Source organism: Vanellus vanellus (genome assembly GCF_965231255.1).
Source record: "Vanellus vanellus genome assembly, chromosome: 1".
Classification (NCBI taxonomy): Eukaryota; Metazoa; Chordata; class Aves; order Charadriiformes; family Charadriidae; genus Vanellus; species Vanellus vanellus.
In genome coordinates this window covers 141,624,751-141,696,839 of record NC_138905.1, presented here as the reverse complement: position 1 = coordinate 141,696,839, position 72,089 = coordinate 141,624,751, and the positions used below count along the sequence as shown (strand labels likewise).

General features: G+C 38.7%; 1 protein-coding gene across 3 annotated transcripts; it reads right to left on the bottom strand.

Moving 5' to 3' along the window:
• Positions 1–29,601: 29,601 nt before the first annotated feature.
• Positions 29,602–52,363, bottom strand: PNPLA4 (patatin like domain 4, phospholipase and triacylglycerol lipase). Of its 3 annotated transcripts, none has more exons than XM_082498524.1 (9): positions 52,342–52,363; positions 50,876–51,178; positions 50,002–50,128; positions 44,992–45,176; positions 41,000–41,094; positions 40,688–40,823; positions 37,913–37,978; positions 32,412–32,564; positions 29,602–30,428 (listed from the first exon to the last, which is right to left on the bottom strand). In XM_082498524.1, exons 2-9 carry the CDS (start codon positions 51,032–51,034, stop codon positions 30,297–30,299), a joined length of 1,053 nt encoding a protein of 350 aa, XP_082354650.1. In that variant the 5' UTR covers positions 51,035–51,178; positions 52,342–52,363; the 3' UTR covers positions 29,602–30,296. The 3 variants fall into 3 exon arrangements, with proteins under 3 accessions (XP_082354650.1, XP_082354651.1, XP_082354652.1); XM_082498525.1 differs by having other exon boundaries at positions 44,992–45,143; XM_082498526.1 differs by lacking the exons at positions 44,992–45,176; positions 50,876–51,178; positions 52,342–52,363 and having other exon boundaries at positions 50,002–50,032.
• Positions 52,364–72,089: the final 19,726 nt, after the last annotated feature.

Sequence of the window (72,089 nt, the reverse complement as noted above, 5' to 3'; positions counted from 1 at the left end):
ATTTTCTCTGAAGTTTTCAGGAACAGTCACTGGAAATAAAGCAGCTTTGGTGGTCAGGGAGGTTCTCTCAGTTTGTGCTATTGTGACAACCCTCTCACACCTCGTACGTCTGATTAAAAAACACAGAGAAACCCTGCAGCCATAAGCACTAGTTGGCAACAAATCACATCCTCCACCAGTGGCCAGTGCCAGATCCACTACATCCATGTCATTCTTTACACATCCTTGTCTCCTCTTTCTCACAGGTCTCCAGACTTCCCAGAGAAGATATTCCAGATGTTTGCTGTTCTTTACCGTTAGGAAGATTTTATACAGTTTGCCTGCTTTGTTTGACTCTAAATTTATGATGAATAGACCTAAACAATAAACTAAATGCAAGTTATGCTACTTGTTTAAGATATGCTAAGGAGATGCCTACTTTAAGCTGTTCTATGTTGTAAAGTAGCTGTTTTGGGGTAGCTGTCAAACTATAAGAAAATTTTATTTCACACAGCCACATTCACCTCCACTTTTACAGACATCATAAAATGTTTGATTGCTTCTCATGTACAAATACCTCCAAATAAGGACTTGTGAAGAAATATTGCTGTCTGAGATATTGTTAGGTTCTTCCCTCATGTCTTGTTGTCCTTCTTAATTGCTTCAGTTGGAAATTGGCACAAAATCTATTTTCTCACTTCTTGGTGACACTGTTCTACCTTTTCAAAACAGATTGTGTATTTGATTTTCACTTAGATGTCACTTAACTATGTCACTCCTCCAGGCTGCAACCACAGAGCAGTGAGGCAGCCATTTGGTTATACTCTTAATTCTCACAACTCACATAAGTCTTACCACAGTGGAAAATAATGCTGCTAATGGAGGAACTACAGCCTATTCATTAAACCATACATATTTTTTCTCCAGTCCTGTGCAAGGACAATAATCAGCTGGAATCAAGGTCTTTTTAATAGGTATTGTCATTGGTATGGTCCTATATCTAATCCTTATTTCTGCAGAAAATTAAAAAGATACTTTTCAGGTAATAAGACTCAAATTTCTAAATTCCCTGAAATTATAGTTGAAGCTGGTAATGAGAAACCACACAAGACTGACAGAAAACCTAAATATCTTTGTACTTATATATTGGTATCTAATATTTTTATAGAGTTGATTCTTATTTTCAACACCATGAGATGGTCTTGAAATAGATCTACACATCGATCCCCTAATCCTTAGGTATCTCAAATTTTGCACCTCAAATTTTGCACTTTTTTTCGAGAGTTAGAAGGTCATTGTCCAGTTCTTAACTTAAGTTTCAAACCTTAAAATCCTTCTCTGTCAGCCATTTCACGCACAGAAAGAATATAAAATATTTAAAGATTAATATCTCCCCAGTACCAGAGAGTAAAAGTACTTTTTAGTCAATGGCTATTTAATAGTTCCTATTCTATGCCATAAAAGAGTATTTTTAGATTTCATCATATGTAAACTTTTCATTATTTCAAATCTTTCATCGTGTTTTCTTGGTCACAAGTTTCACTCACATAGCAAAACACAAAAGTAATCTGATTTCTCTTTATGAAAGCATTTATGCCTCATGCACATCTGTCCCGATCCACTGTCGGGGAGGTTTCGTTATCATCCCAAGGACAAGATTAAGACACTGAAGTCAGTCAAATGTCGTACAACCTTTTACTTAGTTTTCTTAACGAAAACCAAGAAAGAATGATAAAAAGGGAAGGGAAGGCAAAGGGGAAAGGAAAGGGGGGTAAAGAAGGAAACAAAGAAAGAGGGAGAGAGTTCGCTACTGCCACCCTGAGTCCAACGGTTTTCAGCTGAGTCTGGGGTCCAGAGATGCGCACAGCAGGGAGGCGAGGAGAACAAAGAGCGCCGAGAAGCCCGCCAAAAGCCTTATATATGGCTTGCTATCAACCGGAAGTGCTGGTCCCATACAAGCCTCTTCCTGCTCTTTTCACGCCTTTAGTCTTTGTGCAGGTGCACAGAGTCGTCCAGTTCCAAGATTGTGACAAAGATGATCCTTCCAGAAGATTGCAGCATGGTGGCAATGTTGAGACAAAATCGCATCTAGTACTGGTTCTCTACAACATCACATCATTAGGAGCTAGAGATGTCTGCACGCCTCCAAGGCTACGATCTCATTGGCATCATAGAAACTTGGCGGGATGACTCCTATGACTGGAATGTTGCCATGGAAGGCTACAGGCTCTTCAGGAGAGACAGGCAACGGAAACGAGGAGGTGGTGTTGCCTTCTATGTGAAGGAGCAGCTGGAATGCATGGAGCTCAGCCTAGGGATGGATAAAGAGCCAACTGAGAGCCTATGGGTCAGGATTAAAGGGAAATCAGGAAAAGGGGACATTACAGTGGGAGTCTGCTACAGGCCACCTGACCAAGAAAACCAAGTGGATGAAGTCCTCTATAGACAGATAGGGGCAGCATCACGTTCACAGACCCTGGTCCTCATGGGTGACTTCAACCACCCTGACATCTGTTGGAAGGGTAACACAGCCAGGCATAGGCAATCCAGGAGGTTCTTGGATTGCATTGACGACAACTTCCTTCTCCAAGTGGTTGAGGAGCCAACGAGGAGAGGAGCTATGCTGGATCTTGTTCTTACCAACAAGGAGGGACTGGTAGACAGTGTCAAACTCAAGGGTAGCCTGGGCTGTAGTGACCGTGAAATGGTCGAGTTCGAGATCCTCGAGGCAGCGAGGAAGGTGTGCAGCAAGCTGACCACCCTGGACTTTGGGAGAGCTGACTTTGGCCTCTTGAAAAATCTGCTTGGTGTGGTGCCATGGGACGAAGCGCTGGAGGGAAGAAGGGCCCAAGAAAGTTGGTTAATATTCAAGGACCACCTCCTCCAAGCTCAGGAGCAATGCATCCCTACAAAGAGGAAGGCAGGCAGAAAAGCCAGGAGGCCTGCATGGATGAACAAGGAGCTCCTGGACATGACCAAAAGGAAAAAGGAGGCCTATAAGGAGTGGAAACAGGGGTGGGTATCTTGGTAGGAATACAGAGGAATCGTTCAAGCAGCCAGGGATCAGGTTAGACAAGCTAAAGCCCAGAGAGAACTAAATCTGGCCAGGGACATTAAAACAAACAAAAAATCCTTCTTTAAGTATGTCAGCAAGAAAAGAAAGTCTAGGGAAATTGTGGGCCCTCTCCGGAAGGAAACACAAGAACTGGTTACCCAGGACAGAGACAGAGCTGAGGTACTTAATGACTTTTTTTGCCTCAGTCTTCACTGGCAAGGACTGCTGCTGCACTGTCTGTGACACAGAACGCAAAGACGAGGATTGGGAAAATGGAGAACCACCCACTGTAGGTGAAGATCAAGTACGAGACCACCTGAGGAATCTGAAGGTGAACAAGTCCATGGGACCTGATGAGATACATCTGCAGGTCCTGAGGGAACTGGCAGATGAGGTCGCTAAGCCACTAGCTATCATATTTGAGAAGTCGTGACGGTCTGGCAAGGTTCCTGCCGACTGGAAAGGGGGAAACATAACCCCTATTTTCAAAAATGGAAACAAGGAAGACCCAGGGAAGTACAACCCAGTCAGTCTCACCTCCATGCCTGGCAAGATCCTGGAGCAGATCCTCCTGGAAACTCTGCTGAGGCACACAGAAAACAAGGAGATGATTGGTGACAGCCAGCATGGCTTCACCAAGGGCAAGTCATGCCTGACAAATTTGGTGGCCTTCTATGAAGGGGTTACAGTGGCAGTGGACAAGGGAAGACCAACTGATGTCATCTACTCGGATTTGTGCAAAGCGTTTGACACTGTCCCACACGATATCCTGGTCTCTAAATTGAAGACACAGGGATTCAACAAATGAACCACTCGGTGGATAAAGAACTGGCTGCATGGTTGAACTCAGAGAGCTGCGATCAACAGCTCAATGTCGGTACTGGGACCTGTACTGTTCAACATCTTTGTCAGCGACATGGACAGTGGGGTCGAGTGCACCCTCAGCAAGTTTGCCAATGATACCAAGCTGTTTGGCGAGGTAGACACGCTGGAGGGGAGGGATGCCATCCAGAGGGACCTGGACAGGCTGGAGAGGTGGGCCCAAGCCAACCTCATGCAGTTCAACAAGGCCAATTGCAAAGTCCTGTACATGGGTAGGGCAATCCCAAGCACAAATACAGGCTCAGTGGGGAGTGGCTGGAGAACAGCCCTGAAGAGAAGGACCTGGGGGTGCTGATTGACAAGAAGCTCAACATGAGACAGCAGTGTGCAATCGCAGCCCAGAAGGCCAACCGTATCCTGCGCTGCATCAAAAGAAGTGTGGCCAGCAGGTCAAGGGAGGTGATTCTGCCCCTCTACTCCACTCTTGTGAGACCCCACCTGGAGTACTGCATCCAGCTCTGGAGTCCCCAACATAAGAAGGACATGGACCTACTGGACCGTGTCCAGAGGAGAGCCACGAGGATGATCTGAGGGCTGGAGCACCTCTCCTATGAGGAGAGGCTGGAAGAGTTGGGGCTGTTCAGCCTGGAGAAGAGAAGGCTCCGGGGAGATCTTATTGCAGCCTTCCAGTACCTAAAGGGGGCCTACAGGAGAGCTGGGGAAGGACTTTTTACTAGGGCATGTAGCGATAGGACAAGGGGGAATGCCTTTAAACTGGAAGAGGGCACATTCAGATTAAACATTAGGAAGAAGTTTTTCACTTTGAGGGTGGTAAGGCACTGGAACAGGTTGCCCAGAGAGGTTGTTGAGGCCCCATCTCTGGAGGTGTTCAAGGCCAGGCTGGACGTGGTCTTGGGCAACCTGGTCTAGTGAGAGGTGTCCCTGCCTATGGCAGAGGGGTTGGAACTAGATGATCTTCAAGGTCCTTTCCAACCTAAACCATTCTATGATCACTCCTATGGGACAGTTTTTTCTCAAACACCTTTAATGAATAGAAAAAGACTTAAGAACATGCTGATCATTAAGTATGAACATAAATCATTTGGCCAGCTGAAACTCAAAGCCCTGGCAGGATTTCAGCTCATTAGCAATTTTCTCTAGTATCTGTAGTAAGATAGTATATAGTTTTTGCCTTGTTTAACATTAACACATAAACTTCAAGGCAATTAAACCAGCAGTTTTTAATGGCTTTGTTAGTTACAGTGGTAGGCAAGTCTTTCCATTTGCTGAATACTCAGCCAATAAACTAGCGCTTATTTACAGTCTGAAATTCTGCTTAGTGTAGTTCAGCACTATTGTAATTACATTTTATTTAAACCTGGTTAAACTTTAGCTAAGCCAAATTCATTGGATCAGGAAACCAAGATAAACACTGAGTTAGAGTACAGAATAATTCTATTGCTATGTGATTAATTAAATTAATTTTAGGCTAAAAAAAAAGAAAAACAACAAAAACCAAACCCACCCTGTTTGTTCTGATACTGAATAGCTGCTTAAATGCACATGTGAATCCCAGACCAGCTGCATTAAATTACTTATGCTTGTCTGATCAGTTTTCTCTGAATCAGTTATTTCTTATTCAAGGCAGTACCTTAAAGGACTTTTATCACTGTTGTTCAAAATGTTACAGATAAAAACAGAGTGTTATCTGAGGAGTTACTATCTAGAAACAGGAAATTTGAAGTGTTTTGCACTTTCTTTGTTTCTCTCTTCGACCTGATTAATATCAGATGTGATCAATAAGAATTGTATCCAATTAGACATTTTTATATTCAGACTGTGTTAAAAATAGTTAAATACTTCTGCTTCTCTGCTGGCAACAAAACAAGGTAACAATTTTTTTTTTTTTTTCTGAGATGTACCTTTGAATGAATGTGACTTAAGAGAATGGAATTCTTTAAGACATAAGTGCAAATAACTAAAGTTATTAGAGTATAAGATCAGTGATTTAAGATCAGTTTACCAAAATCTCTGCAAGTTATCACTGAGGAGACATCATTAAATAGCATGTACTGGAAAGTTGGAGGGTTTGGTTGTAGCCTTGATGTTTTTTAAGGAATACGCAATATACCTGTACCCCTTTAGAAAGCAGTGATTCTGAAATGATACATAACTTTTCAAGTAGAAAATCAGCTGACAGTGCCTCCCTGTAGGAGTCTGTGGAGGAATATCCTTGGATCTGTAAACAAGAGAGGGGCGCAGAAGAGTAGGAATTTGATTTTAATCCTGAATAAAGGTGTTTTAAGGAGTCCAGCTTTAAAGCATACCAATCACAAGAAACAGAATCAGATACCTTATTCCAGGATGGAGATGTCTTACAGCAGGAACACTGCATGCATTTTATCATGGAATCACGGAGTTTTCAGAGTTGGAAGGGACCTCTAGAGATCTTCTAGTCCAACTCCCCTGCTAAAGCAGGATTGCCCAGAGCACATTACTCAGGACTGCATCCAGGCGGGTCTTGAAAATCTCCAGAGAAGGGGACTCCACAACCTCCCTGGGCAGCCTGTGCCAGTGCTCTGTCACCTGAACCGTAAAGAAGTTTTTCCATGTATTTGAACAGAACTTCCTGTGTTCTAACTTGTGCCCATTGCCCCTCGTCCTGTTACTTGGAACCATTGAAAAGAGCCTGGCTCCATCCTCCTTCAACCCACCCTTTAGATACTTGTACGCCATAATAAGGTCTCCCCTCAGCCTTCTCTTCTCCAGGCTAAAGAGTCCCAGCTCTCTCAGCCTTTCCTCATAAGGCAGATGCTCCAAGCCCTTAATCATCTTAGTTGTCCTTCGCTGGACTCGCTCCAGCAGTTCCCTGTCCCTCTTGAACTGGGGAGCCCAGAACTGGACACAGTATTCCAGTTGTGGCCTCACCAGTGCAGAGTAGAGGGGGAGAATGACCTCCTTCGACCTACTGGCCACACTCTTCCCTATGCAGCCCAGGATTCCATTGGCCTTTTTGGCGACAAGGGCACATTTCTGGGCCATGGATAATTTACTGTCTACAATGACCCCCAGATCCTTCTCCTCTGAGCTACTTCCCAGCAGGTCAGCCCCTAACCTATACTGGTGCTTTACATTCCTCCTCCCCAGGTGCAGGACCTTGCACTTGCTTTTGTTGTTAGGTTCTTCTCTGCTCAGCTGTCCAGCCTGTCCAGGTCACGCTGGATGGCAGCACGGCCCTCTGGGGTGTCAGCCACCCCACCCAGTTTGGTATCATCAGCAAACTTGCTGAGGATACACTCTGTCCCCTCATCCAGGTCATTAATGAATATATTAAACAAGATTGGACCGACTATTGACCCCTGGGGGACACCACTGGTTACAGGCCTCCATTTAGACTCTGTGCCACTGATCACAACCCTCTGAGTTCTGTCCCGCAGCCAGCTCTCAATCCACCTCACTGTCACTTCACTCATCTAGCCCATACTTCCTCAGCTTCCTAATGAGGATGTCATGGGAGACAGTGTCAAAAGTCTTGCTTAAGTCAAGGTAGATGACATCTACGACTCTCCCCTCATCCAGCCAACCAGTTATAACATCATAGAAAGCTATCAGATTGGTCAAGCATGATTTACCCTTGGTAAATCTGTGTTGACCACTTCCAATAGCTTCCTGTTCCTCAACGTGTTTGGAGATGACATCCAGAATGAGTCGCTCCATTACCTTCCCAGGGACAGAGGTGAGACTAACTGGTCTGTAGTTCCCTGGGTCCTCCTTCTTGCCTTTTTTGAAGATCAGAGTGATGTCAGCCTTACATTTTGTTTGTTTTTTTTTTAAAAAGAATATCAGGAGATTATGCTATAAATATAATTTTTAGTACCTCTTTTTTTTTTTTTTTTTTTAAGGGCTCTAGAAGAAGTGTCAAAGCTATTTCAGTGATGTGAAGACAGAGATCAGAATAGAAATGAAGACACCGCCTTTCACTGTGACAGTGATTAGTCATCGCAGCAGATATAACCATTCAGTACCAACTGATTCTCTATGTCTCAAAGCCCTCAGATCAAAACTGGATATTTCCAGGGAAGTTATCTCCCAGTCAAACACGGACATTCAGATCTGTAGGCGGTGTAGCTCAATGACAAGTTTTAGTTTAGCCTAGGGGTAACTTTGCTGAATGAAATGTAATAGTCTATACAAGGGGCTACAAAGATGCTAGTTCATCTAATGGGCTCCTGTAAATTCAGAAGGTATGTATTAGGAGGGTAACTACATTGCCCTCCTTGTCACGATATAGTTTTTGGCAGCTAATGTCCATGTATCCTGGACTGCAGGATGATAATTAGACATTCCATATCATTTCAGCAAAGAGAAATAATGTTGCTTCTGAACCACTCCTGCGGTATATTTGATTTGTCTAATTGGAACAATAATAGATAAAGCATAGATAAAGTCATCTTCATCCATGTGGTGTTTTAGGCACAAATGGGACTTTGAGCAAGAGCATCACAGTTGGGTGTCCATTGCAAACTTTGCTGTATTGGTCCCAATCTTGGGAGGTTTTAGGGTTGGGTTTTTTTTATTTTTTTTTTTCAGATGGGCAGCTTTGAATAAATTAACCATACAAAAACGATCTTCCTCCTAGTCATCTGAAGAAAATGCTCAGAATGGAAAAACAGTCCCAGTGGAGTTTAGTTTGAAGTTATGATATTAGAAGCTAATATGTTGCAATGTCCAGGATGTGTGATGGCAGAAAGGGAAATAGTTACAGTGAACAAAGCCACAAGAACCTCCCCTTAGAGACGAGGTTAAAAACATGTTTTTAGGAGAGCTTTAATTTACTTTTCAACTACTTGCTAAAAGCTGTGGTATCACTAGTCTCGGCTGAGATTTTAAAACCTCTGCATTAGCAATCCCAAGAAAATGACGTGGCTTGGTATATTAGTTATAATATCTTATTTTGCTCACTCTGCAGGTAAGTAGTTTTTTGGGGGTTACTTTTTGTTGTTGTTTTGAGGGGGGTTCTTTTATTTTATTTTTTTTTTTTTTTTTAGTTTTACCTCAGAATTCTTCAAACCCTAACTGATAGAGGAAGGCAGTGCTAATTTTTAACCAAGGATGAAAGTGTCAGTTGCTCAGTTTTACTTTGTAGAGTCTTCAAGTTGCTGTTTTATGGAGGAAAGCAAAAATGAGGAAAAAGTATAAAAGTACTTAAAAGAGTAGGTAGAAATTAAAATTTTACCTGACACAAAATTAAAATTACATCTGACTAAGGAGAAAAGTATGCATTCATTCTTGCATGTTAGAAATCTATACTGATATTTCTATATAGAGGTCAACTGGACAACATATTATTTCAGGATTTTTATAAAACTGGGTCTTGGAGCACTTTCAAAAGTGTATGCATTCACTTACACCAACAAACTGAAAAGAAAAAACTGTTATCGAGGACTAATATATTTTTAATTGCATAGCCTGATGAAAATGCAAAAAATATTTCAGATATGAGCCATCTGGTTCTCTTCACGAAGTTAGCTACCTCTCCCTCATTGACTGAGGTGAGACTGGTTTTCTGTGGGTAGTGAAATATTGCTATCGATGTGATATACTGTTTTTTTTAAGACATTTATTTTTTACCCAAACGAAAGGTATGTCCCGGAAATTCCTCTGGATTATTTCCTTTTTAAAACGTGTTGCACGTTGGCTTTCAGGAGTCTCTTTCAAGTACAGCCCAGTCATTTCTGACCATACATTTCTTAGTATATAAGGCCAAATGACAAAAAGTCTGAAAAGAATGACTATATAAAACAGGAGTAACCAGCTGTTTTAAAACATCTTACTGATTTGTCTTTATATTTTTAAAAGCATGTTTTGTTCGCTCTTAGTAATGACTTACCGATGTTTTATACTATGTATAAAAATGCAAATGTAAAACTTAAAAGACAAACTGTTTCATTTGAAAGTACTTCCATAAACACTAGAACATTTGTGATGGAAGTTTAGTTTTATGTCCTTAGATGGAAATAAAAATATTAACTTCACAGAGTTTTTTAATGTCTTTCTCTGAATTCATTACTTTATGTGAGAAATAGGTGCTTTCACAGTTTAAACAAAAAAAAACCCAAACCAAACCAAACCAAAACAAAAAAACAACAAACCAGAACACCATCATTTTATCCATTTAAACCTTTATTGTGGGATTAAATAATCTTGCCTTTAAGTTACTATTTTTGTTTATTGACTACAAGGGGAGAGTACAGTTAAATGTAGGCATTTAAATGTGGATATTTAAAATATAAATAACTGAGTATAATGTAGAATAATCTGATGCGATTTATTAGGTCAAAATTTTGTATCTCAAATGCAGATAAAATTTAGTCATGTAAGGAGTTAAAAGGAGTGAGATGTGACTTGAAATGAGTGTCAAGTCTGGGATAGTTCTGTTATTCAGGAGAAATTGTAAGAGTTCATCACTATGCTGGAAAGGGCTGGAAAAGCCCCTTCAAACTATTCTCCAGTTGAGGTTTGCCCAAGTAAAATGGGCTTCAGTGACCTCCAGGATTTACCTTGTGCCGTCGTGAGGGAGGAAATGCAGACACTGCAGCCGGGCAACATTTAGACTGGTTGGTGATTGTCTGTGGAAGAGGGAATGTCTAAATGCATTATCAATTTAGCCTTCTGGATCCTTTGCAATTAATATCAGATTGGTTTCTTGACGTGTATTATCTTATTCATGATGCTTTTTTTGCCCCCCCCCCCCTTTTTTTTTTTTTCCTTTTAGCTGTTTAAATCACAGTAATATATTTACTTCTGGCATGCTCTCAGTCATTTTGCTCATTGTTGCCTGTATATGTGCAAGAATTTTCTCTCAAAATATCCATCATCTATCCATATATGGTTTTACTTGAAAAATTAATGAAATGCCCAAAGACTATGGAATGTGATGTCAGGAACTACCAAAGCTGAAAAGTTATGGAAATTGAAGATTGTTTTGAGATTGCATAAAAAATATTCCAAACAGTGAGTCTGAGTAAATTTGAATAATGCTTCTATTTAGCTGAATACAAGCATAGAATTTCTTTTTTCCTAAAGTATTAATGACTGTTGTGTTTATTTAATTTTTAATTTTCACTCTATTTATCTGTAAGTGTGCTTCCTTGTTTTCCAGTATTTCTGCCCATAATAAAGGGCATGCAAATATTTAAATAATGATGTACTGAAAAAAACAGGATAAAATTAACAGAGCATTAACATCGCTTTTAATGAAGGTATTAATGATCTTTAATTTCCTTTGGTATAATCCCATTTTAATATAATCCTGTCTTTTTTTTTTGTGTGATATTGACCTCCAGAACAATTTTAAAATTTAGAATTTAGAACAATGCAACTGTTATTTTTCCCCAGCTCTCCTTCAAATTCACAGCATGGAAATAGAATTTTCACATCTTTTCATTAGTTTAATAATGACATAACTATCTCCTACTCTAAATTGTATCTGTGCTATCGGCAATATGTATTCCCTGGTAAAACTCCTTCGTTAAAAACACTATATGCACATATATAGCAATTGTGCAAAGAGCATTTGTTTTGCATGTTGACCAGAATAAAGGCATTTTCAGAGCTTTTTCAGTAAATTGTTGCCAGAATGAGTTTTACTGTCAACCTTCATTTTTATACAAATTTTAATATGCCCAATGACTATCAAGTCACTATTAACTGTGTAAATACTGTATCTGACAATTTTTACAGAGACAATAAAATTTGAGCCAGAAACTATGCTATACATGGGAAATATAATATTTAGGTCACGTGCAGACACTTCCAGAACAACATTTTAAGTTTGTAAAAGTAAGTGTATATTTTCTAGAACTTTTTGCAAGTTCAAAATATTGTCTGACGTTTCCTGGGTCAAAGCTTTGTTATGAAGCCATCCCAAAAGTTTAAGAATAATAAGAACTGTATACAAATTTAATCTAGTCCTGTGTTCTGTTTGCAGCTCCTACACTGACATCTCCTAGGCTTGCAGTTCTTATACGCTATGCGTAATTTATTTGATACACGATCTTTAGGCAAAGTTAATGAGTGTCTAACTCTGTTTTGAACGCTGACTGCAGTGCTGGTTCCTCGGAAGGCAACAGCAAAACTTGTTTGCCTCATTTGAGCACTATACGTGCGTACAGCTGTGGCTTTCTGTACATCCGGGTATTGGCAACACCCATGTATTCAGGTGGCCAAGACAACCCTTCCTAAGAGAGCATACCTCTGCTAACCTGAATGTCCTTTATTTACACCTTACAGCCAGCAGTGAGTCAGACCTTTCCGTCATGCAGTACCCCGAAGACACCAGCGCGTTCCTTAACTCCACGGTGTGGATGCTGTGTGTATTTGATTACCCCCCCGAGGAGAATGAGGAGCCAGTCGTGTACTGGAGGAAAGGCCCCGACCACCGCAACCAGCAGAGCCTGCAGTCGAGCCCTGACATGGGCAGGTCACAGGTACACATTACGAAGAACATCCTCAGGGGATTCTCCATCTTAAAACTGAGCAACGTTGACCATAACGCCAGTAACTCCTATTTCTGTGACGTGACACTAACGCAGAAAATCCAGGGCAAACGTGGAAACGGCACCAAGCTGACTGTGCATGGTAAGGAGCGTTTGGGAGTGACAGATACGGACTTGATGTGTGCAATGTGAATTAAATTTTCTGTCAGCCTTACTGCCTTCTCTCCCACCACTCGCCTCTGCTGTAAGAAGGGTGGGAAAAGGCAGTCTACAGTCATATGAGCAGAGGAGGGAAGGCACGCCTTCTGTTGGAACTATTATACAGCTGGACAGACAGACTCTTGGTGACAGAGACCTTTCTTTGGATCTAAACCAGTTCACTGTGTAGTAGAACATTGATTCCATACATTTTTATATATACAGCATTAATTAATCTTTTATATATATTTAAAAATACTTTTTCTTAATATTCTCTATGAGTATTTGCTACATCTTTACGCCATACCAAGACAAACAAAAAAAAATCAAATCCCCAACAATCTTTCATTATCTTTTTGTAATTTCTTCCCTCTTTACAAGCCAATGGTCTCTTTTGAAATATGTACTTTGTGTTTCCTCCTCCAGTTACTGAAAAATGAACAGTAAATTCACAGAGCAGCGTGAGGTTTATAGAAAGAGTGTACATGAAAGTAGGGGCATGTGGGAGTGAAACTTTCTTTCCATTTGATTGTAAAATCATCTTCAACACCTTATAACTCTTCACCTATCCTCAAATTATGAATCCAGTTTCCATAATCCTGCGGGGGATGTGACCTCAGTGACAGAGGTACGCTATTTCTGATGAGTCAAGTTTTCTTCATGTAGACTTTCCAGACCAGCAGATGCTAAATGCCACAAAACATCCCTCTCATTCTAGATTTCACATTATGTTTAACAATTGTCAGATGCAACTCTTGTGAGTACCTAAAAATACACAGCAGCCAATGAAAGACTTCTGACTATCGCAACATAAACATATGTTTGGTTTAGTTTCTTTTTTTTTTAAAAGAAGAAATAGTTGTCTGAGACTTAGTAAGATAACTGTCATTTAGATTGGCTTTTACATCATTACCTAAGCATGTGCTAAATACTCAAGATGGTTTTTGGATATGACACTTTTAGTAAACCGAGAATTTTGTTTACTATCCATTTTGTAAGTAGCTTACAACAGGTTCAAAAATCTCATGTCTGAAGTAAAAAGAAGACAACAGTTCTCTCACGAGAAGCTTAACCTTTTAGCCTGAAAAAACAGCGAAAGAAAATGTGATAAAAAGACAACTGTCTGCGTGATCAATTCTCACTAATCCTTCAAATGAAATCTTATCAGAATAGCAACCTTTTTTCTTTTTCAAATACTTAGGTTTTTTTCTCTTTGTTTCAGATTTCAAACGCGAAGATTGTGTAAGATCAGATAAGACCTGGTGGGGCTGGTTCCTTCTTCTTGGATACACTATCTTTGTCACCACAGTTATCACAGCTTTCGGTGTAAGTAATATTTCCAGAAATAAATACTACAAACCTAAAGACGGATGGCATCTTCTGATGATAACGATAAGCAGATTAGCCTCAATATGCACCTGTGGCAAAGTAAAAAGTCACTCTGGTTTCTGTTAACTAAAGATTTAGAGGTATAATCCCCTGACTGAATGTTTTGAGGGCATGGCCATGTGACATATAGCAAAATTATATCTGTTTTTTTGTTTTTTTTTTTTTTTTTCTGAGCTTGCTGACAACTGGGGAGCTATTTTCTATGTTGCTGGCTAAACTTTTTTCTTTTACCTGGAAACAAAAGAGAATGAGGAAAAAATTGCTTAATTGACTAGCAGTTTGAAGCACATCTTTCTCCCTCCATGGGTCTGGGCTCCAGCTCCTAACTTCATGAGCTCCCCTGGACGTACATCAGTATCTGCTCATCTTTTGTTTTAGTCATGTTCTGGCCAAACCCAACAGCCGTGCCAGGGTTTTATGCCCACTCCCACTCCCTAGTTGGTACGGACCACTGCCTGACATTTATGTGGCCAGCACTGCAGCACCCTGGCAACTTGAAAACTTGAAAATACTTTGGAAGAGAAGGAGAAAACATTTTTTTGGATACCAAATTGTTCAACCCCAGGGTGATTTCTTATGCTTCCCATGCTATTTTAAAAATCCTCCCCTCTTTACTAGTTTTGGCTGTGTTCCCCGCTTCAGGAAAAACTTCATAATCATTTTAATCAATCGCTTTGTATGGAACCAAAACCTAAAAAGCCAGCTATTAATGAATAGCCTTACTTTGATCCTACTTGGGAATAACCTCTATGGAAATGAAACCATTTGGAAGGAAATAAACATGAGCTGAAGAAATCTGAGCGATGCCATAACTTGATGCAAATGAGCATCACAGCCTTTGAAGGCACGAATGGCGTTACACTCATGCCTAACCCTCAACAGTACAATGTGCTCTGATTATATTTACAAGGTCCTAACTTGCAAGTGTAATTCAAAGATTATTATATATAGGAGACCTAAAAAATTCCTTGTGCTTCACCAACAACGTCTCTCCTCAAAACCACTGTTGTAGAGTCCCTTGAAAGTTAACAAACACAGGCTAAATCAGACCAAAAGGGAATAGCTACCAAACTTAACAGGCTTAGAGGAAGAAAACTTAGCTCTTGAGGAATCCACATGGTTCTAAACCAGTAGCTATTTTAAGTCCAGAAAGATGGATCTTTCAGGTAGCCAAGTCCTGACTGAAAGGCAGGATTTGCTTCACCTTGTCTTGTCTTTCTCAGCTTGTGCAGTTTAAAGGGGCTACTTCAGTGTCACTGCACCTGGCATGGTGGCAACAGCTCCCTTTCTGCTGATACCACCACACAGCCAAGAACTTCATTATTATATAAGACTCGGCACCAGTGACATAAGTTACAAGACTTACAAAGACATTTACTATATCCGATTGCCTTTCTAGGTCAAGTAAGGTTTGGGTTTTGTTTTCTTTAACAACCACTTGTTACCTCATAGCCACATCAAAACCAGAAATGTTGATGCAGTTCAGGCAGCAGGAGATAAGGCAGGTGTATTTAGGGAGACAGTAAACTCGAGCCAGAGAGACACATAAACAGTCAAACCTTGCTAAAATTCAATAGCAGCAGAAGCCCGCCAGAAGCCCTTTCACATCTGAATATACAAAGTGAGCCAACTTAGTCTCTCCTAAAATGAGTCACTGGGTGCACAATTAGCAAGCAGTAGCAAACTGTACTTGGGTCTGGCTGGGATGAAGTTTGTCTTTCTTCACAGCAGCCCATATGGTGCTGTGTTTTGGATTTGTAGTCAAAACAGTGTTGATAACACACCAATGCTTTGGCTGAACAGTGCTTGAATGGCATTCAAGGCTTTCTCTTTTTCTCACTCTGCTGCCCTAGCAAGTCGGCTGGGGTAGGGCAAGAGGCTGGGAGGGGACACAGCCAGGACAGCTGACCCCAACTGACCAAAGGGATATCCCATACCACATAATGTCATGCTTAGGAACAACATCTGGAGCTTTTTTTTGCTTCTGAGGTGACCATTGCTCAGAAACCGGCTGGACATTGGTCTGCTGGATGGAGGTGGTGAATGATTTCTTCTGCATCACTTTGCTTTTTGTTATTTTGTTAGTTGTTTTTTTTTTTTTTCCTCTCTCCTTCACCTGTTAAATTGTCTTTATTTTGACCCATGAGGTTTTTCACTTTTGTTCTTCATATTGTCTCCCCAGTCCCACTGAGGATGTGGGAGTGAGCAAGCAAGCCGCTCTGCGGATGCTCAGCTGCTGGCCGGCATCACCACACAGACCAACACTGAAATGTATAAAGTTAGGAAGTTTGTAACTTTTAAAGGTGATTTCTTTACTAAATGACAAATGTCTCCTGCCACGAAAATGTACATTGTGTCACAATCAGAGTGTAAACTAATGAAAGTGGGATTAGATGACTCAAAGGCCCTTTGGCCCTTGCAGGCCACTACTTAATTCTGGCATGTCATGGCTGGTTAAATCCTTCAGGGAGCTTCTGTACAGAGCTGTTAACCTTGAGAAGATATCTGACCTACCTTTTCTGAGTCTAAAGTCCTCTCCTTGCTTTTTACTGCTCCCAAAATTTTCCTTTGCTTCCAAGTCCAGATGAGGGCACAGCAATGTGCTATCCCAATGACACCTGCGTGACAGTTGTGTCTATTTTATGGAGAAGCCATTACAGCGGTCACTCGGGGATTCTCCCCAAAAGAAGACACCCATCTCATCTACTCTCCAAAAAATTTGGTTATGCTACATATGAATAAAGAATGACTGAAAATATCTCTCCCCTCACTCTATTTTTTTTCTAAAGTAACAGCACACATACATCTTCAAAGATAGCATTGGGAATTGGAGAAGTGTTAAATGAAAACACGAGTATACAGTCAGACACACTTTCTGCCTATTTCTTGAGTAGAATATGAAACAACCTGTAAAGTCTCAGAATTCAGCATATAAGAAGCTAATACACTGAAATAAATTAACACTATTTGATACTAGTTCTTACTCTTACTTTAAACCAAAATGTACCATAATCGTTCTGCTCTATCATAATGGCCCACATCCGACCATATTCCACTGAACCAGATAAGCTATAAAACAATAACTACATAGGTATTAGTATCTTAGCTTATGTATCATCCATAACAATTAATAATAATAATAATAATAATAAATAGTCTGTCAATTCACGAAGGTGTAGTTAAAATCAGTATTTCCATGTTTTACTTTGACTGTGATATGCATAACAACTTTAAAAGAAAATCAGAATAAATGCTGGATTACCATCCCAGTAAAGTTAGGAATATGTTCTTTAAAAAGATGGGGTATCTAACGGAAACATATTTACTGCTTAACAATATATTTTGTGGAATATTGCAACAGATTCACCAGTGCTGTAAAAAGTGCAAGAATGTGTCAAGAAATACAGATAGCAGTGCTACCCTGCCAAGTGAACGGATTTATGACCAGCCATCCAGACCAGTTAATAATGGGTTTAATCAAGAATATGAAGATATGTCACTAATAAGAACTTTCAGTGACATTGGAAGGAAAATGACATGAAAAACAAGGTGCATGCAGTTGTAACTAAGATATGAGCATGTCATGTCTGCTACTTCTATCAAGGCAGAAAACAAACACAGACACAAATAATTTTGTTAACTTGGATTTTTTTTTGTTGAATCTTTTTTAACATCTTCTTGTATTTATTTCAAACTAAAGAAGTTACCACTCCATGCAACTACAGATGAAATGAGCTTTAGCATATATAACTACTACGAAAATACTGTAAAAGCCAAAGGTATTCCAACCTATTTTCAATGCCAACAAATCCGACCGTACATACTGGGTTTTTTTCTACTTCAAACACAAGGATGTGGTTGGAATTATTTTATTTTTTTTTTTTTACCCACGTTAAGACGGCTTACAAATGCAATTCTGTAATACAGTATCTGTCCAATGTAATGACAGATTTAAATAGGAGTTTGGCAGAGAGGAATTCCTCACATGCTCCCAGTGCACTGCCTGACCTTATTTCTACCTCCTTACGCATCCCCGACAATTACAAATCCCTGTAACTTCTTCTACTCTTAGCTATTTAGCCAGTTATGCCACTCATGTAATGCATATGGGGTCCATGCATCTCCCAGTAGAATGAAAATACTTGATGTGGTTTTAAAAGTTGTAACTTATATGTTTTCTGAAGAAACATTAATTACTGACATCATCTTGACATTAGACTACATAGATACATGTTTACTGCTGTAGGGCTTATCCTTACTGCTTATGCACCATATCCAAGATGGTAATATAAAATATTTGTATTAAAAAAGTGACTTTTAAACTTGTTTTAAACTGCTTAGAATACTTGTGGAGTTTATGTAAATAACAATAGAACTAAGATATATAGGAAGAGCTTATCATAATTTGCATAGTAATGAAGTACTTGAGGAAGCCCTGCCTTGTTACAGTTATGAACGGGTGACTTGAAAGAAATTGATACTTTGACAAAGTATTTAAATTGCTGAAAATGATTTTCTTTTCTTTTCTTTTTTTTTCTCAGTCAAATATTGCAAGCTGAATATTGTGTTTCAAATTTGTTTACCACTGCAAATATACTATGTGAAAGGAAATGGTTCACAGAATAAAATGACAGAGATTACAGCATTATACATTAATTGTGCAGTAGGTCTAAAAAGTGATTAAACTCATATAGCTGACACTCAGGGCTGGACAGAGTGGATACACACTGCTGTCTGGATTCAGCTTCAACTTCAGCACTGGTCTCTTTTCCTAAAATATTTACTTATTCTACCAGTAAAGATGCCAAATAAAATCATTTTCACTTAAGAAATTGATCTGAGCATTTTATTCCTTTTGGTGAAAGTCCTGGGTAATACACTTAGAAAAAGTGAAATGTGACTTTCAGAGGAACAGACTACGCTCAAGCATTTGGAGAGGGGGAGGACAATCATGAAGAACCTTTTTTTTTTGTTATTTATATTTTTTTATTTGGACAGTGGGAATTAAACAACAGTTCCCTCCTTCTCTGCCTAAACTGGGAACTGACTGCATACCACAGTCATACATATTTATGTTTCCAGAGTCAGTAAATCAAACTCTAATTGTGGATGTAAATATGTAACTCATTGCTTTTCCAGCAAAACTGTCTCTTCAGAAGCACTTCAAATGTCCTATTTTAAGAATCTTTTAAAAATAAAATCCTCATTGCATATAATATGTCTAACTCCTCATTTTAAAGTTAAAATTATAAATTGGGTTAAATATTAAGGGGTTAAATACAAGGAAGGTTTATACATCTTACAGGAGCTTCAGAGGAGAGAGAAACAGCCGTCCCAGCCTTTAAAATGCGAGGTGTGAGGTCCATCTGAGCCAAAGATGCAGTTCTGTGAAGAGAAGAACTGCAGGCAGCAGTCACTGAACCAAAGTCACCTTCAAGTACAAGAAGCACAAAGAGGTCAATGCATTCAATGAAACCTTCCAGCTCTGGCATTTTGGCAAAAATGACAAGAATTCCTACCTAATCTAGCAGACGTAACTAGAAGGCACATTTAAAAAGCAGCTCATTCAGATAACTCCTGTTTTCTTTCCACTTTATAACACTGCCTCCACTTCAGACCAATGGCCCTTCAAATGAAGGTCAACGTGATTTCTGCACTTTTTCGCATGCTTCTCAGAAACAGCTGAGCTATTTTCTACACGGCGTTTCCAAAGAAGTTGGACATAAACTTCCAGTCTGAAAGGTTAAATATTCAGAAAGTTCTGGGGGACTGAAAACAAGTAATAGGTAGATGATGTTCCATCACCTAACACCAACAGCACAAGGACAGTAAAAAGACATTATTTGTTATGTTGCAGTCAGCAAGGTCATGGATGTTTACAGCAGCTTAGCACAGAATGAAACATCAGGACCAACTTCAGAGTGAGTTTAGTATACAAACAATTCTTAATATTAGACATCTGAAATATCACTTTTTTCTGTTTATACTTCTTTTTTAAAAAGTGCACATTGTCGTGTTGAGAAGGTTAACACTTATATGAAATGCTGATCCTACAGTAAGCCAAATTATCACCAAACCATTGGTTAGAGGGCACCTCTGGAAATCATGTATTCTAGCACCCCTAACTCCATCGGGTAAGACAGAGCTGGTTGCACAGGACCACATCCAGATGACTTTTGAATACTTACAAAGAGGACGACTCCACAACCTCTCTGGGCAACCTGACCCAGGTGCTCAGTCACTCTCACAGTAAAGTGTTTCCTGATGTTCAGCTGGACCATCATGTGTTTCCTGTTGTGCCCTCTTGTCCTGTCACTGGCCACCACTGAAAAGAACCTAGCTCTGTCTTCTTCATTCCTTCCCATCAGGTATTTATACAAATTGATAAGATCCCCCTGAGCCTTCCCCAGGGTATACTGTCTCAGCTCTCTCAGATTTTCATACATCAGATGCTCCAGTCCTTAATAACCTTTGTGGGTCTGCAGTGAACTTACTCCACTAAGTCCATAACTTTCTCGTGCTGGGGAACCCAGAACTGAACCCAGCACTCCAGATGTGGTCTAGCCACTGCTGAGTAGCGAGGAAGAATCACCACCTTTGAACTGCTGACAATGCCTAATGCAGGGCAGGATGCTCTTGGCTGCCTTTGCCATGAAGGCACATTGCTGCCTCATGGTCTGTTTGTTGTCCCCAGTACCCGCAGGTCCTTCTGTGGAAAGCAGAGGCAGGACTTTGCATGTCCCTTTTTTCAAAGGTCCCTCTGGACCACCTATTTATCTTCAATTCCATGTGACTCAAATCAAGAGTCTCATGTTCACGATCTAATGCATGAAGGATGGAGACAGAACTCCTAATTTTAGTAGGACTGATGTTTACCTTCAAATCTCCTGAATTCCTGTCTCTCTGACAGGAAAAAACATAGACAAACAAAATGAAACTAGTAACTGAAACATTAAGTTCCAATTACTTCTGGTATTAAGGATTATTAAATATATGCTCAGCTAGGAGTTTAACACAATAACAGATTTCAAGATGTATTGTGTAAAAATACATTTAGAGTGTGGAAAACTGGTCTGAGAACCCTTCATGGAATTTTTGGGCCCCAGAAAAATGTACATAATAATAGCATGCACACCATATAGGTCCTGGTTCTAGAGAAGGGAAGAGAGTTGTGAAAAGAATTGAAATTGATGTTCATAAGAATGAGACAGGAGAGAGGATGAGTATTGATGTTCATATGAAGAACTGATCTTGAAGGAATAAAGTACCAGTCTAGGCATCAGACATTCATAGAGTGCCTACATCTGGATGCCGAGAATTACTGCTTAGCCGAGTAGTCCCAGCCAATCACTATTTGTACTAGCCAATAAAATAATGGTCGCATACTTACAGTGGTCTTCATTTCCAGTCTTCACACACAAACAGAGGTTTGAAGGTCAGAGCAGAGTGCAGAGTCCTTTCAGGAAAACAAGAGCTGTTAGAAAAGGCAGAATTACTTCTGAATATGCTAGACAGGGCACTGACATGTTCAGACAGAAATTCACTGCACTTCTGAAAAATGGAAAATTATGAAATCCAAGAATGCAAGCATTAATTGAATGCAGCATCCCAACCACTATACAATTTCCAGGCAGGAATGAGTTCAAAGATTCTTTCATCTCAAGAACTGAAGTGATTCTCCTCAACAGGTCTAAAAAGAGGTGAAGCGGTCCCGTTTGCCACAGCATGCAAAGAGACTGAAGTTTTAACTGAAGACTTGGTGCAAACTGCCTTTATAGAGGGCGTGCCTATACCAAAAGCCTCTAGCTGCAGCATCTCCTTTTCAAACACCTGCAGCATGCTACACGCACGTGTTCAAGGCCTCAAGAAGATAATAATTACATTACAACATCACAAATTATAAAGCTACATTAGACTAGCGCGAACAGCGTAAAAAACCCCAAACCAAACACTACAGACAAAAAAAAAAAAAAAAACCAAACAGAAAAAGCCCCAGTTGGAGTGTTACCTGGTCCAAGTATCACAGGGTAGGAAGCTAAAACTGTAGCTCAAGTTTCGATGCATTCAGTGCTCCCTGTTGGGAGGCTCCCGCACTGCGATGCAACTGTACTTCAGAAAGAAATTACCAAGACCACCAATTCATGAACAATGCCACAGTACTCTTGTAGCAACAGAGCTCACTGAGACCACCTCTCTGCTGCGTTCCCTTCATCCCACGAGCTTCCCAGTAAATACCAGGGTGGTTCCCAAGGTCTCGGTCCCAACTTCACAGCACTCGAGCTCCTGGAGGCCAGCACCTCTTGCCCCGTGTGGAATGAGCTCTCATGTTCGCTGCTTTCTTCGGGTAAAAGCTGAGCTGTCGTCATTAGGCGAAGTTAAGGAAACGCTCAGGACTGAGCTTCCTGCTGTCTGACAGAACATGTCCATGTAGCTGCCTATAAACTGCACTTGGAGAGAGAAAACGAGGAGCAGGTCATCCATAACTTTATTAATCACGGAGAACACTAGTAGTTAAAGACAGACTTCCATGGCTCTTTGGGGTACTTCCATGTTTTTCTTTTATAGTTTAGTTTTTCCATAATTTATTTGTAGCTTAATGAGGAAAGACGGCAACGTACTGCATTTTTCTGTTCTCACATTGAAACTCCAATTTCCTAATCTCAGTAAGTGTCATGTTGTATATCCTTATCAAGAATATAACCAAAATGGAAGGCATGAAGTCTTACACAGCTGTCCAATTCAAAAATATGGAAAAACATTTTCTTAATGTTTCTGTCTTTCCTTGGTATATTTAGAATTACACAATTTCTCTCCTTTGCAATTACCTAAGAAAAAACATATTTCAAATTTGCCATCGCTTTGGGGCATATGAAAAAAGAATATGGTGGTAACTGATCTGACTAGACGAGGAACAGTATCTACATACAGCTTACAGTCTCAAACACAAGTCTATTCTTTGGGGAAATATGAAACGATTTGAGAAAAAAATTACTCCTTGACCAATCAATATCTAAATCACAAAACAAAAAAAATATGTAGAGCACATTCCTGGAATAAAACAGCATCTCAGACTAGTTTGCTAAAATCTGTAAAAATATTTCAGCATAGAAGGATCTGTGCTGCCTAAAGGACTCTAATATCTATAGACCATGAGGGAAAGATACAGATGCAGTACAGGAACAAAGTATTTTTAATAATCTCCTAGGATTTGTATGTCTTGCCTGTTTAAACGTACATCTGTGTGGAATACTTATATAAGAAAAAAAAAAACACCTTTGTATGTCTTTAGCATAATCTGAAGTAACAATATGGGAACAGATATATTAACATTATACTTTACCATAGAAATAAGTTCATTCTCAGGACAAAATATTGTTTTATCCGGTCTCATCTTCTAGATTTGACTGGTGTCTGTACTAATGATTTTCAAAAGAATTTGTGACATATGAGTTTAAAAAACCCCAACAAAATAATGGTTTCCCAGACAACACAGCTAGCAGAGCTAGTAATGGTTCAGCAGAAATGGCATGTTTTTTTTAAAAAAAAAATTACGTATTGTTTGCAATTATCTTCATTGCAACCACTTAAATGGTACAAAAATAGGCATGGTACAAAATAGGCAGACATTTTAGCAAGTTTCATTTCCTTCAGCCTTTTAATAGATTAATGTATTTTTTAAACACAGTTATACAGCCTAGTTGTGAAGCAAGTCCTTCAGAAGATTATTCTGACAAGTGCAAGTTCTGCTTTCAGCCACACAAAGGCTACACCTGAAACACCCCTAAAAGAACAGAAGACCAGAATCTATTTAAGAATCATTCTTAAAATTATAAATGAATATATTTCATTGTGGTTTGTTCTGACAAAAGCGATCACTACTTGATTTTCAACTCCGTTTGTTTAGGACTGTTTGAAAGAGGGACCCCCCGCCACCTTAGGCTTTTGTGAGAAACTTACGCCAGGTGGCTACGATCCTTTTTCAGCAGAACTGATTTATGACATTCTAACAGAAAATTCCAGCCATTAGTCAGCATAATTAGCCGGGAAAGATCCATACCAAACTGAAGAACTTGAAAAGTGGTAAAAAAAACCCTGAACTTACTTCCATTCAGAAAGGTTAATACTCACTCCTTGAAGAATACAACTACTGTTAATAGAAAAGAGTCTAAGAGGCTCTGATCTTGTTAGATTTCTCAGTTTCTCTTTCAAATAGAAAATATTTAACTGATAATAATGTACAAGTGTAATTGCTCAGTAAGACTGTACATAGAAGAGATTTAAAACAGAAAAAGGATTAGGTTAGGAACACAAGCAGTCATATAATCCAACTAGGAAAGCTTGGATGGGGTATGGATAGGATCAGTACTAATACAGATGAAGACAGGTAAGAGACTATCTAAAAAGGATCGGATTTTTTCCCATGAAACAAACTGACCTAAGTAAAGGTACTTATTAGCCTTCCTACCTTGGAAGCATCCTTTGCAAACATTCCTGAATTGCAAACATTCCTCATTTGTGTAGTGAATGCAAACAGCACACACATGCCACAAAACCAGAAACAACATTCCCCATATCTATATGGTCTCCTCTGTTCTAGATCATTTTTGGCAACACAAACATTGCTATTTTATCAGATATGGGAACTGCACTTAAAACTAGAGATTTTAAAAAGAAAGTTCTGTCCAGACTCAAACTTTCAAGTCAGTAAATACAGACCTAAACACAAAACTAAATTAGGAGGCTTTGAAGTTTACAAAGATAAATACGAAGAAATCATGACCAATTCACACAATTACGGAGACTAAACCAGAAAGCAAGTAGGCTCACCTTTAATAAGGTTATGTCTCCATTGTAAGAGCACTACTTTGCTTAGAAAAACTAGGTTTTCTTTAAACTTTACATCTGATATTTTCAAAGCGATACAGTGGAGGGATTGGGGGAAGGAGGAAGTAGAATGGGCAGTAGTCACACCACCTGAATACTTAGAAGCAGCCTTGGCTTCTTACATGAAACAGACTGTGACTATCCTCCTGATTTACCTTTTCCAAATATTTCCCAAATAGGCTAATTGATCAAGAAATAACCCTTTTTACAAACGAGGTATCATTTTTCACACCAATAAAATGAATTTAAACATAGCTGGCTGAAAATAATGCATTTCTGAAGGTGCTTTACTATGCTTCATTAGGACCAGCTGAACAACTTGGACAGAATAGGGTTGTATCCTTCTACTTTGGGTGGGTCATAAACAATCAAAAAACATTTATAAAATGGTGGTAACTGAAAAAATCTCTGAGTCTTGCTATGCAAGCAGCACTATCCATTCAGAACACTAGCGTTATGACTGAACAGATTTCTGTTCTTCAACCTTTATGCTCCAACACAAAAAAAAATTAACCCACTTTATCACGGTGAATGCTTCTGCATCTCATCTCTGTATTAATATGATTTTCTTCTTCCTGAAAAATCTTGCATCATCTTATCACAAACCTATGAAGGTAAATGTCTAAAGCACTCAACATTACCCGTGGCTCTTAGGGCTCCATAAACATGATACTGTATGTGCTCCTGGAGATGTCATTAAAACGTGCTGAAAGAAGTCAGATTTTTGTGGATTAAAGAGCATAGCAAACTGTGACAGTGTTGATGCTCCTTTAAAACTCTTAAAGAACTGCATGCAGATAAACAACATAAACTATTTCTTAATAGCATTACCTACTATTTCTATTCATTCTCTTCCCTGGGAAGACCCAGGGAACTGCATGCCAGTCAGTCTCACCTCTGTGCCTGGCAAAATCATGGAGCAGATCCTCCTGGAAACTCTGCTGAGGCACACAGAAAACAAGGAGGTGATTGGTGACAGCCTGCATGACTTCACCAAGGGCAAGTCAGGCCTGACAAATTTGGTGGCCTTCTATGAAGGGGTTACAGTGGCAGTGGACAAGGGAAGACCAACTGATGTCATCTACTCGGATTTGCGCAAAGCGTTTGACACTGTCCCACACGATATCCTGGTCTCTAAATTGAAGACACAGGGATTCAACAAATGAACCACTCGGTGGATAAAGAACTGGCTGCACGGTCATGCTCAAAGAGTTGCGATCAATGGCTCAAAGTCCAAATGGAGAGCAGTGACGAATGGCGTTCCTCAGGGGTCAGTACTGGGACCTGTACTGTTCAACATCTTTGTCGGTGACATGGACAGTGGAGTTGAGTGCACCCTCAGCAAGTTTCCCAATGATACCAAGCTGTTTGGCGAGGTAGACACGCTGGAGAGAAGGCATGCCATCCAGAGGGACCTGGACAGGCTGGAGAGACGGGCTCAAGCCAACCTCATGCAGTTCAACAAGGCCAATTGCAAGGTCTTACATCTGGGTCGGGGCAATCCCAAGCACAAATACAGGCTGGGCGGGGAATGGCTGGAGAACAGCCCTGAGGAGAAGGACCTGGGTGTGCTGATTGACAAGAAGCTCAACATGAGCCAGCAGTGTGCAATCGCAGCCCAGAAGGCCAACTGTATCCTGCGCTGCATCAAAAGAAGTGTGGCCAGCAGGTCAAGGGAGGTGATTCTGCCTCTCTACTCCAGACTCGTGAAAACCCACCTGGAATACTGCATCCAGCTCTGGAGTCCCCAACATAAGAAGGACATGGACCTGCTGGAGCGGGTCCAGAGGAGAGCCACGAGGATGATCTGAGGGCTGGAGCACCTCTCCTATGAGGAGAGGCTGGAAGAGTTGGGGCTGTTCAGCCTGGAGAAGGCTCCGGGGAGATCTTATTGCAGCCTTCCAGTACCTAAAGGGGGCCTACAGGAGAGCTGGGGAAGGACTTTTTACTAGGGCATGTAGCAATAGGACGAGGGGGAATAGCTTTAAACTGGAAGAGGGCAGGTTCAGATTAAACATTAGGAAGAAGTTTTTCACTTTGAGGGTGGTAAGGCACTGGAACAGGTTGCCCAGAGAGGTTGTTGAGGCCCCATCCCTGGAAGTGTTCAAGGCCAGGCTGGACGTGGCCTTGGGCAACCTGGTCCAGTGGGAGGTGTCCCTGCCTACGGCAGGGGGGTTGGACCTCGATGATCTTCAAGGTCCTTTCCAACCTAAACCATCCTATGATTCTATGCTGAAAGTTTTCCTCTGTACAAATGAGTATGCAAGTGAGGCAGGCACAGGTCTCTTGGTAGCACAAAGGTAACTTATTTCAGTTTTACCTGCAAAAATGCTCTCCTACAGAGCTGGAAATCTTACAAGCTATCCTGCCTTCACTGTATACAGACCCTCATGAATCTAGAAGGAGTTGGTGTTCTAAAATAAGACAATAAGAAAAGGTTCTTTGAATATATCAATAGAAAAAGGAAGACTAGGGAAAATGTAGGCCCGCTGGTGAACGAGACAGGTGCCCTAGTGGTGGAGGACGCAGAGAAGGCAGAGTTACTGAATGCCTTCTTTTCTTCGGTCTTCACTGCTAAAGCTGTCCCTCATGAATCCCACCCTCTGAAGGCAAAAGGGGAGGTCTGGAGAGTGGAAGATTTTCCCTCAGTTGAGGAGGACCGGGTCAGAGACCACTTGGCCAAGCTGGACATTCATAAGTCCATGGGCCCTGATGGCATGCATCCGCGAGTGCTGAGAGAGCTGGCGGATGTTATTGCTAGACCACTCTCCATCGTCTTTGAACGGTCATGGGGAACAGGAGAGGTGCCTGAGGACTGGAGGAAGGCCGACATCACTCCAATCTTCAAAAAAGGCAAGAAGGAGGACCCAGGGAACTACAGACCGGTTAGTCTCACCTCTGTCCCTGGGAAGGTATTGGAGCGACTCATTCTGGATGTCATCTCCAATCACGTTGAGGAACAGGAAGTTATTGGAAGTGGTCAACATGGATTTACCAAGGGTAAATCGTGCTTGACCAATCTGATAGCTTTCTATGATGTTATAACTGGTTGGCTGGATGAGGGGAAAGTCGTGGATGTCATCTACCTTGACTTTAGCAAGGCTTTTGACACTGTCTCCCATGACATCCTTATTAGGAAGCTGAGGAAGTATGGGCTAGATGAGGTGACAGTGAGGTGGATTGAGAGTTGGCTGCGGGACAGGACTCAGAGGGTTGTGATCAGCGGCACAGAGTCTAGTTGGAGGCCTGTAACCAGTGGTGTCCCCCAGGGGTCAATACTCGGTCCTATTTTGTTTAATATATTCATTAATGACCTGGATGAGGGGACAGAGTGTATCCTCAGCAAGTTTGCTGATGATACCAAACTGGGTGGGGTGGCTGACACCCCAGAGGGCTGTGCTGCCATCCAGCGTGACCTGGACAGGCTGGAGAGCTGGGCAGAGAAGAACCTAATGAGGTTCAACAAAACCAAGTGCAAGGTCCTGCACCTGGGGAGGAAGAATGCTAGGCACCAGTACAGGTTAGGGGCTTACCTGCTGGGAGATAGCTTGGAGGAGAAGGATCTGGGGGTTGTGGTAGACAGTAAATTATCCATGGCCCAGCAATGTGCCCTTGTCGCCAAAAAGGCCAATGGAATCCTGGGCTGCATAGGGAAGAGTGTGGCCAGTAGGTCGAGGGAGGTCATTCTCCCCCTCTACTCGGCACTGGTGAGGCCACAACTGGAATACTGTGTCCAGTTTTGGGCTCCCCAGTTCAAGAGGGACAGGGAACTGCTGGAGCGAGTCCAGCGAAGGGCAACTAAGATGATTAAGGGCTTGGAGCACCTCCCTTATGAGGAAAGGCTGAGAGAGCTGGGACTCTTTAGCCTGGAGAAGAGAAGGCTGAGGGGAGACCTGATTATGGCATACAAGTATCTAAAGGGTGGGTTGAAGAAGGATGGAGCCAGGCTCTTTTCATTGGTTCCAAGTGACAGGACGAGGGGCAATGGGCACAAGTTAGAACACAGGAAGTTCCGTTCAAATACACGGAAACAGTTCTTTACGGTTCGGGTGACAGAGCACTGGAACAGGCTGCCCAGGGAGGTTGTGGAGTCCCCTTCCCTGGAGATTTTCAAGACCCGCCTGGATGCAGTCCTGAGAAATGTGCTCTAGGCAATCCTGCTTTAGCAGGAGAGTTGGACTAGATGATCTCTAGAGGTCCCTTCCAACTCTGATAATTCTGTGATTCTGTGATTCTGTGAAAATGAAATTAAGATGCTTTCCATCAGCATTTTTTTTCTTTCACTATCAAAATCAGAAATAAACTAATTCAATCCCTGCCACATGAATCTCATTCTGATGCAATCTACATATGAATATGTGCTGAACCAGTTTGGTTTTTTGTTTGTTTGTTTTTTTTTTTTTTTTTTTTTTTTTAAATCTTATTTCTCACCTCCCCAGATTTTCTGTTGGGTTTTTCAGGAATTCTATAATTTCATACATCTTTAATTCTGTCTCTGATTTTTATTTTATCAACTTAAAACCACATTTAAACAAACACTGTTTGCTTTTAAACAAACTGTTATGGATTTTAGGATTTTGGCATTAAGACTGGATATCCTGAACTTCCACTGGAGGTAGTCAATGCAAGGTGAATGGTAAAAAAACCAAGAGACACGAGTCCGAGTTCATTACTTGCTGACTTACTGCAACTTCTCTCCAACAGACTGGTTTCTTGCAGATAATCAGGTTGTTATAGCAATCTAAGAAATTTAAAAATGTAGTCTTGACAAAAGTTTCAAGAAAATATATTTATTCAATTTTAGCAGAGGAAGAAAACATAGTAAATATAACAATTTCTTACACCCTTCTTTACAAGGTATTTTTATGTTCATACCACATTTCTGTACAAATTTCATCTATTATTTCTAATTTTAGAAGACCACATTCACAGAAAAATGCAAAATGAAAAATAACACATATCAGAGCAAAAGAGGGCAAATGTTTTATTTCTTGTGGCTACTGGTAAGTGTTCAAGTCCTTAGAACACTGCAAGATATGTCTTAGATCAGCAATATTGCAACCATCCAAACAGCACACACAACTATTGCATTAAGTGAACAATACAGATTGTAATTTTTTATGGTACAACCTCGATTTTTCTCTCAAATAACATCAAAGATGACTTTTCTGCAATCATGACAACACGAGCTTTTTACAAATCGCACAAGCAAGTCCTCAGCTGAAGCAAAACGGATCTAAGCTTTAAGCTCCTCAAAACAAGACAACCATCAGGCATGTACAATTCCATTCTGACTTGTCTATACAGGTCTTTGGAGTGCAACCGATACTTTCTTGGCAGAAGCAGATGCAATTCCATTGGGATTTTTATTTCTGTAAAGTGGAATTGGTACAGCAATCCCTTAGATTCTGTAGGATACCTACAGCTGTGTTTTGACAGCCATGAGGCTTTGTTAATTTTCTAAGTACCGTCTACTCAAACCAGTTTTCTTTCAGTAAAAAGCGTACAGCATCATCAAATCCATTTTGGTACAACGATTCCATTTTCTCCTGGTTTGGTGGGAACAAAGCTTGATTAAGCCTTACTAGGTTGGCTAGAGACAGCTGCAACAGAGCGAGAAGCTATAAATTAGTTTATTAAAGCAACTTATCTAGACTTGACAGTGTTGCTATCTGTTCTGTCATCTGTTTCATAAAACCAGCATGACTCTGTCTACACTAGTAAATTAACCATGTCCAGGTACTCCGCTGAGCGCCAAGACAAACTGGCGCAAACAGCATGCATACGTACTGCTAAACTCACAGCCTCCAAGACAGACTGTCTGCCTGTGAAACTGCCCAAAGTTTCTGAAACATTTTAACTTCGGGAACATTACCAGAACTGCCTGGCAGAGCGGTAGCTGGCACATGCTAAACTTGTGCAAAGAAATATTTTGACAGCTTACTAGTGCAAACAGCCACGTTCATGGGAACATTCCCAGGCAATTTTTAACACATAAGTATAAACGTACCTTGTATTACCAAAGAATTAAGAACTACTCAGCATCTCAATTGCTCACTTTGATGGTATAAAAAATTTTAGATTTTCATTCTTGAATAAAGACATTATTAAATTGTTTACAATAAAATTAAAAATATAATTAATTTAATAGTTCTGAATGCTTCATTTATATGATTAATTTAATACTGTAGCCACATACTTTATCATACAAAATTCTTAAAAACAGTATCAAAATCATCTTCATTATTTGAAATAAGCATTTATTCAAATTCTGACACTAACAGATGGAAGAGGTTCAAAGATACAGAAAATTGTTCACATTCCAACCCAGATAAATGAAGATACACAACTCTTCATTTTATGCAGATTAAAATATTGCTGAAAAAATATTTATTCTTAGTTTACATTTTTGTAGCTCTAAAAGCTAAGGGTGTTTCAAATGGAATAATTTTAAATGTTGCCTGAGATTCTGCACAAGTCTGCATTTGCAGGACCCTGGAAGCAATGTAACTCTGTAATTCATTTTCTGTCTCTAAACTAATCTAATCACCAGCTTATTTCTCCTCCTCTAGATGCAATAAATATTAGATAGAAATCACAGCCAAGAAATACACACTAAGCAACTGCATATCTTTTCAATATATAAGGAATCAATATTCTCATGCTTTATGAACATTTACGAAGTACTATCATGCTTAAAATCTCTCTGAGAAACATTACAAAGATTCAGAAATTGGTTCAATTTAGGATGACATTACTCAAATTAAGAAAACATATTAAGAACTGTCTAAAATAAATGTGAAAAAAAATAATACCGATTATTGCTAACCCTTATTTTTTTCTTTCTAATGGATTTTTTTTTTTTTGACAGCTAGGTCTACCACTATTCAATATTTTCTTTCATCATATCAAATGAAGCAATACTGTGGTAAGAGTCTGTGAGAGAAAGCTTGCGAAGACAGAAATGCCAAAATTGAAAAGGAGGACATAAAAATCAGCCTTAGCCTACATTTGAATATACAGAAATGCTTCTGTAACAGCTAATGAAGTAACTTCTGGAAAAATGTTAGATGTTCAAAATCTTAACACGAGCTTTCTTAAGCAATGAGGGGATCGGTCATTGTACACCATTTCAAATGTACAACAAACTTGTATTTTAATTTCAGTTAGAGCAGCCAATTTCAGCAAGTACAACAGGATGTTCTAGTGTTTCCCCCTCCTGAGGTATTCTGCAGAAGTCTTTTTTTTTTTTCCCCTATAAACACCCTGCCTAGCCAAAGACAGCTGATACTTAAAGCAAGCCTAGATTATTTACATTTAATAGCCTGTGATAATTTGCTCAATTTTGTAGTAGATCAATGCTTTTCACCCTGATAAAGTTTATTCTACATTTTCTTTCCCTTGTATTTAAGAAAAAGTCTACACTCCATTTGCAATACAAAAAATGCCAAAACATTACTTAAGTTGATATATAAGCAGAAAATAAGCTTAAATATAACCTTAAAATAAGCTTAAAAATAAGCATAACCTTAACTGCTCAATTACCTTTCCTTCTTCTGAAGTTATTAAATAAGAAAAACACTTACCATTATATCTTGTTTTGCAAATTTAACATAAAGATCCACACGTCCTTTATCTTGTGGACAGATATCTAATCGACCGCTGAAAGGAGAAATCGTAACAGTTCTTCCAACAGGCAAGATAGGAAGGCCATTGGTAAGGCCACCATCAACCCACTTCTATTGGAAAATAAAAATATTTTCAAAGTAACCTTAGTACAGTATGTTCATAACTGAATACTTCATCCTTCCTGTCCCTGCCTCCCCCACCCAACCCTCAAGAAACCTTTTAAGTTTCCTTCTCAGAATACCGTGCATAGGCTTGAGTAGGAGGCATAAAAGTCAAGGAACTGACAATGTACACACAGTGTTTAATCAATGAGCATTTGGCATAATGCGTAAATACGCGTATAATATATTTATCAAGCTACTGATAAGGCTTGTTAGTTGATCTAATAACAAAATGCCCCACGCAAAACTCTTCTCAAAGTATACATGAAAAGAGAAGATTGCTAATATTACATATGAACCATATCAGATAATGTATACTCCTCTAATACATTACTTGGATTCAAACTAGGAGCTGGACAATCTGTCTGTGCAGGTAAACTGACTGCACAAGCAAAATCAAAAATGACTTCTCTCTTCTTTTTCCAGAGCCTTCTGCCTTCTTACATACACAACACAGAACAGCAATAACTAGAAAGTAGAGGGTAAAGGTGGGAAGGAACTGAACAAATATTGCATGTAAGAGGGAGAAGACATCATGTCTGCTACAGGAGTTGAGTATAGGAAAGAATGAGGAAGAAAAAATAAAAGCAACCAATTAATTTCTTGCAGAGCCCCACATATTTCCTGGTTTTAAAGGCAGACTAGGGGCACAAGCCTGATCTTCAGAGGGACCACTGCCAAATTCCATCCCAGTATAAGCAGTGACAACTGTGACATTTCTTTTCAATACATTTTATACATCTGTATTTCTTTCTGTGCTTACACGCATAACCCAAAACTCAACATCAGTCATGTACACTGACATTGTACATGAGGTTTGGTAATCAGACACATCTCACTGAAGTTTACACATCTACAGCCCAAATAGTCATTCTACAGCCCAAATAGTCATTCTACACTTCCTTTATGGTCAAGGGAGAAAAAACACTGTTAGCACATGATTCACCTTATCCTAAAGTAGACATTTACATCTGATTTGAATTGTACTGAAAAAGTACTTTCTTCTCTTCTGCACTAGTTATAAAAGAAACATACGTTAACTATGTAAAATGTAGGCTACTACAGACACCTAAAGCTAGGCAAATTGAAATGCTATAAGAAATCATATTGTAAGATCCACCTCAGTGTTTCTTAAGGGTTTGACCTCCCCAAAGATAAACTGAATAACCCAGGATATCAGCTTCAAGTTTCATTAACACAGAACACTACAATCAAATGTAAAATTGTACTAGTACTCTAGCACCAATCAGGCTGAAGGCTTCTTCTCTGCTGTAGGTGATAATATATGTGACCACTATGAAATGACAAAATAATGCAAGTTTTCCCGCAAAATTACCGAAAATTCCACAGGAATTTAGTCACAAAATTAAAAAAAAAAATAATCTCCCATAAAAAGTATACTATTGGGAAGTTGTTTATGACATGTAAAATAAAGTTGTCTTCAAACTGCTGGAAAGACACTGGCTTTCAATGTAGTGACTACCACACAAGAAGCACTACCTCAGGTTACAGTGTTTGTTCTTCATTCAGTAGTCTCCATGGCCCCTCTCACCCTGTTATTTCATAACACACTTTAGCGCTTGACTCTTGGCATTAGCTCCCAATGTCAGTACCCACAATCCACCATTGAATTCCTTCAATTTCGACAAAACTCATATTTCTCAATGCTTAGGATTCAAATTGTTTTGCCTTAGAAAAAGAAGCAAAAAAAATAATAATTCGAAAGCCATTTAAAGCAATCTTTCAGACTTCTCAAACTCCATCACACCACTGCTGTGATAACTGTGAGTAAAGCTGCAACATACCTTAACATTTTTAACACCGAGGCTTTTTTTTTTGGTGTGTGGCTATAAATAGTCATTTATTATTGATCTATATGCAATGGTCCTTGAAGTACTAAGTGGCTTTTTGTTGCAATTCCTACAATGACAAGAACAGTGGAGTCCCTGTCTAAGCCAAGTCAAAGGCACTAACAGATGACATCATCGTCTTTCACAAGTCTAACTTAGTAATTTTACCACTTAAAAGTTGTCTCGCTTTTAAAATTTCGATTATTTAGGTTATTCCCCTCTCCTCTTATGTAACTTCAATATTTATTTGAAAATCAAAACATTTACCAAGGAAAGGGCAATACTTTTTATTAAGCACTAACTTTTGTAGATTCCGTTATTCCTGGCTGACATGCCCTCTGTCATTTTATTTTCCTTCAAGCGTTGGGAGAAACTTCTCAGTCAAAAATATTTTGGCTCCACAGTCCCTCATGTTACATAGTTAAAACATTGATATGCTGCAAATGAATAGGTGTAATGCCCCAGATTCCTTTAATTGCCTTAACTGATTCTTGAAAAATGCTTCTGTCCTGGTTTGAGGTAAAACAGGACCAATTTCGTCCTGTCTTCTTGTCCTGCCTAAACCACGACAATTTTTTAGCTGATGAGGCAAATTCCTGGTAACTTCTGAATTGATTTCTTTCTTGTAAGTACAGTGCAAAGACAGAGAAAGTTCTGAAATAACGTGCAACAAAAACCAAACCAGACAATGAAACTGAGGATGCAGGCTGGACCTAACAGAATCTACCCATTTACCAGTAGGTGGTTTTTACAAAGCTGTTCTGTAAGAACTACAGTAACACAAACTACAGCCTCATCATCAGATACAGTCCACTCAATCACCTGCAAATCTTTATCTGTCTTGAAGATTAACCTTGCCAGAGATTCAGAGGACGCCAAACCAACTCAAAGAAAGGTTATTTCCCATGGAGCAAGTTTACCCTGCTGTTACTGGAAGACTAGTCCAAGGACACCTTAAATACCCAACCCAGGTAAAAAAGTTATTTGAGGCCATTAACAGACTATAAATTCTCAGATGTTATTTTACACGCTCTTTTCCTTCAGATTATTTTTAGATTCATCAAACCAGAAGAAAACATACATGAACAGAATGATGTTATGTCTATGCTACCATGCAATTTAGCTTATTCACCCCAATAGTCTAGCTTACAAGCATGCATACTACAAGTATGCTAGCTAATCCAGTGTGAGCCAAATGCTTCCCAAAAAGCATGTGTCCTAAAAAGAAAACTGAAGTGCAATACTGGGAACAGTTTACCCTGGGGTTCACTCGAGGCAGCATGGACAGGCTAGCAACAGGTTTGGCTGTTTTCTGATACTATTCAAGCAAAACTGCACCATACTCCCTTACGTATCATGCAACATGTCCTTAGATAACATACTGAAATACATTTCAGAAACACTCCCAGATACCCTCGTGATACATATGCAGGTAACGTATGTAGCCCAAAGAAGATCCAGACCAACTGTCCTGAAGCACAGATAAGGCCACTAGACTCAAGCAGCCATCAGAGAGTAAGCTCTATTCCATGCTGCCATGGACCATATGGCCTAAGGAATTTATTCCCTGGAACTAGTGTAAATGCACACAGACAGAACTTTGGTTTGTTAAAGTAAATCTTTCAGGAAACCTGGAATATGATGCTAATACACTAGGTGGCCTCACAGGGCCAAATCAATATCCAGTCCATCTTACTGACTTCAATGCTTACCATGTCTGGATCATGAGGTTACATGCCATGTATCTGGCTCTACACTGCATGCTTTATGGCCCCTATTACCCCCCAACAAGTCCTCATTACCCATTATTCCAAGCCATGGAAATACTATTGCGATACAGATCGTACAGTTTTTGCTCTCACCAGTAATCTGGACTAAAGAATGGAAGTCACATTCATTTATAAGCAACAGTTTACTAAAAAACAAACAAACAAACAAACCCCAAAAAACCCTGCAAAAAAACATTCTCCACACCACAAATACACTATTTTACAGAGTATGAGGAAAGTCAATGCAGACATGCAAAACTAATCATTCCAACAAATAACAATAAATGAAAGTAATCTTCTTCTCAGAAACTGCCTTTTCTGAATCTCACTTCAGAAGAATAGTAAGAAGCTTTGGGAATGACAACAAGCTTTCAAATAACAGAAGAACCAGTTCCATGAAACATTCATTGATTTCACTTTTAAATGCAAAAAAAAAAAAAGTTAGGCAGGAACAAGAACTGTCCACTAAAAAGAGGCTGCAGGTGTTTCAGTAAATACTACAATACCCAGGCAAACCATAATAGCAGTGTTCATCCAGTAAAATGGGTTTTAAATAAGTTTACGACAAAACTCTGAGCCAACTTTTCAATTTCTTAGTTGAAAGAACACCACAAGAAATTTAACACCACTTCCTCTCCTTTAACTATTGGCAGAATTAACCTCAAACATGCATGTATGGCTTTTGAAATGCACAAGCAACATATAAAGACTCCAATCAACAAAACTTCCAGACCCTGGGAAGCTGCAAGCAGTCTCCATTTAACTCAAGCAGTCAGGCAATACCGATTTAAATCCTTCAAACATTTTAGCTAATATGTATTCCTGTGTACAAAATTCTAAAGGTGAGAAGCTTTCTGACATAACAAACTCCCTCTTGCTAGAGACAAATGCATATTTTTTTTAGGCAGGGTGGCTGTCAGGATTATAGATGTTCTAAAGACATCATTTGGATGCATATGAGGAAATAAAGGAAAGTACTTCTCAGAAAGAAATGTCTGTTTTCATGCTTCTAGTAATTATGAACAGAGTAAACAGTCAAAATTATTCTTAATACATTTGTGTAAGAAAGACAAAAAAGTTCTTGAAGCTAAACCAAGTATAGTAGTGTACACCTCGCAAAACTTCATAGCCATGTGCTATAGGGGGGAAAAAAGAGTTTATTCTTTAATGTTTGTCCAGAGGCAAGAGATTTGAAGGCACCTGGTAAGCATATAATTCTGTACAGAACAGGAGAACAACACATACTTAAACACACACATGTAGTCCCAGCAGCACCCAATCTGCCAAGGTCTCCCTTATGACCTCCATTAAACAGAAAAGCAGACTGGTGGTCCTTTAAATTGCAAAAAACATTTTAGAGTTGGTAACACAGCTTGCCTTGAGAAGCATCTTTACTAAGAGAACTTTCTTCTCATGGTAAGCGTTAGACATTATCTTTAGGAAACAGCTTAATGCTACAGAGATCATTTCAGTCTCAGCACCCACAATTTTTGAAAGAACACATGAACAAACTCATCATCTTTCACAGTGTTACTCTACAGAATCAACAGAAACAATAACTATTCTACAAAATACATTACTGCATTTGTCCTCCCTTAAGATCAAATAGCTACATCATAAATGAAGAACGCTCTTAGACAAAAAAATAAGTTGGTAGTTAAACTTAATGAAAAATTACCTCTCCTTTATATTCCACTGGCTTGATTCCTGCATATACTGGTACAAAACTACTTGCTAGCAGGACCTAGAGAAAAGAAAGCAGAAAGAATAGAGAATAAAATTGAAGAAAAAGTAACAAAGTGAGAATATGTACTGGTTCAGAATAAAATATATCTATCTATATTAAATAATATAGCAGTAATCACTCAATACATCAGTTTTACATAAAACCATTGTCGTCTCACAGTGTCTTCTTGTATGTCACTCAAAATATGATTAAAACTATTCAATAGGGTTTGGTTTCTTGACTTTACAGTGACAACTCTCAAAACAAAATATCACAAGTTAATTCACTGATTAATGTAATTCAAAAGACTATGAACTTATTTTTACAAAATGTGAAGTAAATCTGTGATTTTGCAGAAGCTAAACATGCATATGCTGAAAAAAAAAATGCAATCTAGAGTATTGTCAAAGAAGCTGACCCAATCATTCTGCTGGCATATTTAAATAGCGTTTACTCTTCTAATAAATCAGATTTTCTGAGAATTCAAAATTTCCAAAATACTATAAACAGTCTGAAAATTCATACATGTATATCTTTATGAGGATTGATACTTTGCATTTAATACATTCAAGTATTAACAAATTACTATTTGCCCTATTGTAAGCCTACATTGCTGTGTACAGCAGTTCTCAAATTTTTTTTTTTTTTTTTTTTTTTTTTTTTTTAAGACCAGGACACCTCTTCTGTCATGTATAGATGTGCACACACACATACATTTCTATCCACTCATAGCATTATCTATGAGAGTGTGTATGTAACTCTATACCTATGTATCCACCCATATACATATATATATGCAATTAGTATACAGCATTTTAAAGAGAAGGGGTAGATGTGTGGATGAAGTAGAAAAACTAACACTTTCAATATTTCCCTAACACTAACAGACCAGTGCGGCCTCCTATTCCACTGGTCCCACTTTTCCAAAGTAAACAGAATTATAGAACAGTTTAGGTTGGAACGGACCTTAAAGATCATCTAAATAAAACAGTGTTCTGTGCCCTGCTCTCTCACAAACACACAAATCATGCCTCTCTTGCCCCTCACCTCCAGTTTAAGAACTGCAAGTCTAGGAATGCTGGTAAATGATGATTGTCATCACATATGTAAAGACTATTTCAAAAGTGGGAGATTAACTGCCTTTCCACATCCACTGGGAATAGTAAAAGAAAGTAAGAGTTCAAAATTGTAGCAACACATGTTCAGTTTAGTCAGTATGAAAAACTTTGGAACCATAAGGCTTGTTAAGCACTGAAACCAACTGCATATGCAAGTTGAAAGATCTCTGGCAGAGGGTACAGTAGTTTTGCTGCTATAAAACACCATCTGCCCAGCAGTATCTTTTCCCATGCCTTGGATATAGTATATCATGTGTAGGAGAGGCGTAATACGCTTATATAACCTAAGAAGCTCTATCCTCCATCCTACCAGGGCAGCCACCGCCATTCAGACTGCTGTGTAAATGATACAGGCATAGCTGAAGCCATACACAAAAGCACATATTACGTGCAATTATTTTGAATTTTATTTCTGTTATTCCAACCCACTCCACTGCCAGCATATGGAACAAAAGAGTAGAACAGAAATGGTGAAGTCAATGAAAGAACTATCAAAATTCTAACAAAATATGCATATTTCCAAGGTTGTCTTGAAGTTTCTAATTGTCTTCAGGTTAGAAGATTCCACTGCAAAAAACCATAAGCCTACAGAATAATAGTCTCCATGCTTGTCACTGTTGGCTACTATAGCTACAAATAACACTGCATAATCTGAGATAATCACACAAAGGTAATTATGCAAAAAGCTTAAGCCCTACAAATTTTGAGAACTGACTGTGTAAAATATAATGGGTAAAGATTTTTTTTAAAAAAATATACTTTAAAGGCAAACTTCCAATGAATACTTTGCATTTTGTTAACAACTATGATTTTTTTTAAGTATTAATTATAAGGAATTTCTTACTTACTGTGAGCATCTACAAGGACAGGGAAAGAATGAAATCCTTCTTACTCTATTTCCTCCTTTATTCTGCTGTATCTTATGACATCCTCCAGCAAGATATAATCAATTACTAGAAAGAACATTTGCTTTACATGCATCTGAACTCATCCTCCCATTGCCTATCAGCTTATATATACAAACCTGATCCAAATTTAAAAAGTGGCATTCAACAGAAAAGAGATGGGCAGTAAAAGATATGCTTTCCAGTGACAGTTAAAATACATTTTATATACGGTACTTAACATTACATTACATCTATTCCACACGAGGACTTGTAGCAAGTACTGGATTTAATTATTTTTTTTTTAAGACAGGAACTTTCTTTTCTTTACTTTCTCTTGTGATGAAACACAATATAAAAGGTATCATTGAAGTGAGAGATGCAAAAAGATGCTACAAATTGTTACAAAATTTAGAGATACTTTATTTTATTCTCATCTACTGTAACCATTAGTTGCCCTGTTACTTTTCAAACAGACTTTTCCTACAAGGTAGTAATTTAAAAACAGGTGAAAGAAACACACACAAAACCAAATTTTAGTGAAATTTGTGAAACTGTAAGATCAAATGCTTTTTTCATTGTTTATGGCACGGTTGTAGCACCACTAATAGTATAAGTGATTACTTGAGTAAAACAGTGATTTATTGTACAGCTAATAATATACTCCTAAACCTTGAAGAAACTCAAGCACTTTTATTTAAAGCAGCAATATTCAACTTGATTACCTTAATGAGGTCCTCCCTGGAGGCAAAACTTGAAACCAAGTGATTTTCTGCATTTTTGGTGTTAGTGACTGACACATAGAGCCGGTTCTCAGCTATCTCATGAGCATTAGAAGGAAGAATAGACTCTATGCCTTCCCTAGAATAAAGAAAATGCTAAAAATTATTCACCATCATTATTTAAAAACCTTGCAAATAAGTTAGGGGTGAAATAGTGCTGAGCTTCCCACAGTAGAGAAAAAATATACACACTCTCCATTCTTATTTAGACAGCTTCACACAAAAATGATTTTACAGATGCATTAAGATAGGTACCTAAGTGTTTTCATAAAATCATAACCAGGTGTTACAGCACCGAAGTCCAGTTTTCTAACTTCCTCTGCAAATCCATAGGCAAACTGCTTACATCTCTGCAAATTAAAATATTCACCATTAAGGATGTTTTAGCTATGAGAAGTATGTTCAGCTGTGGTATCAAAAACATACTAGCAGCTAAAGTTTTAATCAAGAGAGTGCTATAAGATCAGACTAAAATATTTTCCCATATGTGCTGGGTTTCTAACAAGATATGCATAACAAAACGTTGATCCTTTTATAAGAACTAATTTGTAAGAAAACAAGATCCCTAATTAAAAATAATTTTGCAGTGGAAATATTCTTCTCACAAGAATACCACTTTAACAATCAAGGAAAGCTAAAGGTCATTTTTCCTATGTATAACCACTGCTAAATAATCAGTTCTCTGAACCATGTCATTACATGAACAATAATTTATATTTCAAGTGTTTTTATTTTAAAGACTACTTCGGTACTAAAACCAGACACAAGTACTTTAAGATGCCTATAAGCATTAAAAATAACCCTACAATTATTACAGTTCTTCTTACTAATGCAAAAACTATGCTATTAACAAATACTTCTATTATTCATTAAAAATGTGTATTTACTGAATGGGATACTACAATGGAAGACAAAGGAAGAAAAGACACCTGTAAAAAAAACAGGCAACAGATTTCACTGCACAGAGAACCTCTTTTATGCAAGCTGAAATGCCTTGCGTTAACAACTGCAGAAAAATACCTTGAAGTGTGAGCCCTAAGAACTCCAAAAGAAGAATAAAACAATAGGTAGCATTTATTTTTTAGCAAAAAGATTCTAAAACACTGATTCTGAATACGTAAGACTCACTATTTGGTATTCATATTCCTTTTTTTATCCTTTCATGCAGACTTTTCTAACAATTTTAGGGACTTGGAAAAAAAAACAAAATCCAATCTTATGCAACTTTCTGAAATTAGTACTCAATAAATACATTATACTCATATTCACCTATTTAATCACATGCTTACAGAATAAAAGATCTGTTTATAGATAGTTTGGAGTGCCTGGCTTATGAGCTTCCTGCATGAAGAACAAACATATTGTTAGTAACAAAATAGATTATTGACTTGATTGGGGAAAGAAAAAAAAGAGAGAAGTGAATATGTACTATTGAGGAGGAAGGAAAAGGATTTAATAGATGGAAAAATAGGAAAGAGTTGGAGTGAGGATTACTATGAGATCAGGAGCAAGCTGGCTGGAGCAGTTTAACTTACATCATTTGTACAACAGAGCAGTCATACATAGGTGAAAGACAGAAATGTAGTTCTTGCATCCACTTTCTCTTTATGGCCTTCTGACAAATGCATGAAAAAGGTTCATTAAGAGGTCCATACCTCTTAAAGCAACAATCACTGTAAAGATTTGTACTAACTCATTCCACATAGGTTAGACTTGCACCTTTACTCTAGGAGGTACATGCACCACGTGTCTTAAATTTATTCTACATTAGGCAGTTAGGCTTCTTCTGTAGTCAAACAGTTGGAAAGAGGCATATTCATACACCTCTCCCTCTTACTAGAGAAGAAACCCACAAAACCCTACATAGAAGCACCTGAGAACTGCTATCCTTATATCTAAGATGCTTTAATAAAGTGATAGGGAACTAAGAGTAACAGGGAGGTAGATGAATCCAAATCTATGTGAAGAGCAGAAGACTATTTTCTGTATTAAAAGTACTAATAGACCATAACTGGACTCTCAATTTTTGCTGCCAAAAGGGACAGTTTCCTACAGCTACAAAGTGTCTACACTTTTATTGCTAGAAGCATTAAACAATACATCTAAATTTTAAATAGTGACTGAGGACATGTTTAGAAATTGTAACCACTTGTATTGAGTTAAGCAAACTTGACGTCAAACATGATCAAGATACTTCTGAAATAAATAGGTACTTATCTATAGCTCTATAAGCCTCCCTAGATTTCTGAAGTCCCATGCTTTTTCAACAGTGACAAAAATCCAAGATAACTGAAAAACATTCGCAAACTGTCATATTAGAACAGCAACAGTCAAAGCAAGAAATCCTCAATGTTACATTTTCTCCAAAATTAGGAAAGGATGTATTAGAGGTTTGAGACTAGGAGATGGAGAAAGTAGTAATTATAGCTTGTCTAACACAGCCATCTCTGGGGAAAAAAAAAAAAAAAAAGTAAAAAAAAATAACTCATGTAAGAGTTATATTTGTGGATATAAAATATTTCAAGTTAGAAATTTAATAAAGGTAATAATATAATTATCCTGATATGAAGAGTTAATTCGATTCAATACATAACACTGCCTTTACCTAAATTCTATGGGAATTAAGAAAAATTACTCCCCCCCCCCCCCAAATACCTCTCAATTATCCATTTAAACAATATAATGGAACATTCTTCAGTTTGTATTAAAATGCGTTTTCCAGGAAAAATCCATCAGACCCAATGTAATACAGGCTTAGTTTCCACAAACATGAAAAATAAAACCTCTTGTAATATTTTTACCTAGAAAGATTTTTGTAAGTTGGACAAGGCTGGGAACAAATGTTCATACCCAGAGCCTAGATTAAGCAGAAGAATTTCCTTGGACTAAGAAAAGGCTAGCTGCTGTGCTCACCCTAGAGGAAATGAAAGTCAGAGGTATGCATTATACCAGGCAAACTTGAAACTGAACTACTAGTCAGAGGCTATAAAAAAGGAGTAACACCTGAACAGAATCCAAGGTTCTCTTCAGAATGGAGTGGAACTTTTCTAATAGCAAATCATACAAAGAATGCACCTGGAGGGTGGTGGGATGGAAAGAGGCCAGGGAAGAACTTAACTGCTGAAAGCAACAGAAGTATAGCTAACTGCAAGCTAAGTTCATATCACAGCAGAAACAAACAGAAAGATCAGTGGCAAAGTGTGGTACTGGCTGGGACTATTGTTTGAATCAAATGCAATGGAAGTTCTAACAAAGGAGGCCCAGAGAAAATTAGCTGATGCTCACTGGAATGAAACTTAAGTGTATTAGAACAAAAATCTAGCTGCCTTTCCCCTCGCCCCCAATTATTCTGTTTATTATAATTAAAAATACTAAAGAAATATTAACATTTTGGCAAGGCCTAGTCCTCTACATATATGAAGGCAAAGTCACTACAGCCGCTTCAGGAGGGCAAAGCGGCCTTAACCTAAGACTAAGAACAAAGAAAAGCCAATGCCTTCCCATAGAACTTGTAACAGAGCAGTCACTGAATATCACTTTGCTGTCTCTACATGACACCATATCCATGGTGAGAAAACGGTAGTATCTCTGGAGGAATAAAAACCCAAACGCAAACGTATGCAGCATAGCGTGTCACAACTGAACACTGAAGGTTAATCCACACTGGCATGCAGTGGGGCTACTGCTGCTAAGTCATGAACTGCTTAGTCTAAAGGAGGTGCACAAACCACTTCTTGTGCTGTCTAATGGAGCACAGACAGAAAGGAAAAAAAATGAGCCAGTGTGCAGTGTTCTTTGACTTTATGAAGATACAGCCCATCTACCATTTTCATTTCCTTTGACAAAAGGATGAAAAGATAGTGCTATGCATTTGCATAACAAAGCCTGCCTCTATCCAAGAAAACAATAATTAACTTTGTAACATACAGTGATTAAATGCATATACATTTTGGTATATTAAAGTATATCTGGTTACATACAACACATGAAATTTATATCTGCATAGCTTAAAATATAAAGTTTGTATGACAGACTTTTGTCATAAAGAAATACTTGCTTCATAAACATTTCTGCCCATAAGTCACAGATTTTGTTAATGAAAACACACACACAAGTTCCGTTTCTTTACAAGAAGCAAGAATAAAAACAAGAACCAAAATATTTAAGAAAACTTAATGGTAGATGATTACATCAAAAATATCCTTTTAAAATGAACATGTCCTATACCTACAGGTTTATTAATTTACCTCTATATTTTCTGGTACTGCTAATAAGACAGTGGCAGCCAGTGATCCCGCTGAAGCTCCCGCAAAAGCTTTCACAACTTTCAGTAACTTCTTACCATGCCTGTAAAAAGCAGCTGCTGCCCCCAAGTGGTAAATTCCCAGAAACCCACAAGCTGCAAATGACAGATTGATATGTTTCATTTTTGCTGTGGAAATAAAGTTTCACAGTCAGAAAAAGGATCAGTTAATTTTTTCTTATAATATTCATCTATTCCTTTGGCATGGAACACATAATATACTATATCTATATAAAAAAAAGTTTATTTATGAACAGTAAAAACTTTTGATTACCAAATACATCAAACAAGTAGCAATTAGTTTAGCATCTCCAAAATTGAAAACAACTCTAAAATACTGCTTAGCACAAATCTCCTTTTCAATCAAGAAATATATATGTCTATATACAACGTAACTACAAATTTTGATCTAATCTGTCAAAGAAATAAAAAAAACAAAGTAGCTACTCAAAAGTGATAAAAGAATGCTGTTGGAGAGCAAACATTGTTAGCCCCCTAGAGTAAAAATCAAATTAATTATAAAACTGCTGGCTACTGTGTCATTATACTCCCCTTAAATACATAGCCTTGAACCCAATAGGTTTACTATTTTCCCTTAAAAAAAAAAAAAAAAAAAAAAGGAGTGAGAGAAAAAGATCATGCACGTGCATGCATCTCATAGTGACAGGGCATACTGTACACCGTTTGGTGCATCAGACATAGTGCTAAAGCACTACACTACCATAAATAGTGCACTTTAGCCCCTTTACACTGGAAACACTTGCATATCCGCTCATAGGTATGAATATCTGTAACTTATAGCTAACACATTTGTACTGATAGAAGGGTTTTCAGGTTGGCTGTTACTGTGACAGTATGAGAGAAAGGCATTTGCAATGAAGCAAATCATAAAGCATGTTACTACTTTTTAAAAGAAAGGATCTTTTAATTCAAAGAAAAATCACTGTACTGCATAGACGATAAAGAGTTTACTCAAGATTTTACTGGAAAAGAACAAACAATTCTACTTTGAAGATTTTTTTAGTAGAGTGGAAAAAAAACTAAAACAGACTCTGAAGCATGATGCCATGATGTGCTTTCTTTCAGGCTAGTTAAACTCACAGTAGTTTAACCAAATGTTGCAGCTGTTTCCATGCCTTCTACAAATTAGAAGCAAAGATGATGCATTTGCATCATGGGCCACTGACCCAGGTGAAGCTGGTAAAGCAATTGCATTATTAAGTAGGAAGACAAACATGGAAGAATTAACTTCCATTTTCCTCCAAAGGAGATTTCAGGCTGAAGACACTACTAGTGTGAAACGTTGTATGAAGTAAGGACCACGTTTACATAGCTGATTGCTCAGAAAATAAACAAGCAAAGTAAGAGCTCACAAATCTCAAGAATTACATCTAAAGGACATATGAAATGTAACTAAGAAACACAAGTGTAAGATAATAAGCTTATTTAAATAAAAATAGCATATGAGCATATGTATGCTTATGTACATGCATGTATACATCTTCTAAACCTTCTTCTACAATGCTCATCTACAAAGCACTCTGAATGGTATCTCTCCCTGCTGGAATATATTTAGATGCTCACAAATAAAAAAGAAGATGAAAACTAAAAAGAGTACCTAAAGCATCGTTACAGCAAGAAATTTTAGATTAAAGGAATTTCTTTTTTTTTTAAAAAGAGAAAAAAATCCCTACAAATGTAGAAGACAATCACACTTCAGTGTATGAAGAATCGGCTGGTACATTTTCTCTAAAGTGAGAAGAACAGAAAAGGAGGTTATGTGAACTGAAGAGATTACTTGAATCTCAGATCAAAATCTACTGAAAATACACTGAAGTCAGATGTCCATGCCTTCTCTTACAAGGCTTCATAAGGAAGTTTTATTTTCTTCTGTGAGCTTCATTCTTTTCTAATTGTCAGCTATTGTGAGTAATCACTGTTCTCTTGGGTGTCTGGATACATGGTATCCACTCTTTGATGAGAGTTAATTTCTTAACACTTAGATCCCATACTTCTCTTACTTCTTGTTGATTCCCCTACCCAAGAGACAAAGATTATTGAATGAGTATTCACATCAGTTTCTTGACTGACAAAAGGATTCATTGAGAGATGAATATGCAAAAAGAACACTAAGATTTCAAGTAGAGGAATACTGTTAAAGAATGCTGCTAGTCTCACACTCTGTCAAGAGTAGACTAATTTCAAGTCCAAAAAGATGAAATAAATACAATCGAAAGAGCAGTTAAAAATAAATCTTTTTTTCTTAAACAGAAGTACTTGATCCACTGGATTTGCATGGCATGCAATGCAGAACTGTTTTACAGATTGCCCAAGAGCATGGCTGTGTTATGAAGTCATTGAGATTTTATTAATTAGGGTCAGTTCCCAGGTCTAAATTATGTATTTGTCACAGTACCAATGTTAACCAGCAAATGACATTCAGGTTCAAACAACAGATCCTATGGTTACATCTAGCTGCGTGACTGAGGAATGTCTTTTGCACATACATGTAACAACTCTACAAGTGGGTCAATAATTAGAGAAAAAATAATCCTTGAATCAGAATAATTCAGGAGGTCTCTTGCTCAACCTTCTGTTTAAAACAGGGTCAGCTATCAGATCAAATTGGGTGCTCAGGGATTTATCCAGTTGTTAACTGAAAAATCATGTACTGTTTAGCTCCTAAGTGATAGCTAATACCTGTTGCTGGGTGAAACAATCAGGTCTTCTTTCACTTGTTCAGAATATTAAAATCAGTAGAGTATTGCAATTAATCAGCATTATAAAGAAGAAACAACAGAGTATTAATATCTTCATTCAGCACTATGCATCTACCCACGGGGAGTGGGTAACCCTCTTACAACAAATCTGTAACAAAGCGCTCAACCTACAAAGATGATACAGATGAATAAGAATCATGTTTCTAGAAGGAACTATCTGCTTGACAGGTGCACTTAAGCAATGTCATTTCACCTTCCAAAGTAATCTCTGAGTAAAAGAAAAAGATAAGAAAGCGCTCATTAGATGAATGTCCTGCAAAATCAGAAAAGCAAGAAATAGGAAACCAAGATACTCACTTGTATGAGAATATAAGCTTTCCCATTTCTTTTGATTCTTGTAAATATATCATGGCAACACTTGATTTGCAAGTTAGAATGGTGTATTTCAGAGACAGTATGATTCAAAAATGTCTTTTGCTTTGATGATCTGGTAGATCACTGCTCTTTTGATCAAAAAGAATAGTAGTTATAACAACTCCCAAAAGGACATACAGAGAAACTTAAAATTAAGTCTACAGTATGAATATTCCCTGCCAATTTCTTACAGAGTACCAGAAATGGGAGCACAATCACATCTGGATATAGACCATTTTTTCAGCTGCCTGAGCAAACAGCAGAAATCTTGCTGTCTTAGAAAGGGTACCAAACACCTGTTCCACAAGACTTCAGACCAAATATTCTTAGAGGGTTTAATGTAAGTTCTGACTATTAAAGATAATATCTATTAACTCAAAGTTATCATATTTTCATGTTAAGAAAAAAATTCTTTAAACCGTAAAAGATGCACAAGTACATTTCAGCAGGACAGTGCACTGTAGAAATTTGACGTAAATAGGACATGGCAAATGCTTTTGCCACTGCTTTTCAAAAAACATCTTACATGATTGGCAAATTTCAAAATATAAAGATTTTAACTGGCTAAGGCGATAAGTATGCTTCTGTCGTCTACAAGAAAAAAAAAACACAAAAGCATAAGAAAAGATAAGTACAAGAAGAAACTAGAAGGGTACTGGGGCTGTTCAATCTCATTACAGATAGTGCAGAAGCATTCAGGAATAAACATAAACCTAAGAGTTCTATTTAAAAGAGTCTTGCATCTGTGAAACAAGGATTCACTGGTGATTACAAATATGCTGGGGGGAGGAGGGCACGTCTGTTTACTCAGCAGTATCTCATCCATTTGTAATGCAAACTTACAAAAGAATGTACATAAGGAGACAAGGCTGTATAGCAGAATTACGATATAGTACAATGCAGCTTTTCGGGATAGGTACTGTCTTCCTGATTGTCAAGCACAAGAAATAGCACAACAGCTTCTCATGCTGCTGTTTCCTGAGCACTATAATTATATAAACAGTATATGATCTCAGTGCCTTAACTAGTCATAACCACCTCCATGTCACCCCATTTGTAAACAAAAGCTGAAAATGCCCAAAGCAACTGACCAAAAAACCTTTACAAACAGAAATTAAAGATACATAGAATGTGAATGACCAAGCACCCTGAAGCACAAGAGCTAAAATGTATGATGCATAAAAGCACATTTGAGAATTAGTTATTAGACAGGAATGACAAAACTAAGTTATGGAAAGAACTCTTTAGTTGGGAAGCATTGCTAAAATAAAGGTCATAATTCTAACTACTAATTCACCTGAATCAGAAATCACCACTCACACAGGAACATTTAATTGTTTTTTCACATTTATAACAGAAAAAAAAAGTTCACTAGCATCACAGACTTTTGTAACCTTCAGTGAATATTGATTCTCCCAGTCAAAAATAGTCTCACACAAAACAATAACGCATCCAATAGACTGTACTCTACTTAAGAGTCACCACAGTTGCTAGCAAGAGAACAGGATAAGCAAGTTTTACATCTATACAGTCGCATGGAATAAATATTATAAGAATTTGATGAAGTTGAAATTAAAATAATAGCAATACAAAATAATCAGTACACAATCCAATCAGCCACTAAGATACTCAAGAAAATTAAATGAGTCTTTGCAAACTATAAAAAATGTGTACAATCCCCTTGAAATTACAAAATAAACACATGACATGATACAAAACTTTCAAATTAAGTTTAGGCCACCTTGGTCATTATACAAGATGTCTAGAGAGGATGGGGAAGGCTGACTTCTTAAGAAGAGGGTGGCAAAAAGGTTCAATACCTTCTAATGAATGTTGGCTTCCATCACATACTCCACTGGGACTTTTTCCAGAAGCTATTTTAGTTCCCTCTGCACTAGTAGCCATTCTTGTATCTACTGCTGTTTGTTTATCATTTACCTTGGAAACCTACAATCATACAGTCAAATATTACTATTTAAAAGAGAAACAACAGGCAAATACAAGATGAACATTATTTAAACAGATTAATAAAGTCAATGAAAATAGTTGTAAAACAATCTAGATCAATTTCTCAATTGCTTAGCCCCCCTGAATTAGTTGAAACCACAATATTCCAGTATTTATAAAATGCATGCAGCAATTTATATTTTAAAGATTAATTTAATTGGACATCTAGAAAAACTCTGTCATTTGGAACTGCCAGTGTCCAAATTTAGCCTTAATTTTGTGTCCTTTCACACTATTTTTGTTTATATCCAGATTTTTTTTTAATAATCAAACTCTTATGCTTTCATCCTCCCTTGCCGATCCAATAAAAATTGACTTTTGTTCCCCAATTTTGTGCAATATTGCATTAGTAAAAAGTTTTCCAGAGAACTCTGGTCCTATTCTTCACTTAACAGTTGTCACTCTAACTAATAAGCCTGCCAGTTATCATGCAGTATTGACTGAAGTACAATTTGAAAAACTTAAGTGTTTCTCCCCAACTTAGAATTATCAGACACAAAAAGTTAATTCTGAAACACTGGTTCTCCTGCAACTTCTTGCTGCCTGCCCCTTTATCTTGATAGGCATCTTCACTTCATAAATAAGGCTGCATGATCAAAAGCTTAGCTCTGTAGACTCTGAAAGAAACACTATTATCACTGTATCGATGCACATTGCTTATACCTAGAGCACCACAAAAATACTTACCTGGAATTTAACTCTGTTATGTGGCGCTTTTATGGTGCAATAGTTCAGAATTCCAATCCAGAATGGCTGAGTTTTTGGAAACGTGCAACTACACAGTCTGCCTTCTTTCAACCGAAGCAACAGTATTTGAGCACTACAAAGGCTTTTAGCAGTCCACATTTTCTCAAAAGTGACCTCTGGATGTAGTAACCAAACTGATACTCTCAGAAGCTGTTTTACAAGGGAGTTACAAAGGAAGTATCAACAGATGAGCTGCTTGGACACCACAGAGGTACATAGTAGAAACTTTCTTCAAAACATAACCTGTTTAAAAACATTAAGGTAAAAAAGAAAAAAAGGAAAAAAGAAAAAAAGAAAAGAGTAGTTGAAAGGTAGTTGCACATCAAGGTCCTGATACCATAACAAGATCCTCTTCACTGCCCTCTCACCTAAAACACTGATGTGTTAACAGTTGATTTACTTGACAATGAAACAGCTCTAGGCAGAACTTTGGTTCAGTAGCTACTCTCTCTCTCACCAGCCTCCATCTGCCACTGTATCATTCACCACTAAGCATAAAGTCAACCGTTCATTTCAGAAACAGGAAGGACTAAAACTGTTAATAATTCAGAGAAAAAGTGAACAAACTGTCCCTTATAATTAACAACGTGAATACATTGTTCCTTCTACGTGAGGTGAAAAAGGTGCAAGGACCGTTCCAGCAACTTCAAGCCAACTGTTCACAAAAACAAAGCGCTGATGTCAAAATGCTAGTAAGACAACCTCAAGGCACGCACGAGCCTTGTAGCATAGAAGATGACAAAGACATCGTAGGAGTGACACGCAAATCAAATGTAAGTCCGGTTTACAACTAGCAAGAATTTGACCATAAAGAGTAACGTGTGGAAATGCACTTGTTCCGATGAAAAGAAAAGCAGGTTATTGCCCTGACTACCAGTGCAAACAAACCCAGCGTGATCCTGTGTAGGCGAAGTCTCAGAAGTACTCGCTCAACTTCAAATTAACCCAAATCAAATACGCGAATTTCAGCCTTTTTTTTCCCCGCTTCATTGAGCGTGCCAGGAGGCCTACAATGCAATTTAATTTTTCCTTCCGCCACTTCTGCTCGGTGAACAACCAGCACAAACCAGCGAAGCGGGGCTGAAACGGCGAGAGAAAACTTCTCACCGTAACAAACGCAGAGCGTCAGGTGACGCCTGAAGCGACCACAGCAGGAGGAAAAGCCCCGGCGCCTTCTAAACTTGTAAACTTGCGAAAGGAGGGCCATTTTTAAGCGACCCACGTCCCTTCAAATTTTATGTCCAAACGCCCCAATCCTTCCCCGTTTCCCTCCGCGCAGGCTCCCGCCTCAGACACCACCACCACCACCACTCCCCGGGGGTCTAACGCGGCCTACACGACCCGCCGGGGGCGCCCTGCCCCTCTCGGCTCTCGCCTCTCAGCCGGGCCCCGGCCCGCGGCCCCACCTCACGGACACAACTCCGGGCAGGGAGCACCGAAGGCCGCCGACAGCCTCAGGACCCGGCTTAAGGGAAGGCGTTCCCCGGGCAGCCCCAGCCCTGCCGCGCACTCCCCGCTCGCGCTACCTCCCCCGGCGGCGGCGGGGCGGCCTCCCTGCGGGGCGCGGGGCGCGGGCCCCCGCGGAAACTTGGGGCGGGGGAGGGGGGGGCGGCCCTTCCCCCGTGACGCTGCCCCTGCGCGCGTGCGCAGGCGGGGGCGGCCCGGCCGCCGTTGAGGGGCGGGGGGAGAGTGTGAGTCGCGTCCCCGGCGGCGGGAGAACAGGTGGCCTGGGGCTCCCCCGAGGGGCGCAGCACTCAAGGGCAGGCTGTCGGCGGGCGAAGGGGAGGTCGCTCCGCCTTGCCTAGCCGGCCGCCAGGTGTTGGGTGCGGCAGGTGTCTGGCCTGGCCTGGGCTGGGCTCCTCCGGGGCAAGGCCTCGGGGTGCCTTTCCGCCCGCCTCACACTGTCGGCGGGAGTTGTTGTGTGGGCGGGTGCCGGCGCCCCGCCCCCCCCAGCACCGGCCTTGTAGCGGGCCGGGCACCGGAGAGGGCAACCAGCCCTGTGTAGGGGCTCCCTGGTGCTGAAGGAGTGACCTTAGGGTAGCAATAAAGTTGGGGGTTTTGTTGTTGGTTTTTGTTGTTGGTTTTGGGGTTTTTTTTGTTTTGTTTAGTTTTTTCTATTTTGTGTGTGTGTTTTAAGAAGGTGAGTCGGCCCATCCGTCTGGCAGGTGAGTCCCAGAGTCCGCACAGGGCACAGAGTCAAGATGGAGGGGGATCCTGTGGCCAACAGCAGATGAAGGAAACAGGAGAATGAAGATGCCCCTGAGATAAGAGCGTAGATGTGTGAGCTTTCACGGGGGCCTAGCTGGGTTAAAAAAAAAAAACAAAAACAAAAAAACAACAACAACAAAAAAAAAAAAAACAAACAAAAAAAACCCAACCCCAAACAATGTTAGATTTCATGGAAGTTAGCCTACTTCACTTCAGGCATCTGTTATTCTTCTTACTGGGATATGGGAGGGGCTGTTATGGGTTTGGGGTAGAAGGGGGTGAAACTGTTTTTAGGGGGAACCTTGGTGGTTTCTGTTGTCTCGAGTGGTTGTGTGCAGTTTAGTCATCTTTTCAACTATATAAGTAACTTTTAATTTGAGCTTCAGTTTAGTCTGTTGTAGACTTTCATAGGATGAAAGAACAGCCACATTTCCTTTAGAGATTTGAATTTTTGCAGTGTCCTTAAATTTGACTTTTAACTTGTTGATTATCAAATTTATGTCTATGAGGAATATAGTATGCAGATAGCAGTGATGTCTTTTTTTTTCCACAAATTAATGTGACCCCAACATCTTACAGACATAGATTTGTAATGTTGATATCCTGAGACAGAAAATGCTGGAATAAAAGTTTGCAAGATAGTTTCCACATGGAATCATGCAAAGCACATGTTTTGTTATACAGAGGCTACAGACCTAGTTGTAGCACAATCTATAATTGCACTTCCTGGCCCGTGATGAAGCATAAATTAGCAAAGTTTTGACAGGAAGAAAATTGTAATATTTGAAAGGTGAATCGCGGGAAAATTTGCTTCTATTATGTATGTACACTACAGCAACTGAAGATGGTTAGAAATGAACAGCGGATGTATGTCTGTGGGTCTGAACATCTGAAGATAATGATTTACGTATTACTTTTCAGTGTAAGGGGAAAAAAAAATTCACGTGACTCATGCTGGTGAAATTGGAACATTTACAAAATGTTAAGTGTTATCAGCATCTTTTTTGTTCAACATGATTTTGGAGCTGCTTACTGTGAGTCTAATTAGTTGCCTTGGATTTTTTTTTTCTGTGTGATAGCCATAAATCTATAAATGAAATATGTCTTTTTTTAAGACAAGAAAATTAAATTAATCAATGACATAATCCTAAATATGCTTCTCTTTAGGGCAATACAGAAATATCTGAGGGTTCAGCCTCAACTTTCAAAAGAACACAAAATGCATCTCTGACACTTTCACGTGGATGGTGATCTGTAAATGCTAGACAAAAAAGAAAAGAAAATACAGATCAGAGTATGTCTCCCACTAATTAACTCCCTTTCTCTCTCTCCCTTCTTTCGAGCTTTTCCACTTCTGTTACCCATTGCTTTTATCTCATTCTTACCCTAATTTAAATGATTGGCATGATTAGCAATATTAGATGCCACTTCAGATGATTAGTAAAAGACATTGTTTCATTGCTCAGGATAGGAAATGTAAAATGGAAAGTACTTCAGAAACAAAGGAGACTCTTTTTCATTGCACTGTGTTAATACAATTGTAATCATAGACAAACACTGAATTTCTTAAGGTGATTAAGTTTCCCACAATCTTGTATTTAACTTTTATTAAACCTGTTTGTGACATGTGCATTTATAAAATAGGCCCATTCCCAAAGAAAGATCACTACACTAAATAGCCTGCATATAGTGCTGTCCGTCTCTCTGCAAAAATAAAGTTCTGCATCCAGCTTTTTTATGAAAGTGAAGACAGCAGTATGAATCAGTATTGTCACTGAACTTCAGTTTGCAATAAAACAGGAACAAATTCCATGGAATTGATGGAAGTTATACTGAAACCTTTCTGCATAAAGCACTATTTCCTTTGAATTTTCAGTGTGCGTAAGAAGTAGTCCTTTAATACTTTAAAAAGGGAGTTGTGTGTGGTTTTGGTTGTTTGGGATTTACTTAAATTTGCTGTAAAAAAATTTGTATGGGCAGGAAGAGGAAGCAGTAATAACAGCAACTGGCTTGCAGCCCAAATGCAAAGTAAAAAGCAGTAGTTGCAAACAAGAGCTCTGGAATTGTCTTACAACCATCAAACCATCTCGTGGTGGAATTACTGCCTTGTCTTTTCGTCATCCTGCACTCTTTCCTCATATTTACAGGATGAGCTTGTAGGTGAGAAAGCCAGATGAGCCCTAGTGGTGGGGAAAAAATCTTGCTTTAATTATAGACAGAGTTCTAATTTGTAGTGGGAAGTAGTATCATTAGGACCACACTTACATCTAAATTGATACTTTGGTTGACAGCTGTGGCAAGTACAAAGGTCACAAACGTGGCAGGAGGACCCTTTTCATTCACATCCTTCCAGATGTGGACTCAAGCACGTTAGTTAGCTTCTTGCTCCTTCTGTACCGTATCTGGTCTATTTATGAATCGGAAAATGAGGGATGTAGATTAAGCTTTCTGAGTTGGTGAGAATTAAACCTTTAATCAGGAATAGTTCCAAGTATAGGCAAAGCAAGTCATTGCCAAGGACAGCGAACAGAGATAGCTGTCTCTCAAATGTAGCAGCTGGCACTTGTGTCTCTTTTGCCCTTTTAGAAGAAAGTATAAATGAGACTTCTTTGGCTCCCTATCTCAACTCAATCCTTTCTTTTTCCCTTTCCCATATCTGGGCTCGATCTGACCCTTATCCTTCCAGTGTCAAAGCTTCTTTTATCTGCTACGATGTTTAGATAAATTTATCTATATTCAACATTTTTATAGCATGACATGTATGACACCTTTAACAGTTGTTCTTTGTAATACTCTGCCATTTTCTTAAGAATAAAATGCACCCCAAAAAAAGGCTTGTGTGAGTGTTATATAAACATTTAAGTGGTTTTACAACACAGTGTTTGCTAGAAGAGGTATTTCAGTTATTTGGAGGAGTGTGTAAAATCACTTCCCTCAACAGGCTGAGCTACCAAAAGGATATAGGTGCTTTTGGTAATATAACTGTAACTTTGTTACATTTTTGGTCAGTGCAATTAAGTTGGTTAGTTGCGTGACTCCTATAACATGTCTCAGCTAGTAAGACTGTGAATTCTTACTCCACAAATTGAGTCCTATGTGGAAAGTGAGGAGACGTATAAAGAAAATCATTGAGAGGGAAACTTAATTTGAAAGTCTTCTTTTAGCACTGACAAAAATGTTATGTGTCTTATTCCGAAGTGTATATATGTAAAAATTATGTCTCCTACTGAATGTCTTTTCTATGATCTCTGCACAATCAATTTGCATGGGGAGGATGGAAGATTCTGTTTTGGATAGGTATCATTAAAGGATTTCATGCAGTTTTTTGCAACATCAGTTGAAATTGGCCTAGATCTGAATGCTGATATATGGATCGAAAAGTTGAAAAGAATGTAATGATTTATTGCAGTGTATTAAGATCTGAAGAAATGTCTAGTGGTGTATCACAAGGAAAAGGATAAGCTTTTCTTATAGGGTAAGCATGAGCTTATAGAAAGTTACTGTTGAGCAACTGATACTCAAACCTACAGGTTTGATTGGCAGCCGCCTGTAACTAATCCATTTCCTTACCTTCTGTGTCACGGTCACCTTAGTGCTGAAAAAGTGGAGTGTGACTCGGGCGTTTGTGCTCCAAGAATACCGGGCCCATTGCTGGTACTACCCAGTTGTGCAACCATGGTGCAGACTCTTGTGGGAGAAAAAAAAAAAAAAAAAAAAAAAAAAAAAAAAAGCATCAAATCTGTCAGAAATTCTGAAGAAGGTATTCATGTGAGATGAGAAAGCTGAAACTGCAGACAGGGCAAGGCAAGGAAAAGCACCAACATGGGCAAGTATAACATCGTAAAGAAAAATCAGGGTGCCAGAAGATGGCACAACTACAGCTGTGCTCCAGGGAGCTGCAGGAGCTGCCTCTTCTCCTCCTGACTCTTGCCTGCCTGGCTAGCAAAGACTCTGTGTGTGTCTTATAAAAGGTGGTGAGCATATTAATGGCTAACCTAGTAGTGATCATTTGTGTGTGATAACCGATAAATAATTGTATACTTCTAAGCTGGGTATATCCTGCTTGCAGAATCACTTTGTACTTGGCTAAGGTGTCCAAAGAGTCACCCAAAGAAGAATAATTACAGGAGACAGATAGTTCACAGATAAAGCAAATCTAGGAATTGTCCCCCAAAAAAGTGAGCTCAAAAGAACAGAGGTGCTTCCAGATAAAAACCAACTGGTTTTGGAGGGATACTGGTGAGTATATAGGGTAGAAGGGGCGGAGGGGCAGGATTAGGGTGAAAATGTGTAGCTGCAAAGGAACTGTGGCAGAAAGGAGGTGTTAACAAAGCTGAAGATGTGTTGAGGCTCGTAAGAGAGAAGAAAGCAGCAGAAGGCTTTCAGAAGGCAAAGTTCAACAGCTAGCTTGGGAACCAGCTGTGATACTAATGGCTAATTTTATGAAATTAGAGTTAGCAACCTCTAGCAATGATCTTCTCCAAATGATACAGACATAATATTTAAAAATAAGAAGGGAAAAATAAAAAAAAAAATTAAAAAAAATTAAGTTCACCTTGTTGAAAGGCAAGGTGAAAATAGATCCAGTCCATCATTGAGTCGTGACTGGAATCTTTCTAATGTGTACTTCCAAAGAGAATTTTCAGGAAAAAAGTACTTTTAAAAAGTATATATTTTGTGAATGATACCTTTAAAAAAGAAAGGAAAAAAACACTTAATTTGACTAAATAAATATGAAGGTGAAATGCATTTTGGAGCACCACATAGGAAGATAATATCTCAGAGCAGGGAGTGCAGTTATTTTTTTCATTAGTTGCTTTTTCCAGTTCCCGTCATGCTTCTTTTCAAGTCTGTGGGAAACAAATACAAAACACCGGGACTACATCTTTGCTGGTGAACTTTGTTACTAAAGAGTAACATTACTAAAGCCAAGGCAATAGTGAAGGAACAGTCCACGATTGAGAGTGGGCTTGAATTTCATAGAATAGGTACAACTTGAATTAATTTTGTGGTTTGTCAATGCAAATGAAAAAAGAGTTGAATCCCAGAGAAAGCAAACAAAAGACAAAGATTGTTTATTACTGGGAAGAAGAGCTAGATACTTGTACTTGAAGTTAAAATTTTCAGAAAGCTAGACCACATTTGATCAAAAAGTGTGAAGAGGAAAGGAAAATGGTGATATATCAATGTCAGAAAAACACCCAAAAGGATGAAGAAGAAGAAATTGGATTTAGCTGCTACTCAAGAAAACAATTAACTTTAGTTACAATAGTAATTACTATGGCATTGTATTACCAATTACTACTTGCCTGTTTCTATTATTTTGATTATAAGCTGAATAATTGCAGCGCTTCCCAGTATTTGAAGCCAAGTCTTTCAAGAGTATGTAAGCAGAAGAAAACCATCGTTATCAGCTGGATAGACATTGCATCATTAGTTTGAATAAATTTTAGAAATCTGAAATCTCTGTTATCTGTTAAATCTAAAACATTAACTGGTGAATGAGTCTTTATCATAGAATTCTGACTAACGAAGGAAAAACCCTAAACCACCTAATTTAAACGTCCTTAGTAATGACCATTTTATTTGTCATATTCTGTGAAATAAGAACCTATCTTAAGCTGCAATTTAGAAAGCTGGAACAGAGGTTACTAAAAGTCCATTGAACAACGGACTTTCCAGATGCAGCCCTGTAATATGGCCTCTTGGACGGAATCAGAACAAAAAATGTTTATATAAAGTATGAGACAGTTCTCCTATTTAGTTGATTTAATAAAAAAAAAAAAAATGCAGAAGGCTAACAGTCTCAGCCGCTCTGAACAAAAAGGTACTGTACAATATAGTATATAGGTAGTAGGTAGTAGCAGGTTAGATCTGTTGAACCTTACCAGAGGTTCAGTCCAAGCCTGAAGGAAGAGTTCAGTCACATCCAACAGTGCATGCTAGCTTTATATGATATAACTTGCAGGTCGACTAGTCTGTAGTTGTTTTGAGATGCAAGCGAGGCTATGATTGACATAGTTAACTAAACAAAACCTAATTATTGTGAAGACTTACTGACATCGTGTAGTTTAAAGCTCCTTAAATAGAATGGTACAATACTGTTTACGGAGAACACATAACATTTTTTTCGTGCTTATATTGATTAAGGTTTGTCTTTATCTTGAGTTCTGTCTGTTCCTTTCTGCCCCCAGTTTATCACGTGAGTGCCACTTAAATTTACTTTGATCAAACTGAGTGGCAAGGTACTCCTCATTGTTATTCCCTTGCACCTGTCTGCGCTTTATCTGGAGCATTCTTTTAATTAAAACTCAGGAACAGCAAGTAACAAAAAGACTGAGGGTGAGATTTCCCCTGGGTTGACTCCCAGCTGCTATCTGGTCCAAAGATGACACGTTCAAGTTACTTCTAAATATCAAAGAGAACACAGTTCTTCCTCAGTTTCCAAAGGCCTCATCTATCTAGACTGAACAGAGAAGCATTATTTAAATCACACATTTGATCTGATTTTGCCACCTACATATTCTACTAGCTCAGCCTTTCATCAGCTTTACATCTCCCAACGGTCTCTGAGAGTTTAGGTTGTGCCTTTACGTATTTATATTATGTATTTATATTATCATTTTGTTAATATATTAAAAGTTGTTTTTAATATTGATTATCATTTTACCACTGATAGGGGAAGTAAGATAAGCCTTTGCTTGTCCTTTGTGATATACAATGTACCACTTACAGACCAAAAAAATTCGTCTTGACTGACACTTGGCCTGTAATGCTTATCTGTTCTTTTCTTTGCCATGAATAGCAAATGTGCCAAGGAGTTTGTGCGAAAGGAATGATAGTGAATAGAGACACTTCCTGTTTTCTATCCAAAACCAAAAATTGCAGGTCAAGGTATACTCTATTCTATTAAAAATAAATGTCATAAATTGTAAAACAAAGCATTGCTCTGAAATGAGACTTGAAATTCTTCATTTGGAAAGATCCATATGAAAGATTTTCCTGCCCGATTAATTTTGGCCAAACTTTTTCATTCATTAATTTGTTTAATGTAAGGTAAACATTGACATTTGTTTGCAGTAAGGTAAATCAGCTCCTATCATATCTTAAGATGAAGCAACTTGCCCTCTGAATGGCCTCTCTTCTTTCGGGTGCCCGAGGAGGTTGAATGAGAAACCTCACTGTCGGGTGGCTTCAACAATTCGCATGTATCCTACATTTAGGGACCTGCATGTTACTGGAATATTGTAATAATTTTACAAGAGGGATGGGGAATCTAAAACTTACAACTTTCTAGAATGGTGTTTCCAGGAGGCCCTCTAAGGCTTTTCTCACCGGTGGTGATCTCAACAGAAAATTTTGTAACAGGCTGGTGTGTATGTGTGTACCCGTGTGTAACACGACTGAGGTTTGAGAGAACAAACACACGAAATAAGAACACTGGAGGATATTAATTACCTGTCTAATACAAGAGGAGGACAGTTAGTTGTTATAAGTTGGAAAATCACCCCCCACCCCTACAAATGGTCATTACTTCCCAAAGAACCTGGTAACTTTTTCCTTCTTACTGCTTTCCATGCTCAGCCCCACTTGCCCAGTGCCTCTTGGCGGGGATAGGGGTCTGGGGGGATATCACGGAAATCCTGACTGGGACCAGATGCGCGGGTATAGTGCACTTCCTACCCTGGCATCTGCGGTGCCGGGCTCTGTCCCAGCTTGTGCCGTGCCTCAGCCTGACACGGGAATGGAATTGCCATAACCCCCAAGGCCAACCAACTTTGTTATTTGCCACGTTGGAGGGTCGGAAGCGGAAAAGCATAGTGGGGTCCCACCTGTGGGGAGGAGCGGACAGGACAGGTGACCCAAAACTGACCAACAGGGGATTCCATCCCATCTGCCTCATGCTCAGTATAAAAGCTGAGGGATCAAAGGGTCACGGGCTCTTCCTTCAATGGCCGACGTCTGAGGAGGACTCTGTTCATCTGCCTTTGATCCCGATCCTGAATCCAGATCTGGAATCCAGTTCCCGTCCGTCACTGAGTCCAGCCTGGGACTTCCCCAGTGCCAGACGGTGACGTGATTGTCACCTCGGGAGCTTGATACAGTTTTGTATATTTTTCATTATTTCTTTTTATTTTATTATTAATATTTCATTAAAGTAGTTTAGTTCCTTCTAAACTCATAAGTCTCTTTTTCCTCCTCTGCCTCTCTCTTTGAAGAGGGGTAGAGGGGAGCATCTGTAGGTCCCATCTGGGGTCTCCCAGGTCCCCAGTAGCTGATTTGGCCTAAACCACGACAACGGGTCAGTACAAACACCACCTCCAAGTAAGATCTGCTAATATTCTATGTGCCCTTTATCAATTAATCTGAAAATAACATTATTTTCTGTAGGCTGTCTGAAAGCAAATCATTAATTTCAAGAATACCTCAGTCTGCAAGTCCATTTCATGCATGTTGTTGTGAGTGAGAGAGAGGGAATGTAGGAAGCTCAAGTGCTGCTGATACGTTCCAAAATCTTGTAACAAATCATAGGACCATTTGACTGTGAAATCAGTTGCCTTCCCACTTCATCCCTTAATTTAAAAATGTTTTTAAATTTCTTATTTCCGCAACTGGAATAATTTGCATGAAAAAACAAGATAGGAATGGAAGACAGTGATCTCACCCATGCACAGCTCTTTGCTTTTAAACTTTTTTTTTTTTTTTAAGCTACACTGTGTCAGTTACAGAAAGTAATTCCTTCTCTAAGTGAACTTCCCACTGTAAACCATGCATAAGGTACATGGACCCAGCTCTTAGGAGTTTCTGTATTTAAAGTCTAAACAGTAGGTGGCACTGCTGTTTGTCTAGTCTTTACAGATCAATATTGCCAACGTAGATGGCATTTGCCTTTTCCAGTTACCACTTCATAGTACCCTTGATATGGCCAAGGAGTCAAGCAGAAATCTGAAGTGCAAATCTTTTCTAAATAAAAATAATAAAAAGATCTGTTCAATATCACCAAGGGATTAATTTGGGGGGAAAAATAAATGAAAAAAACCCAAGAAATTATTATGTCTGCAAATATGCAACAGATCTTTGTCATATGTTGCAAATTGTCTTTAAAATTTCCTCGTAATCTTGTGACCTGTTGAACAAAACATAGGACTATTTAATGAAATTAGGAGGAGTGGCAACAGGGGTTGTGGTTTTGCTTTTTTGTTCTTTTTCTATTCTATTTTTGCTTGATTTTATTAATGCTAAAGCCAAATACCTAAGTGACAATGAAGATTCTTGTCAGGCAATCTAGAATTGCTCTTGGTTCTTTAATGTCCCCCAAATAAAGGTGGTTTTTGCATCCCAAAGGTATGCATGTTGTTTGATATTAGCAGTTATTTTTCATAAATGTCCATATAGTTCATAAAAGGCCCTGCAATTTTTTGCTTGTTTGTTTTCATACAACCAGTTTCATGTCTTCCCCCTCAGTTTTTGACATCTTGGGTGGGATTTGTCAAAGGAATGCAGGCATGGGCTACAGTCTAGACATGGATATTTGAGCTAGTCATTCTAAGCTGCCTCATTGGTCAGTGAAGACAGACATTTTTTGAAAGGAATTAATTTCAACCCAGAGAAGACTTTTAAAATATGTTACATGAATCATTCTCTAAGACTGCTTTTTTTTTTTTTTTTTTTTTTTTCCTTTATTGACATTGAAAAAGGTCTAAGAAAACCACCTCAGAGGTAGATGATTGAAGTTTGGCAGAAGGAGCCTCCATCCTGGCAATGGTGTAGACTCACTTGGCTGCCAAATGCTGAGTCCACCATCACTTGAAATTCTGAGGTGAGATGAATTATTCCCTGGAAGCCAGAGAGCAAAACCTGAAGTCATTCATTAAAGAGAAAACTCAGAAAAATGGACACTGTTGAAGGGGAATGGCACATTGCTGTTAAATCACTCCATCTGCTCACAATTTCTCTTATTTTATTTGCTAACACATTATTTAAAGTGTCTACTTTTGCATTCCATCTTTTTCCTCTTGTCACAGCCTGCATGGGTGGCTGTGTTCAGGTTCACAGCTGCCATGCCCATGAGCTGGTTGCCCAGAGAATTTATAGAGGCCCCATCCCTGGAGGTGTTCAAGGCCAGGTTGGATGGAGCTTTGAGCCACCTGGTCTAGCGGGAGGTGTCCCTGCCAATGGCAGGGGGATTTGAACTAGATGATCTTTACAAGTCCCTTCCAACCCAAACCATTCTGTGGTTCTGTGATTTTGTGTTCTTCTCCCTACCACTTCCTCTGAAATCCCTTCTGTAGATACTGGTTTGTTGATTCTTCTGTTAAATATGAGTAACTGAGATTTGGTACAGGAATGAGAAGAGTTGTGCTTGTAAACAGTGACAGCTCATAATCATCACTATTGATGTGTAGACTACCATTCCTTTCCAAGTTCCAGTTCAATATGCAAGTAGTTAGGTTTTTTGCATCTTTCACAGTCCCTAATACTTCAACTTTAGCGGATTGATAAGTTATATTTTTTTCTGATTCTCTATGAAGTGATCTTTTCTTTCCCCAGTCCTGTACTACCTTTGCAAAAATGATTTTTATGTGGATTGGAAAAGATTTTAAAATCTTTATACTATTGATAACTTTCCTGTATAGCATAATATATTGTATGTGCAGTTATGAGAAGTCATTATTTTTCATTTCTTTTTTTCACCTTTTGTCATCTGTCCTCTTTGACCCTTTACCTCACCTTCCCGTTGTTATATCTTGTCTTCTTTATATTTCACGTGTTAAACCAATTGAAAGCACGCACAGTGGCAAACTTAACGAGTATGTTTTCGTCATGTCTATAAGTATTTCCCATGTACCCACTACATTTTGCATGTGATATTTCTAAAAATAGTATTGCCTGTAACAACATTTGTCTTCCAGTGACTAATTAAGCAAATTACCACTCAGTTTATTTTTTGTAATATGCTTCTTATCAATTTATTGGTCTTTGTTAAGCTTTTGTCCACATAGGAACAGTAAAGAAAATTTATCTAAATAAACTAATGGTGTGAATATGAAGTGGATTAGTTAGGCCTCATTAATTCTTTGTAGCTACCGATTTAGAATTAAAAAGGTCATAACTGAGGTTGTAGACATAAAAAATGTTTGAACGTCAAAACAGAGCTCTCAAAACATACTAAAGCATTTTCATCTTTGTTTCCTTTTTCTGTGCATAGAAAGGTAAAAAAGAACAGATAGGACTTTGATTCCTGTACTTAGGCAGGAATTTGATCTTTGTAAAAATACAAAAAAGTAATTGAGGAAAAAGCCAGGCTCTCTGAGTAAGGACATGAATGACCACCTCAGCTCTTCTGGGCCACTTTTAGTCTCCATATGACCTATTGTCTCCTCTCCTTGTGAAAACACAGCTTCCTCTTTCCATGCGGGCGGTATGTGACAGGTCAACGCAGCCTCAAAGTGCTCACGAATGGCATTTAGTGACTGAAGTGACTTGTCCCCTCTTTCACTAGGTAACGCCCCAGGAGTACATGATCTTACTGTACTATCTACAGATGCTATTAATTACAGCATCACTAACATTTAAATTAATGTCTCCTTTTCAGGCTTAGACAGTAGCACACTGTGAAAGAAAGTTATTTGTTGATTTACTGTGACAAAACATTCTTCTTTATCTAAAAATAATCTGTTTGCAAGGAATTGTGGCACGTTCAGTGCAAAGCAAGAGAAAATTTGCTGAGCAGGGCAATAGGAGAGATAGGCAATAGGGTTGGTGAGACTGAATAAGAGATTCTGTAGACACAAGGAGACAAGACAAAACTATCTGTATTTCTGTCCATATCTCGATCTGTTTTGGCGTATATGGTTTTGGGTATTTTCTTTAAATATCAGATCTGTCTGTTCTGAGTTCTGCTTTAGCTCCAGAGCTCCTTCAGCTCTGTATTTCGCTTTATATTTTGTGTCAGTAAACTTTACTAGCTAAAATAATTTCCATCACCGTAAAACGAGCAAAAGACATTATTGTAATGATACTTGGCAGTATCATTAAAAGCTATTGAACAACATTTGCATAAGAGAAACACTTGCTAATTGAAGCTCTTTCTACATTACTGCAGTATGTCAAGGTCAGATTTAATTTGTACGCTATGGTAGAGATAGAACAAAGCTATAAATATGACTTGTTTGCAGGACCACTCCTTTCTTAGGATTGTACCACCAGTCTGATATAATGACTGCACTTTTATAATAAGTATCTGCTTAAATGACTTGGAAATCTTGTAATAGACACATGTGTACAAATACAATATATTAATGTAACAAATGGTTTAAAAAAATAGATTTAAAATTCCGGTCCTTCAAAGCAACCTGAATGAAGTTCATATGTTGAATATTTTGTGTGTGTCCTCCGCTTTCCAACTATGACTACAAAATAATAACAGTTACCAGACTTAAAGGAATTTAGTGAGGAACTGAAGCCAGACACAAAAAATTGTGAAATAGCAACAGTTTTGTAATGTTTACTTTAAACTATCTGGTGTCTTAAAAAAATGGAAAATTGAATCTGTCGCTCTCTGGAATGTCTTTACTAACCATGACTCCTGTACTAACATTTTCTGACAGATTCCCCTAATTTTCCTGGGAGGTAAAGGTGAAAAAAGCGTGATTATCTTCATAACATTATCTACCAGGAGATCAAAATTTTAACCTGACAAAGCAGGGGTTTTGATGAAATGTTATCCAGTAGTATTGTTTTCTGCCTGACTTAAGATATCCTGAAACAAGTGGAAAGCTTGCTGCTGGGGAATATAGGAAAGATGAAGTTATGAGTGTCTAAATAAGGCTTCTATGAAAATGATAAAAGAACTCTCTGCTTCCATCAGTTGACTTATGTTTTCAGTTCTAGTGTTTTATAAATATTTCTAAGGTGCGAATTCTAGAAATAAAAAATCCTCTTTGGTCATATTGTTTCCCATCCCCCTAATATTTTTTTTTCTTGATACATGAATTTAATTCAGTAGGCATTTAAATAGCTTAGCTCCAACAGAAACTATGGAAATATACCTATGCTGAAATAACTAAGTGATGAAAAGCTCATCAGAGTAAAAATCTGTTCCAGATGGGGCAGAGCTGGGTTTAGAATGAAGACCATTGTCTTAAACGTGAAGTCACTCTGGGGGGAGGCCACAGCCTTCTACCAGAAATGCCATCCTGAGATTTTTTTCTAAGTAAGACTTCATTTGAATGGTTCTGCTGCTATAGGTAGAAAACATTTGTTGAACAATTCTTGTGTCTTTGAATGGCAATCCTCTCTGACTATATTGTCTTGCCATGGACCTTCAGGAACCTTTGCACGGGCCTTGTAAACATCGCATAAGCAACCTTGTAGTGTTTTGCACTCTAGAGCAGGGAAAGGGTCGAGTCTCTGTAAATCTAGGTTACATGTGGCAGCAAGCAGCAGGAGCTGCTGTCGGATGATGGTTCTCTGACTGGTTCTCAGGAATCCTAAGCAGGAGCAAAGAGCTCTGCCTGTGAGCAAGGACTTCTCACTTCTCAGCCCAGACCCTTCTCGTACCGGGGCAGGACTTGTCACCTCTAGGAAGCCTGGGGGAGACCGGAGCACTTAGGGAACAACAAAATAATTTCAGAGTGGAGGAATTCTTACAGGTAAAATTCAAACTAAAAATATTTCTTTCCTTACAAACACACATTTAAAAATCACAGAATCACAGAATTTTCAGAGTTGGAAGGGGCCTCTAGAGATCATCTAGTCCAACTCCCCTGCCAAAGCAGGATTGCCCAGAGCACATTACTCAGGACTGCATCCAGGCGGGTCTTGAAAATCTCCAGAGAAGGGGACTCCACAACCTCCCTGGGCAGCCTGTGCCACTGCTCTATCACCCTCACCGTAAGGAAGTTTTTCCGTGTATTTGAACAGAACTTCCTATGTTCTAACTTGTGCCCATTGCCCCTCGTCCTGTCACTGGGAACCACTGAAAAGAGTGGCTCCATCCTCCTTCACAGAATCACAGAATCACAGAATCACAGAATCACAGAATCACACAGAATCACAGAATTATCAGAGTTGGAAGGGACCTCCAGAGATCATCTAGTCCAACTCCCCTGCCAAAGCAGGATTGCCCAGAGCACATTACTCAGGACTGCATCCAGGCGGGTCTTGAAAATCTCCAGAGAAGGGGACTCCACAACCTCCCTGGGCAGCCTGTGCCAGTGCTCTGTCACCCTCACCATAAAGAACTGTTTCCGTGTATTTGAACGGAACTTCCTGTGTTCTAACTTGTGCCCATTACCCCTCGTCCTGTTACTTGGAACCATTGAAAAGAGCCTGGCTCCATCCTCCTTCAACCCACCCTTTAGATACTTGTAAGCATTAATAAGGTCTCCCCTCAGCCTTCTCTTCTCCAGGCTAAAGAGTCCCAGCTCTCTCAGCCTTTCCTCATAAGGGAGATGCTCCAATCCCTTAGTCATCTTAGTTGCCCTTCGCTGGACTCGCTCCAGCAGTTCCCTGTCCCTCTTGAACTGGGGAGCCCAGAACTGGGCACAGTATTGCAGTTGTGGCCTCACCAGTGCAGAGTAGAGGGGGAGAATGACCTCCCTCGACCTACTGGCCACACTCTTCCCTATGCAGCCCAGGATTCCATTGGCCTTTTTGGTGACAAGGGCACATTGCTGGGCCATGGATAATTTACTGTCTACAAACACTTCTTTCTTCAAATACTTTCAATATAATTTGCTGTTTTATGACAACTTTTATATGCTATAAATAGTCCATGGCAACTTACGGCATCAATGTGTTCTAAGTGCATGGTGTCCGAATATGGCTCAATATTGGGATATTTTGCTCTGAGTTACCAGCACTCACTCTTTATTTTTTTTAATGCTTTCATATTTGACAGTAAACTAATTTCCAAGCAACTTATTTTATTAAATTTTTGTTACAAAAAAAATCCAGTGCTAAAAATCACCACAGAATTATAATAACTCTCCAGAAATGAACATAATTTCAGAAACTGTATTTTAGGGTATTTCCTATTGGTTTTGATCCTGGTTTAGATATTCAAATTTATTAATTGGTAAAAATTGCATTTTAAATTCATTCATTTGTCATTTAAAGATCAGTGAATAGGTTTCTCGGAGTATTTTTTGAACTGGAGCAATAGTACTAAATAGAATGTGCAAATACTTTTCTCGAATCATCATTAGAGATGAGTAACAATTGCTTTATGAATAATTTGAGTGTGAACTGTTGAAAATATCTTCTAAGTTCAGATAGTTAAATAAGCATGAAACTAACTCTTTAAGCAGAAATATTTAATTTCAGGCTTTTTCTTTGTCCTTACTGGACAAAGCATTTCTCCTTGCTGGAAGTGTTAGTGGCAAAACACACAAAAAAATTCTCTTCTGTCACCATTGTTCTGTGAATAAATAAATCCTGCTAGCTTTAAAATATATGACAACCTTCATGATCACGATCCTCACAAGAAATGCCAGTGTGACGGGTGCCCTCGACCCCTTAATCAAACTAGCGGTAGTTTGGTACCGGGTCCAAAGGGGTTGAAGGCCTAAGCCATAAATGGGTCAAGAACTCCTCTAGTTTCAATCCCTTCTCTGAAAACCCACAAAGGAGCAGAGTGACACAGTGAGCATCAATCCATATGAGCTCGGAACACTGATCATGCGGTTAACAGGTGAATAGCGGGTGGCTTTTCCAAGACTGATTTATGAAGGAACGAAGAAAGTTGTGTGTACAAGGACTCTCATGCTTACCTTTTCCATCACATGCAATTTGCCTATGAACCACTTTATTCCATAAATATGACAGCCCAAGTGAGCCTTCTTTGAGGTCTCCTGGCTTAGCAGCCTGGCTGCATGGTGGTGATGTCCCCTTGAGCTGGGATGGCTGTCCAGGTTGCTCCTCCAGGCAGATAGACCTTTTACCAATGGCAGATCTTTGATAACCAACTGATATCACACATAATCTTGTAGTACGCTAACTGTGATTGTGACTTGGCAACTGATTTGTGCCTTGGTACCTTTGATTTTTGTCTTGGTACCTTTGATTTTTGTCTTGTTAAATTTGATTTGTGCCTTGGTAGTTTTGAATCGTTGTTCAAATGACTGTGCCATACAATAATAGAGTGAAGCTTGCCATCAAACTTTGCTAAGTCACACTTTTACAACATCATATTAAAACCATTTTTGCTAATAACTTTGACAGTGGTTCTTTAAGTGTTCTAAATCAGCCATTTGCAACAGCCAGTTACAGGTAAAGATGTTTACAGAACACACAGGAGAAGTAATGACAGCTCAGTCTTAGAACCCCTGATGAACATATTCTACAGGTTGGGAACAAAATAATGTATTTTTACATATTTTTAAAAGAGACCTATAAGCAGCTTTGGTTTACATACATCTTTCATGGACAGAATAAGTGAATACATAGCTCCTGAATTTAGAAGATGGGAAAATGGGCTGTCTCTGCTTCTCTCTGACTGCATGGGAATCCACAGAACCTGCGGAAGAAAGGAGTCGCGATTTTATTTCCTCTTGATCAGTCAGTGCAGCTGGCAGGGAAAAGTACATTTTAAGATGTTTTAATAGGTATGCAGCCTTCAAATGCATATTGAAGTCTCATTGAAGCATTCTGTTTCCTTAAGGAATGTAAAGTTCAGGTTTTTTGATAAATAATATAACTATAGCTTTGGAATTTTACTATATGCAGTGATCATTCTTTGCACTTTTGCATGAATGTGTAAACATAAAAAGACCCCTCAGTTACATTTAATTTGCTTTAGTGCTTGCAGAAGTGATAATTGACCTCAAAGAATGCAAGGGCAAAAATAGTTCTTTGCCTTTGCAACCAAACGAAACCACAAGGTAAACCTGTTTTCATCGCAGAAATTAAGGCAATGCTTGTACTGTTGTAATCTGGAAGGGAACTTCATGGACAGAAGCTGTGATGACACGCTATTTAAATCAGTGTATACACTGACTGATGTTTTGACAGGAGTTAGATAAGCCTCTAAAAGGAATTAAATTTATCAGTTGCCGCTTGTTTACAATGTCATAGTCGTCTTGATCTATATATCTGACCCATTTACTGTTTTGATTAGCTTTAGTTATGACAGTCCATGCTCAGATAATATGCATGCGACTGGAAGTTTTTGAAGTGCAAGTTGTCAGATAGTGAAAAGCTGTAAATCCACCGTGTCGCCATGTAGACTTTGTGCTACAAAAGGTTAAGTTCATTCAGCAAAAATCTGTGACATTCTTGCAACTATCTGAGGCAAAAATCTTCTTCTTGTATATTACTTTTTTACTAAAAGTAGTTTTAGTACTTTTTCCTTCAGGCTTTTTTACTAAAAAAGGATTTTGCTTATCATCCTTTAGAGTCTGATTTATTAAATTTTAAATTAAGATTGGCAGATTATATTTTGACAGTTTCTGGATATTTATGCTTTCAAATCAGGTGAATCCAGGAGGAAATTGTTCTTATCTTGTAATTATGAGTTGTACAAGATGAAGAAATTTGCATACGCTTGGCTCAAACTCTGAGGTGCACATATCCTCAAATGGGAAAAACCTCTATCATTCCAGCCTACTCCTGGAGTAGTTCAATCTGTGTGGTAATGTTCTTGGGATAAATTTGATTGCAGGTTTGCATATCTCCCATTATATTTCCCTTTTCTGTACAATTGATCTCTGCCTGCCTAATTTCTGTGGTATAGAACTGAAAAACTTTCATGATACTGTAAAGTTGTAAGACAAAAGAAAACCAAACTTTGAAGGAAAATAGAACTGAGATTCAGTCGTAACGTTCAATATGTATCTATAGAAAAAAAATACCCTCTTAATAAGAAGGCCAACTAACAGCAAGTATAACAGTAGTTATTTCATTTTTTGATGTCAGAAATTGATCTGGGTGTGACATGCTTATAAGACAGTAGTAGCTTGGACCTTACACTATGGTAGGAAGGAAAGTTATTTCATTTTACAAATATGACCTTAGGGCTATATCACTGGATGTTCTGAAAGGGGATACCTGTGCATAACCTTTATTGAAATTCCGTTTTTCTCTGCTTTTCTATTTTGAATAAAAAATAGATCTAATTTTAAATTAAACCAAGGAAAGGATATTATGGAACTAAATTTCTAATTGTTAAGAAAGTAACTTGCTCCAAAACGCAAACGCTGTTGGATCATTCTAGAGCAAGAGTTCTGCTTATGCCAGTCGTTATCTTTGAGCTGCCACATCCTGATAGAGAGAGCCTGTAGAGGAGTATATCTCCATGAGTCAAACGTATGAAAGTAAGTCTCTAATTTTGTTGGCTTCAGCTCTTCTTTCAGTAACACAGCCACAATTTTTTGACTGTTAGGGAAATTAAACACAACCAAATTAGTCTGGAGTTTAATTTCTATCATTAAGAACCTTAAGCAAGTGTTTATTATCCAAAAGTGGTTGCAATCTTGGGCAACAATTTACTTGGATACTGTCAGTGCTGCGCAGGGAAGCTCTTTCTCTTTCACCCACATGAACTTTAAAAGATTTAGTTTCAAAGACTTCCAGGATTACAGCAAACACACAATGCTGTGGTTAATTATGTGTAGTTGCTGAACTCAAACATAGCCTCTGGTCCATTTTTATTCACTGATCATAGAAGGATATTAATCTAGGGTGGATTCATCATGCTTTCACTTTCAAACCTCACACACAGACACCAAGTTGTTAGTGTTCCTCAGTTTCTGAGTACTTTCAATGATATTCAGAAGTGGGAGAGACTTCTTGCTCTCTGGATCTATTCCCTGCAAGCTGAAGCCCATAGTTAGAGATTTCCGTAAAACTTGCATAGATCTGTGCTGCTGTTGCAAGGGGAATCCCTCTTTCTCTTCTTCCTAACTCCTCCATCACTCACAATCCAGTCCTGCGAACCCCCCCA

What these genes read in the sequence shown, in the direction of transcription:
- PNPLA4 (XM_082498524.1), bottom strand. Translation starts at nt 51,034, where the DNA reads ATGTGGACTGCTAAAAGCCTTTGTAGTGCTCAAATACTGTTGCTTCGG. An exon ending in ATAACAGAGTTAAATTCCAG is followed by an intron (nt 50,129 to 50,875) that starts GTAAGTATTTTT and finishes GTATGATTGTAG; the next exon opens with GTTTCCAAGGTAAATGATAA. An exon ending in CAGTGGAATATAAAGGAGAG is followed by an intron (nt 32,565 to 37,912) that starts GTAATTTTTCAT and finishes ATTTTCCAATAG; the next exon opens with AAGTGGGTTGATGGTGGCCT.